Source organism: Pelobates fuscus, chromosome 3 (assembly GCF_036172605.1).
Source record: "Pelobates fuscus isolate aPelFus1 chromosome 3, aPelFus1.pri, whole genome shotgun sequence".
NCBI classification, from domain to species: domain Eukaryota; kingdom Metazoa; phylum Chordata; class Amphibia; order Anura; family Pelobatidae; genus Pelobates; species Pelobates fuscus.
Window position 1 is genome coordinate 340,332,844 of NC_086319.1, and position 72,089 is coordinate 340,404,932.

Here is a 72,089-nt window from a genome sequence, read left to right on the forward strand (position 1 = left end):
GATACATGGCTTTCAATGCCCATTTCAAGATCATTTATAAATATGTTAAATAGAAGCGGTCCCAAAACAGAACCCTGAGGGACACCACTTACCACTTTTGTCCAGCTTGAAAATTTACCATTTATGACAACTCGTTGTACTCTATCCTTAAGCCAATGTTCTACCCAAGAACAAGAATATTCATCTAGACCAATTTCTTTTAGTTTGAATACTAACCTATTGTGAGGAACCGTATCAAATGTGGCATGAGTTTTCACACATTTTCTTTATATATATATATATATAGATACATATCATGCTCAGCTAAACAGCTATATTGTCAGAGGAAAGTTAGATAAGTGGATGCACACTGATTCTTAAGCACATTTATTGTAGTTTAAAGACTCGTTACTGTGAGTATTATTGTTGTGGAGCTCTGTTATGCACTCAGACACAACAACACGGTGAAGCTCCAAGGAAAGAGGGACAAAGGGAGTTAGGCCAAAATAGTGACTGTCCCTCCTAAATAGGGATACTTGGGAGGTATGATTAGTACTAAGGAGAGGAATGAGCAACATACAGCACTATGGAATTTGCTGGCGCTATATAAATAATAAAATAATATTAATAATAATAATAATAATAATAATGCCAGGCTGTGCTATAACTGCGGTTCATGTCTAACAAAGGCAACAAAAAAATATATAATAAAAATACAGTGTGTGTGTGTGTTACATTTACTTAGCTAATATAATATAGCTCCCCACCCCCAAGTAATTTCCTCCTAATGGTAAAATATCAGCGAATAGCATTTTTTTGGTGCCTTCAAATTATCCCACTTTTTTTTTTTCAGTCAGAGCTCTAAACACCCGAACCAGTATGCCTCCGGCACTCTACGGCGGCCGCCATTTTTCTGGAGCCAAAACATCCGCAAGATGGCAGCGCCCATACAAGCGAAACCCTGGCGCGGCTTTTCTGACCGTTGTTCGCCCACACAGCACAGTTCCTCCCATCTCTCATCTCATCCGTCTGCGCCAACACCCTTAGCGTCACCGTGCTTTGTGAGGTGTTTTTTTTTTTAATAAAGTTTCAGTGTCCGGACAATAGCGCAGTGTCATGGCAGCCCCCGGAGAGACAGCAAACCATGTGACGGTTTTTTTAGTTTGAGGGAGAAACATGTCGGTGTCGGGAGAGCATGGCGGGGTGGAGCTGCAGGGGAAGAGCCTGGCCGAGCTCCTGGAGATCCTGCACAGGCAGGAGAAACTCATTAACAATACGTAAGATTACCCACCGGTTACTGTATCCATGGTCTCCAACTGCCAGCCAACATCTCCCCCTGCCCTGACAGCTCACCCAGACACAGGGGCTATTCACTAAACATCGAAATGTGCTTCACTCACATCCCTACAGGAAAGGCCACAAAGCCGAGATATCATTTATTATTATTATTATTATTATTAGGGATAGCAATTGTGGCTGAAGTTGTGCCTGTCAGAGTTTTTAAAATTGTACAATTTTTGGATTTTAGTGTAGAAGGGTAGATTTTTGTATTTTTGGCCAAAGTGAAGAAAAAAATAATAAAAATAAATATATATATATATATATATATATATATATATATATATATATATATATATATATATATATATATATAACTTGTAGAGCTATACATTCACTAAACTTTTTTTTAATATAGTCAGATTTGGGTAAAACTGTGAAGTGAAATTAGCTGGGCTGGAATAATTCTCTAGTTATAGAAACCGCTTGCCCATTTTAGCCACAGTTTTTGTCATTTGGATTTCATTTGTTAAAAAGTGGTGCCGTAGTAAATAAATCATGTTGAAATTTGTTTTACAGTTTGTCTTTTTTTTCTGTTACGTTAAATTTAAATTCAGAGACCGGGTTATTCACTAAAGTGAGAATGCAAACAAAAATGTTATATTTTTAGGCCAAAGAAGACAAAATTGAAGCATAGCTGATTTAGAGATTTATTTTTTTCACATTTTGGCTATTTAGAAAATGTTAAATTCACTTTGATCTCTCCCTTCAGGGAATAACCCTGTTCAAATTCCTAGCAGTTCACGCTCTGGTGAATAAACCCTTTTTGTATTTAAAGGAGCACTATAGTGTGCCAGGAAAAAAAACTTGTTTTCCTGGCACTATGGGGTCATTAGGTCCCCCCCCACCCTAAGGGCCCCCTTCCTGCTGTGCTGAAGGGGTTTAAAACCCTTCAGCCACTTACCTTTCTCCAGCGCCGGGCTCCCTCTGTGCTGGGGAACTCTCCACCCTCTGCCGACGTCAGATCTGAATGAGCATGCACGGCAAGAGCCGCGTGTGCATTCAAACCGCCCACAGGAAAGCATTGCTCAATGCTTTCCTATGGACGTCCAGCGTCTTCTCACTGTGATTTTCTCAGTTAGAATTGCGGAAGCGCCTCTAGCGGCTGTCAATGAGACAGCCACTGGAGGCTGGGTTAACCCTCAGAGTAAGAAACTGCTGTGTTTTCAGCTGCAGGGTTAAAACTAGAGGGACCTGGCACTCAGACCACCTAATTGAGCTGAAGTGGTTTGGGTGCCTATAGTGGTCCTTTAAGTCAGTGAAATTATTTACATGTTTTTTTTTAAAGTACAAATGCCCCCAGTCTTGACTTGGAAAACGTATCCAGAACCATGCTAGGTGTGTAGACTGCAAATGCAATGCTTTGTTCACAGTAGTTAAAGGAACACCGTAGTGTCAGGAGTACAAACATGTATTCCTGACACTATAATGCAAAAAATAACTGTTTATGTCGCCGGCCCTCATCTCCCTCAACATTAAAGGTTTAAAACGTACCTTTTCTCTCAAATCTTGCCTCGGCTGGCCTGCGTAGTTCTGCCTCAGTGTTGATGATCTTAGCCAATCTCATGCTTTCCCATAGGAAAGCATTGGGAGGCTGTTGCACATGCACGGCAAAACGCTGCTCTGTGCCAATCAGCATCTTCTTATATATAATCTCTAAAGGGAGCATTCAAATGCATCCATGCAGAGCCTGGACTCTCCGAGGGACTGCCACTAAAGATGTTCCTAAGCAGCAATGTAAACGCTACCTGGTCTGTGAAAAGGCAGTGTTTACAGTGCTAATACTGCAGGGACATCTACATTAAAGGGACACTCCAGGCACCCAGACCACTTCGGCTCATTGGAGTGGTCTGGGTGCCAACTCCCACTACCCTTAACCCTGCAAGTGTAATTATTGCAGTTTTTTTAAACTGCAATAATTACCTTGCAGGGTTAAGTCCTCCCCTAGTGGCTGTCTATTAGACAGCCACTAGAGGACACTTCCTGCTTCATAGCACAGGTTTTCTGTGCTACAGCGTCGCTGGACGTCCTCACGCTGTGTGAGGACCTCCTGCGCCGCTCTATTCCCCATAGGGAAGCATTGAAATTCATTTTCAATGCTTTCCTATGGGGTGCACTAATGCGCATGCGCGGCATTGCCGCGCATGCGCATTAGGTCTCCTCGGCCGGCGGGCGAGATCAGTCTCGCCCACCGGCCGACGTAAGCAGAAGGAGGAGCGGCGTGGGAGGAGGAAGCAGCGACGTGGGACCTGTCGCTGCCCCTGGTAAGTGACTGAAGGGGTTTTCACCCCTTCAGCAACTGGGGATTGGGGGGTAGGAGGGAGAGGGTCCCTCCAGTGCCAGGAAAACGGATTGTTTTCCTGGCACTGGAGTTTCCCTTTAAGCTTTAGTGGTTCTGGTGACTAGAGTGTCCCTTTAAATAAAAATAAAAAAATGTGATTGACATGTCCATCCTTTACTGTTACTACATAACTGACCAGTGCCAATCCTTATTCATTTACAGTGAATAGCTGTCTGGTCACTACTTAATTTTTTTTTTCCTTGCACTTCTAGGCAATGGTGGGGATAAAAGGGGACCTGTCCATTCTAATACCTCATTCCACTGATGGAACCGTTCCATTTACACTAAGTGTATCCAACCAAGTTGTGCTCATTTGGTCTGAATGACCATTTTCAACCTGATTTCGCCTTAGTAAATATGAGAATGGAAAATTCAGTTTGAATCTGTTGTTGTGTTAGAATTAAGTTGTTATGGTACTTGGAGGTGACGGGCATCAGCTTATCTTTTAGTGATTAAACCATTGATGAACTGTTAAATCCCAAAGTGTTCACTCCAGCGCTGTTTAGTTATGCCCCTGTCTTTTCACTTCTCTGAGATTCTTTAAAATGGAAGCCTTGGACTGCCTCGGACCGGGGCACTGCTTAATGGCTGAAAGCATCAGCTGACACTCAAAGCAATTCAGTAGCTCCCCATTTACAAAATGGCTTAAGAAATGTAGATATTTTTATCAAGCATTTTTATGAATGGGGAGCTGCTGATTGTTTGTCAAGGGGTTTTAAATCTGCTAGTGTTCCTTAAGTTTGCAAATCTGATTCTTCTGAGGTATAAGCAGAATTTATTAACAAATACCAATAATAACAAATTATTGCCACCAAAACATGAGTACTTAGTTTGCTTCCTTTTGAGGCAGCTAAATAAACTCCAGAATTCATAAATCTGCTCCATTAGGTGTATATGTTTGCACTGAGCAACATACTTCAAGCAAGCGATTTAACTAACAGGAAGAAGACAGGACCAGGTGTTCACTCTTGCCTTAGAGAAACCACTTGGAGATTCGCTGTAGTGGATATGGTGCCAGGAGTGCCCTGGCGCCCTCCACAATGTATGTAAACTGCTTGGTAACAGGTTTACTTCTAACCTGGTGTCTGCTAGGTGCCGTTTCATGCAGCCTCCTCCCGCTGGAAGTGAGCTAGCAGCTTCTGTTAGCTCTCTTGAGCTCAGCCCTGCAGTGCAGGTCAGGATTATTTACTAAGAGTGTCAACTGGTCGCTTCCGACTGTAGAGGAGGCAGCCAGTGGCGTCTGACAGACCTCAGGTAAGAAGTAAAACAGTTAGAAAGCGTTTGACTACTTACATTGGTGGGTTGTAAGCCTAGTCCTGGCACTATAACCATTATGGTTCTTGCAGTGTTAAATAAAAATCGCATACATACAAAAATAAAATGTTCCATTTTCAGAGATCACTATAAGAGCAGTAAATTGCTACCATTCTCCTCTCTCACCCAATGTCCAGTGGTTGGAGGAGAAGGGGAAAAAATAGCAAACAGAGTTCAAGGCTGCCAAAGTCTTAAGGGTGTAACTAGCTGCCAGCACAGAAGTGTTAAATACTCTGTATTTGCAGCTCATGAAAGAGAAATAATGCACATTCAGGCTCCTACCACCATGACCACTTCAAATCACTGAAGTGATCATGGTGTTTGGAGTACTCCTTTAATTATATTCACAATTTACAGGGAGCCAAGACGGAGTCTCCCAGCTCAAGGATTTCTACATTTTATTTTTATTTTTTAGACCTATCAAAAACGTATTTCCTACATTTTTAGCATCACTTAACCGAATATAAAAAATCCTGCAACGTGATACTTGCCCTTTAATAATAGAGATTTGGGAGATGATGCATACCCAATACCATACATTGAGGAATTATGGTAGGGGTTCCAAGAACGCTCTTAAAAACCAGCAGAGAACTTGGCCACTTAATTAGGAACATGGCAGGATTGTACTATTTCACTGTTTCTTTTGTAATGAAAACAAACTTGCTTACCATGTTTGACTCTAATTACACTTGTCTGTCATTTTCATAAGGAAATTTATTGCAAAACTACCTGACCGAGGAAAAAAAATTATGGAGTTTACTGAAAAGGTGAGGCTTGCTATTGGCGAACATATGGAATTAACAAATAGAAAGGAAGTGTTGTCCAAATTAAGAAGGGAGTTTCAAGAGAGACAACATGATGGAGAAGAGGCCACAATAATTGCATCAGCACTTGATTCCAGTATTCACATAAACAAGCAATTGGACAAGATAGAGACTGAGGCTGCACCCACTAATTTACTATTGGCCGAAGAATATCCGACCGTGTCTGAAAACGGTGATACCCATCACTTGGATGGAAGTAGTGTTCTTGTTGAAAAAAGTAGAAGTTCTGTTTTGGATCCTGATGCTTTGTTGAATGACTTAAAGAATATTACTCTTAAAGATATTGGTGAAGAAACTAGCAGGGATTATGGTCAAGGAAAAAATCCTTTTAACAGTTCCAGACAGAAAAAGTCTCATTTTATTGAAGTAATTGAAAAAAGAGCCTTGAACCCAGTGTACAAAAAGGAGAAATTTAAAACGAACAGGTATGTAAATTCTGATAAATGCATTCCTACTACACTTTTTATAATTAGTACACAGAAACAAACTGTCTCCTTATCTGACAGCGAGTCTCTTAGAATGTTTCATTATTGTATTTCTAGTTCTAAATGTCATTTTTACAAGGAAGCTTTAATGGTTTAAATAAAAGTATCCTTCAAAAGAAAAAAAATGGAATGTCATTGTTAGTTTATGCATCAGTTATTAGTTGAAGGGGCACTCTAAACACGATTACTACAGTGCACTCTAGTGGTTATGGTGCGTGGAGTCCCATGATGTGTCCCACTGATCAAACTGTGAAGTTTTGACATTGTACTTGGCTCCTTTCGGTGCCTACTGACCTTCCAAACTGCCTTGCTGTGCCTTACGGAACTTCATACTTCTGCATTAGAATATTAACTTTGGACATTATGGATTTGGCTGTCCAGCCGTCAAGTTGAGCCTTAAACAGCGAATAATGTATGAAGTTGGTATGCTAAAGTGAAAGTATGACATTCTTCTGTAGCATAGCAGACTGACAGGAACGAGTGCACACTACAGAGAAGTAAAGGGTTTGACAACTATCACTGGAAAGGGTGCCAGGGGACCCTTGGCTCTATAACCACTACAGCATGCTGATAATCTAATGTTGTGGTTATGGTACTTCTTTAGAGCATGGCCTGACAAATACCAGGTCACCATGGCTCCTTGGATTTATGCTTTGGCGGGCAGGAGACCGGCTGGGAAATTGTGGAGGCGGGCGGCATGCTGGAAGGTCGTGGAGGAGGGTGGCGAGGGAGCTGATGTCATATTCCGGCCTCACTAAGCGGCGCGCGGTGAAACAGAGCAGGGACATCACAGCTCCTTCGCCACCCGCCTACTATCCGCACAGCCAGCCGATCACCTCCACGAACTTCCAGCATGCTGCCCACCTCCATAATCCCCCAGCTTGCCGCCCACTGGACTCTACAGGTATTAACCAGTAATGTGTAAGTGTATGACTGTCAGTGTGAGTGTATGTCTGTATCATGGTGTGTGTATGTGTCGTGTCTGTCATGGTATGTATGTATCATGATGTGTGTGTTTAGGTGACCAGACCCTTTCCGTTCGCAAGGGAATGGTGTTCTTACTTTTTTTTAATTTGAAAAGGCAGTGTTTACATTGAAAAGCCTGCATAGACTGGCTATAGACACCAGAACCACTACATTAAGCTGTAGTGGTCCTGTATTTTTGTTGTTGAATATAAAGCTTTGTAAGTTTAAAAAAAAAAAAAAAAAAAAAAACCTGGCTCCTATTTTTTTTTTTTTTAGCTGGCTCCTAGATTTGTCAAACCCTGCTTTAGAGCAGGGGCGCCCAAAAGGTAGATTTCTAGATGTTTTAAAACAACGGCTTCCATGACGCTTTGTCATTCTAAAGGCATGCAAAGCATCATGGGAGTTGAAGTTCCACCCCATCTGGGGATCTACCTATAGGGCAACCCTGCTTTTTACTCTGTTTCACTGAAAATAAGTCCTAGTCGTTTGCTAATCTATGTTCAGGGAAGTTTCCCCAAACATAGATTTGCAGTATTCAATTAGCGAGTAAGCTAATCTATGTTTGGCCTAGTGAATTGTTCCCCCGAACAAAGACCTGCTTTCTAGCACACGTTTCCCGAAAATAAGCCCTAGTGCATTTTTCGGGGAACAAATTAATAAAAGACCCGGTCTTATTTTCAGGGAAAGACAGTAGTATCCAGGGACAATGTACGCACTAAGACTACTAAAGGTCACTGGACGGATTCTTAGTGCTATCTCTTTTTAAGAATGTTTTCAAGGGGTATGACAAAAACATCTCTGTCCTGGCACCTAAAAAGGATGTATGCCACCAAGATAATGATAAATCTCACTTCCACATTATCCATCTAAACGTGACTGCAATAATAGGCAGTGGACAGTGTGAGCATCTTAGTGCAATGCTCCAGCCTAACAGTGGGTTCATTTTTGTACGGATACTCAGGAAGTTGAATGCTTAATGTTTTGGGTGCCCGGAGAGACCTGTATTGGCACAATGCTTGAAAATGTGGCTGTGCACAGACTTCTTGCAGCACTATCACGACAGTTGTAGTTATGTTAAAGAAAAATAAATATTGTGTTTTAAGGCGCTTACAGTAAATTTAGTAGAGAAAGGAAGTGTGTGCTGCTACCACCAATGTGCAATTCTCTCACAACTTAGCACAGATACATAGAATATAAAGGTGGACTGAGTGGTTTAGATGCCAACACCAGTCAATAGGTGGAGCGCTCAAAATAGTATAGCTCACCCCCCTCTTAGGCTGTTTGTATAACCTGGAGGTGGGGAGAAAAGTAAAAAAACACTATTGTGTAATGCGTTTTGGTAGATGGTGAAGTGATGATAGAAAAAATAGATCCACTCACATGGTTCTGAGCCTTAGCTGGATAGGCTCAGATCACTAGGGCAGGCGTGTTTGGGATAACACGGAACCTTACATTCGAGAGGAGTCACGTTGTACCTTTAAGAGATAAAGTACCAAATCTGGTGTAGCATGTAGGTGTATGTTAATGTAGATGGCAAAATATACAAAAAACTGCTCACCTGGTTTAGAGCCTAGACCTTGGCTCTAAGTTTATAGGTATATGTGTCAATAAGGGGGCACAAAACCCTGTAAATGGACAGCAGGAACACAGGATATATCCACCAACAGGACGAGGAGATGGAGTTAGAAAAGAAAATTTATTCCAAAATGTAAAAAACACTAGGTAAATAAAATCAATTCATTAAAAATCATAGGATAAAAACAATATGGCAAAATGAATCCTCAGTCCTGTGAAGTGTCCGAGACGCGTTTCGCCGGTCGGCTTTGTCAATCGGTATAATCCTGTGTGCTGCTGTTTCTTCTTATATACCTCCGGAAAGCATTTGATTGAAGTTCTCATCAATTTTGAATTAGCCGCAGCTGTGTTCCGTCTATATCGACGTCACGTCTGCTTGCGTCATCATTCATCGCGGTCGCATTTTTCTTACCCATATATGGGTGAATCAGTGTCCGCCATGTTATTTGTGGGCATAAGTGTCTCTATGTATCTACACAGCGTCCCTCATACATAGGTAGCAATAGAGGATACAATGAATATAATTAATACAATAATAAAGATATCAGCAGTATGTCAAGATCTAATAGATGCTGGTTGACTATAAAAGGAGAGAACTAATATTAACTGTGAGATAAACATCAATACATGTATATGAAAATCATCAAATGAATCAATATTCATGTTATAGCATATAAGTTAATGATCCTTGAATAGTAGATATGCAATCACATGTTAATGTTGGTTATCAACCTTAAAGTTATGATATATGTTGAATGAAATTTAAAGTGGATCATCTGCATATATCAAAGGAATATCGGACTATTTAAAATAATTAGTGATATATTATATACATGTATTGATGATTAAGGCCACATTGGTAAAGATGTATAGTGCCAATGTGGGCTTAAAAAAGGATAACCAATAAAGTGATTAATATATTTTTATATTGTAATATGAATAGCACAAAGAATAGAGTCAAATCCTATTGGACCAAATTACTTATCCACTTTAGGGCTTATTATAATGGTCTATTATATTATAAATTTATATATGAGTTTCATCGCCCTTAATTTGTATGTCCTTCATATACAGTATGGAGGGATATTTCATCTAGTTATGGTATATGTTGGTGATTATCAACCTTCCCAAAAATATATTGATCTGTAATGATTAAGAGTGTGTACGACTGTATATTCAGAGGTTATCTAGTCTTAAGGTGTATCACAAGAATTCTTTATATAATTTTTTATAAAAAGTGTCAAATTTCAAAGTCGCTGTTCAGTCCATGAGGTAGCATGGTATTTAGATTGAATATCCACCTCATTTCTGTTTGGCCTATATGTTGTATTAGATCACTTCCTCTCCAATTTGGAGTGATTTTCTGTATACCCATAAATTGGGCATGTCTAGGATCACTGTTATGGAATTTCAGGAAATGTGAGGACAGGCTATGTTGTTCAAATCCGTTTTTTATATTTCTAACATGTTCCTGTATGCGTATATGTAGGGGACGAATTGTGCGGCCCACATATACAAGGTTACAGGGACATTTAATGGTGTATATTACTTTCTTTGAATAGCATGTGATCAGTTCTTTTATTTTAAAGTTTTGTTTTGGATTCTTTGGGTGTGGTAACGATATTACCACGATATTGCCCCCAGTTATGCCAACCTCTCAATGTCCCACTGGGAACATCAGTTCATCTATGAGGATGGCAGATGGGAGGCAAACCTCGTGACCTATCGCAGGTACATCGATGACCTATTCTTTATTTGGAAAGGTGATGAAAAATCACTTTTAACCTTTCTGACTCACCTTGAATCCAACGATTGGGGAATACAACTAACCACCCAGTTTAGCAAATCTCAGGTTAATTTCCTTGATCTTAATATATATGTTGAAGATGGAACACTAAAAACAAACCCGTTTTTTTTTTTTTTTTTTAATTCTTTATTTTTAGCGTGCATGAAAACATAACAAGTTGGCTCGTCATGCCCCAACAGCTTTGACAAGCATACAAACAGACATTTAACAGTTGGTTGGCATGTGGAATATTCTGCACAATTTTTATAGATTAATAGTTGATTAAACTACACTGCATAAGTATGCATAATATGGCAGGTTATGTATAACTGTTGCTGTAGCTTAGCTACATATGTAATATAAGACAAAGTACATTTATGCCAGCGTTTGCTACAACGGCATTCTACCAGGCTTTACGCGTTCATACAGAGACTGTAACGTGGCTTGAATGGACGTTGCGCTTTTTTGTGTATTTAAGACAAAACAGCTTGAAAAAACTAGCGTGAAAAACATGTTTCTAAATCAGGCTCATCTATCAGGCTCATCTATCAGGCTTATCTATCAGGCTTATCTATCAGGCTTATATAGCAGGCTTATATAGCAGACTTATATAGCAGGCTTATATAGCAGGCTTATATAGCAGGCTCATAAAACAGGCTTGTAAAAATACTAATACAAGAAAATAAAATATGTTAAACGATATGTTTGACATCGGCACTTTGTTATAAAACATGCTAGGCTATAAAGGCATAGAACGATACTTTGTTGAGGAGGAGATCGTTCACGTTAGAGGCACTGGTTGCACGGTTTGAAGCGTGGGAATAGATCAACCGTGTTATCGCTGGTGATGTAATGAGCTTAATTTGCCCCTTTAGCTCGGACCAACTGGTAGAACAATACGGTTTAAATAAGCGCAGTTCAGGCAACAACGTTAGAGTAATACAGACAATATGGATCTCAAAGAAAAACATAAGGAAGAATACAAACATATGAGAAAAATATATGAGAGAATACCACTGGTGGAAAGGAGAGTATATATGGCTCTAGTCCATGTGGCTGACCGGTTGCGGAGTCAGTTCAGCCTATACCCGACATGTAGTTTCCCGACAGCCAGGGAGAGTGACTTCTGCTTCCAGGCTGCAGAGTGGGTTGTAGGGTAAGTCCATTCACTGGAGTCGACAGTGCCCGCTTGCTTGGTGTCTGCCACCGGTGCGTTGTATGTTGCTTTATGTGCCACCATGTTGGGGCCTTCTTCATTGCCGCTGGCTGCCTCTGCATCACTTGGTTCTGACCTCTTACGGGTAAGTTCTCGCTGTTAGGTTGGTGGGAGGTCGGGCCGATGTGCGTCCGCCGTTGTACTTGCCGGTTCCCTGGGGCCGTTGGCGTGTTCCTGTTGCCATGTTCAGGTAGGGTGCTGGGCCTTAGGGCCTGCTCGGTGGTGTCACTTCTCTGTGAGAGGAGGCAGGCGTGTGCGCCCAGTTCGTGAGCCCGCCATGCCGGTATTTGATGTCTGCGCGGCCAGGTGGCCGCCTGGAAGGCCAGAGATGGGTGCTCGTAATGACGTCTGCGGGTGGTTGGCCTTATCCACGAGGCCACTAATTGTGTTGCCCGCTGGTAGGCCACCCCCCTGTCCACCAGTGTTGTGCAGAAGTTCAGGCACAGCTGGTCTAGGGCCACCAGTGGATGGGATGGGGTACGACTGACCGCTGTCTTTTTCCTTGGTCCTAGCTGGACGGCCATTTTGGCTGGGCCTCAGGTGCCTCGTGCGTTTGCGAGTTGTGTGGTCGGGGTATCTCGCTCACAGTTTAAGTTTGCCTGGATCAGGTAAGTATGGATTGTTTCAGTTGCTTGGTGGTGCCGGGATATCCCTCACCGGCCAGGGGGGGTGAACGGGGTCTTGAGGGTTGCAGCGTTTTCCCGCTGAGCCGTTGGCGCGGAGGTCAGCCGCCTCTCTCGCGCTTGCATAGGTTGGTAGGCCGCAATCCTATATCTGCCTCAGGTCGCCTCTCCGAGTTCGGTGATCCGGCAAATTGAGTCTAGGGGATCACCCCACTACTCTGCTGCTTCGTTTTAGAAGGTTCGGTATGATAGTTTTAGGGATATGTCGCTTGTTTGACGGTTTTCGCACGGAGCTCTGGTTTAGTGCGACCAGTCTGCTCGGCAGTCAGGCCCCGCCCCTCACAAACCCGTTTTAAAAAAAAAAAACAGATGTAAACAGTTACATACAAGAGAGCAGCTGCCATTTTTCACCTTGGCTCCTAAATGCCCCAAAGGCCCAACTGCTTAGGATTAAGCGTAACTGTACTAATTATCAAGATTTTCAAAACCAGGCATCTATCATCATACAAAATTTTAGAGAGAAGGGACTATTAAACACAGCATATGAAAAAGTCAAATCACAAGATAGGTCATCACTGCTAACATATATAGAGAAGAACACAAATGTAAATAGAAGTGATCCAGTATTCATATGTGACTTCAATTGTAAAAGTAAACGGGTCAAAAAGATTTTAAATAGATATTGGCCTATACTCCAAAATGATGACACACTGGGTTCCATACTCCCTAAAAGACCAACTATAGTCTATAGAGGAGTTCCAGGTCTCAATAGAACCCTAGTGAATAATCATATTAAACTAAAGAAGAAAACACACTTTTTGAATGACAACACGGGATTTTTTGGGTGTGGGAACTGTACAGCTTGCAAAAACACCTGCAACAAGAAAAGACATATAATATCGTTCCCACACCCAAAGAATCCAAAACAAAACTTTTTAAAATAAAAGAACTGATCACATGCTATTCAAAGAAAGTGATATACACCATTAAATGTCCCTGTAACCTTGTATATGTGGGCCGCACAATTCGTCCCCTACATATACGCATACAGGAACATGTTAGAAATATAAAAAACGGATTTGAACAACATAGCCTGTCCTCACATTTCCTGAAATTCCATAACAGCGATCCTAGACATGCCCAATTTATGGGTATACAGAAAATCACTCCAAATTGGAGAGGAGGTGTTCTAATACAACATATAGGCCAAACAGAAATGAGGTGGATATTCAATCTAAATACCATGCTACCTCATGGACTGAACAGCGACTTTGAAATTTGCCACTTTATATTATTTTTTATAAAAATAATTTTGTGATACACCTTAAGACTAGATAACCTCTGAATATACAGTCATACACACTCTTAATCATTACAGATCAATATATTTTTGGGAAGGTTGATAATCACCAACATATACCATAACTAGATGAAATATCCCTCCATACTGTATATGAAGGACATACAAATTAAGGGCGATGAAACTCATATATAAATTTATAATATAATAGACCATTATAATAAGCCCTAAAGTGGATAAGTAATTTGGTCCAATAGGATTTGACTCTATTCTTTGTGCTATTCATATTACAATATAAAAATATATTAATCACTTTATTGGTTATCCTTTTTTAAGCCCACATTGGCACTATACATCTTTACCAATGTGGCCTTAATCATCAATACATGTATATAATATATCACTAATTATTTTAAATAGTCCGATATTCCTTTAATTGATATATGCAGATCCACTTTAAATTTCATTCAACATATATCATAACTTTAAGGTTGATAACCAACATCAACATGTGATTGCATATCTACTATTCAAGGATCATTAACTTATATGCTATAACATGAATATTGATTCATTTGATGATTTTCATATACATGTATTGATGTTTATCTCACAGTTAATATTAGTTCTCTCCTTTTATAGTCAACCAGCATCTATTAGATCTTGACATACTGCTGATATCTTTATTATTGTATTAATTATATTCATTGTATCCTCTATTGCTACCTATGTATGAGGGACGCTGTGTAGATACATAGAGACACTTATGCCCACAAATAACATGGCGGACACTGATTCACCCATATATGGGTAAGAAAAATGCGACCGCGATGAATGATGACGCAAGCAGACGTGACGTCGCTATAGACGGAACACAGCTGCGGCTAATTCAAAATTGATGAGAACTTCAATCAAATGCTTTCCGGAGGTATATAAGAAGAAACAGCAGCACACAGGATTATTGAATTGATTTTATTTACCTAGTGTTTTTTACATTTTGGAATAAATTTTCTTTTCTAACTCCATCTCCTCGTCCTGTTGGTGGATATATCCTGTGTTCCTGCTGTCCATTTACAGGGTTTTGTGCCCCCTTATTGACACATATACCTATAAACTTAGAGCCAAGGTCTAGGCTCTAAACCAGGTGAGCAGTTTTTTGTATATTTTGCCATCTACATTAACATACACCTACATGCTACACCAGATTTGGTACTTTATCTCTTAAAGGTACAACGTGACTCCTCTCGAATGTAAGGTTCCGTGTTATCCCAAACACGCCTGCCCTAGTGATCTGAGCCTATCCAGCTAAGGCTCAGAACCATGTGAGTGGATCTATTTTTTCTATCATCACTTCACCATCTACCAAAACGCATTACACAATAGTGTTTTTTTACTTTTCTCCCCACCTCCAGGTTATACAAACAGCCTAAGAGGGGGGTGAGCTATACTATATTGAGCGCTCCACCTATTGACTGGTGTTGGCATCTAAACCACTCAGTCCACCTTTGTAGTTAAGTTGCTTGCAGGATTCTTCCCTAAAGTAAGAATTCAAAGTGAATTTCAAATTGAAGGCAAAAGTAGCAAAATTGGAACACTGCTGTATGAGAGAATTTGTCTGGTTCGGCTATTTTGACCTTAATTTTAAAATTCACTTTGGATTCTCACTTTAGTGAATAGCCCTATTGTCTATTTAAAGGGAGAATTTCAATTTCGAAAAACTTTTTTACAACCATGTTGCAAAAAAATAAAAAATTGCTATAGATTTTACTAACGTTTGTAATTTTTCTAAATCCTATTATATTTCTTTCTATTGATATGCTGTGCCAGACACACTGTGAAATGTATGTTAATGAATTAACCCCTACAGTGCCATACTCATACTGTCACTGCTACACACTGTGTGTGTGTATATAATGCAGAGTGTTTTTGTGTGTGTGTGTTTGTATAGTTTGTGTATATAATGAATGCAGTGTGTGTTTGTATAGTGTGTGTGTTTGTGAAGGGATGTAAGTTGTGTAAAATGGGGTGGGGAGGAGCGGCATTTTTTATTTTAATGTAATTTTTAATATCTTTAAGTTTTGGTTTTTTTTTTGTCCTCCCTCCCTGTTTCATACTTGGCCAGGGAGGGGGGCTTTAGCAGCCCCTGGTGGTCCAGTGGCATGTACTGGGCAGTGGGGGCCGGCAGCAAGCTCTTGGCCGGTATCGGCCAATAGATATTGCCGATAATACCACCTAGGAACGCCGGGCTCATTACAAGCCCGGTGGTCCTGGAGGGACCGTCAGCAAGCGCTTAATTACCTTTCCTGCTGCTCCTCCAGCTCCCCAGTGTAAATTTCGCGGTCATCGTGCCGCGTGGAGTGTTGCCATGGTAACCCGTGGCAACGCTCTGCGGCTGCGGGACTCGCAAGATTTACACTGGGGAGCTGGAGGAGCTGCAGGAAAGGTAATTAAGCGCTTGCTGCCGGTCCCTCCAGGACCACCGGGCTTGTTGTAATGAGCCCGGCGTTCCTAGGTGGTATTATCGGCAATATCTATTGGCCGATACCGATATTGCCGAAAATACCGAATATCGGCCGATAATATCGGTTAAACCGATAATCGGTCGATCCCTCCACGGTAACAATGCTTGAACAGTAAGTCATGCAAACTAATATAGTAGTAATACTGCCAGATACTGAGAATGTAAGCTCGATAGAGCAGGGTTCTCTTCAACATATTGTTCCCGTAAGTTCTTTGTAATTGTCCTATTTATAGTTAAATCCCCCTCTCATAATATTGTAAAGCGCTATGGAATCTGTTGGCGCTATATAAATGGCAATAATAATAATTATCTGAAAACCATTGTTTCTTTTCCATAAACGTTACAGTAAAAGCACTTGCATATCAATCTTTGAGTACTGTCGTACTGTAGATAATGCATCTTATATGCCAAGCATGTATTTCAGGTTGCCACCTGGCTCTGATTGCTCAACACCTTGCGACTCACCAGTTGAAAATCAGATTAAACTCTCTGCGGAAGAAAGAAGAGCGATAGAAAAGAAACATCTAGATGACATCACAGCCGCCAGGCTTCCTCCACTCTATCACGCGCCAAGCCAGTTACTTTCTCTAGAGGAATCGATAGCCCTTCAGCTCTCACATAAACAAAGTCACGAGGTAATGTATTTTAATTAGAATAACCTGGACCACCGTAAGCAGCACCAGCCAGCCCCAAGATATCGAGCAGCCTGTTCACAAACTAAAACTGGTAGACTCTCAATAAAAACATATAAACAATATAAAGATAAGTGTAAGAACTTTACTTTATAGCAGAGTGTGTGGTATTGCTCCTATATTATTTTTACTTTCAGTGTTTAATTTTCTTATATAATTAGTTTTTTTGGGTTCAATTAAAGCATTTTGTAAAATGCATTTTTAAACTTTTTTTATTTTTTAGGTTATTGATTGAACTCTATTCTATTCTCAACCATTCTCAAAGGTCTTGAATAATTTGCAATTAAATAATGGAATAACTTTTAGAGCATAGAAATCTTTTGACAGAGTGGTTAAATACAGAAAATATCCTGTGTATATGAAATCTACACCTTTTGTGAATACGGTTTAAAAATCCCTGTAAAAAGTAAAATTGGTCTGAATATGACTATAACGAAGCATTTTGTATATACTGAATGGAGGGACCACACGGGTACAGGAGAACTCTCATTCATGCTAATCTACCTCTCTTCCCAGGACATCATAGGACTTACCTTATAGAATAGGCCACTATATCCCCAATCTCCTGGCACATAAATATTGATTTCACTACACTCCAGATAGAAAGAAGATGCCTCTACATCGCCAGTAGTAAATGTTCCTAAAACTGAACTTGCTTTCTCTGATGGTTATTCTCAGCCCTCCCTTAAATGATTTGTTCTCCATATGCATTATATATATATATATTTATAATCATGACTTTCCTTTTAATAGTTATCTGTAAAATGAAACACATGTATTAAAATGATCTTATTGAAAGGCTTAATATAAAATATCTTGGTACTGATTTTGATCACTGTAATAACTGTTTTCATCCTAGAGTTAGTTTGAGAGAAATCCAGATTATTGCATTGTGCTTAGCGCACAGCAAGTTTAAAACTGTGACATAGTATGCACACATTGGTCCTCAGTGGACTTTTTTGGAAATGTTCATTGTGCATAATTGAACTTTAAAGGGTCAAGCATTGCTCCTTTAACACAACTGCTTTTATAACCATTATGCAGAATAAATGTTAAACCTGTGGAGTAAAAACAAAGAAACAAAAAAACAAGCAATATAACGAAAATAACCTAAATACTGAGATGTTTTTCCATAATTAAAGTATACCTGCAGAACAGGTGCAGCCAAATCGCAGTTGCACTAATGCTTTGACAGCTTAGGGACTGGCTACCTTTGCTGTGAAGGAGTAGCATGCACTTTGTATCACTGTCAGTATTACTCACTAAAGTTTGAATTTTCAAGAATTCAGAATACATTTAACATTTTACACCTAAATAGCCAGACTGAAGACCTAGCTGACTAAGAGACTGTGTATAGTTTGGCTATTATGAGCAAAAAAAAAAAATATATATTTACTTTGAATTCTCTCAAATTCCTGAATATTCACTTAGCCAAGTAGTGTTATTTTAATAAACATCCACTAGATGGACCCCAGACATTTTTCCCCCCAGAAATAAGCTGTTGCACATTTTGCCACTAGGGGGAGATAAACGTTGGGTTTTTCTCACACCATTTACACTAATTGCATGTAGCAAAGTACTGCTTTTTTCTACTCACAATGCCATTATGCCGCATCTATAAAAATATAGCACATTTGTGTGGGGCCATATTAAAAGTAAATAAATGTGTTTCAGTGATTACAAAATATTGCATTTATTGGAGGTAATTTCTAGACTTAAAGACTAGCAAGGATTAGAGTTTCAGCTGTTGCGTAGATGCCGTTAATTTCACAGCATTTGCTTGGCCAGTATTAAGGAGACACTCTAGCACAGTGACTGATTATTGTGCTTACAGTTTCCCTTTAAGCAATGGGCATGAGGAGCACACATACTATTATCTTTGTTAATGATATGAACTTTTTAACACTGTAGATGTTACTTTTTTTCTTTGTCTTTAGGAAAATCAAGCCAAACTAGCTGCTCAAAGACTAATCGAGAAGCTGGGCATTAAAATGGAAAAGTTCAACCCTGAAGGAGATTCATACATGAAATACAGGGATATAAGAGACAGCGAAGACTCTGAAAATTAAGACTATCCACAACAGAAGCTCTAAATTACACAACCTATTAGCAGGAAATAAATCTATCTGTCAAACATGAATTATTTTTATTGAGTATACTAATAACTCCAATTAGCTCACTTCAGTGTGTTTTTTTTTTGTCTGCTTGAAAGTTCTGTATTACCTGCCTGCAATGTAATGTAATTTTGTTTTTACTTATAAAGTTAAATATAAAGTTAAACTACTGCCATACAACCTAGGTGTTTTTTCAGCTTGCAGTGCATATTGCTAATTCTAGCATGGCAGAAGGGGTATGCTCTACGGCAGCAAAGGCTAAGTTTTCTTATGACGTTTAAATGAAATGTTGTTGCGTTTCATAGGAAACATTATCTACAGTAGTTTGACAAATATCAACAAACACTAGTCTATTGCATTTTCTTTGGTCTGTTTTATATTTGGGGTTTTTCTTTTTCTATGCAACCATAATTAAGCTGGTTTTAAAATCTGATTATGTGAATAAATATTTATATTTTTCTACATATACATAAGAGTTATGTTTTCTTTATAAATTCTTTATCCAGTACCATTCAAAGTTGCGCATATTGAGACCAAGCTTTTCTTAAATATATATATATACACGTTTGTCAAAACGCTTTTTATTTCTTCAATATATGAATGTATGTGTTATTTAAAGGGTTACTACAAGCATCCATGATCACTTCAGTAATTTGAAGTAATCTTGGTGCCTGCAGTGTGTGTGTGCATCATTTCGCTATGAAATGCTGCACAAACAGGGTTTAACCCTTTTGCTGCTGGAGGTGTAACTCCACCTCCGACAGCGTCATTGGGGCATCATTAGGCAGACTGGAACAATAATTCTGGGTTGGCTAATGTCAATTCTGTGCATATTTCTATGCAGATTGGCTGACAGTAGTCAGCCAATAAATAAGCGGAGGGATCGGCATCCGGCTGCAATAGCACTGCAGATGCAGTATGTTGTAAGCCAACAGCACAGGAGACAAGGTGGGGACCAAGATAAGAGGGCAGACCATTGCAAGATTGTGCCCCATTCCTGAAAAAAGGGTCCAGAGTACATAACCACTACAGGCGGCTGTAAAGGGTATGTTTGGAGTTGCAGATTAAAAATGAAAAAAATAGAAAATGGTTTCTGTCATGCCCAGTGAGCATGAATCATTGTTTTGTTGTAGAAATATTAACTACTTAAGGACCATGTGACAGTCTTTGCAGTCATGCAGTGCAAGGCATTAATGCTCAGTAACAGCATAGACCGTCATGCAACAAATGCACCTGCAGGTACCAAGGACCCCTAGGCATTTCCGGTACCTGGGAGGCCTTTCAGCCAGCTGTGGCCCACAAATAGTGGCCCCAGATGGACAGATAAACTATGAGCACCACTAAAAGTGGTCATAGCGATCTCACTCTTTTTCACTGTCCCAAGCCATGGAATGGGTGAGTGACTGGATTGGGGGAGTTATTGTGAGTGTGGCAGGGTGAAGGGGGGTGACAGTGTGTGTGTGTCGGGGTCACAGTTCTACAGACACATGCAGATAAACAGACAAACACTGACCTACATTAGGGTCAGATTTGTATAGGATTAGAGGTTGCAATAGGGGTAGGAAAAGGGGTTACATTATAGGTTGGATTAGGGGAAGAGGTATACATGTGGGGTATCATTGTACTTGATAAACTTAGCGGAATACAAATCTGCTGTGTTTGCAGTAGTGGGACACGCGTTGTCTGTAAATTTCCACAAAATAAAAATGAGAAGTGTCAAAATGCTCTTAATTACATCGCCTGGGGGATTTACTTTCTACAAATATATACTTTGGTGTAGCAGTTTTGGATTCTGTGACTACTGTTTAAGTTGTAACCCAGCATGCCAAATTTTGCAAAGTTTTATCTTTAAAACCATAATTCACTCCTTTTAGTATTTTTCACAACTTCTAAAAATTGATTGAAACCTTAGACATATTGGGTAGTTTAACAATCAGGACTAATTGGTGAATTATTTTGAGTTTGTTTTCTTTACTTGCTCTATGTGTGTAGAAATCATTGCAAGTAAAACGGAGGGAATTTTTGTTTTTCTTTATTATTTTTTTTTTTATATATATTTTTTTTCCTATTATTGCATTGCACAACAAAAAGAGAACATTGTGATGGAATGAATGCATGACAAAACCGCAAAAGAGGCCTTATTCACAAACGTGTTGCCTCTCAAAAAACCTTGGTCCTTAAGGTGTTAAAGTGATGTGCATAGTGTATACATGAAATGATTACCTGGTAGAGGCCTATAGACTGTAGACTGTAAGCTCGTTTGAGCAGGGTCCTCTTCAACCTATCGTTCCTGTAAGTTTTCTTGTAATTGTCCTATTTATAATTAAATCCCCCTCTCATAACATTGTAAAGCGCTACGGAATCTGTTGGCGCTATATAAATGGCAATAATAATAATATAGGCGGTATGGCTAACTACAGCACTGGAAGGTTAATTTGGCTGTCCTGGTTCAGAAGACATGCCATTGCAGGTTACTGAACTGGAAAGGTAACCCCTTTCCTTCCTACTAAGCCAGCATTCCTTGTTGCCAGGTATGAAACTTTACAATCAAAGGGCATCTATGTATACCTTTTCCCCGTCTCACTGGCTGCACACATTTTGGCTATTCTTGCTTACCAAACCTTTTAAAATGCTAATTGACAATTAGTCAGAAAAGTTTTGCTAAGAGTCATAACCAAAAAATGATGAGTGTATCCTTTACAAAAGTCCAAACATGTCTAGTGTACCCTAAGCCATTTGGGTGAACTGGTAAAGTCTAATATATTAAGTCACAAACGGGTCATGTAATAAGTCTCTGCAACGGATAAATTGAGACCATTCAACTGTTCGACATTCAACTGAGCTTCTGCAGTCATGCCTATGCTCCACCCTGTACATCCTTTGGGGGCAGGCTTAGATACTTGAGATGGGGCAAAGGGTATTGTACTAATAAAATGAAGACCTCTTTAAATTGATCACTTCTTTCCCATGTACTTCTATGTAATTTAGCAATATCTTGTTAGTCCTGCAATCTCTTTGCAGTGCTGGGAAGAGGCCACCATGATACAGACATATGTTGTTCACAATAACCTCTCCAAAGATTTAATTCATATCACAGGCTATATTGAGTTCTTTAACAGGGCGTTATTTTACTCTTTATCCAATCAGATAGTTACACCTGGTCTTAATGTATAGAGAGAGTAGTAAAAGGTGGGTGAGGAGTTTGGACTTTCCTGCTGTTACTGGGCTGATCAGCAATATGGAAGGTGTTTAATTAGGACTTTACTGTTGCTACTAGACAAACAGCAGTAAGGGAGTAGGATTTAGGAAAGAAGGTATAAAGTCCAAATGTGTAAACAACCACAAAGCTTACTATGCTAAAACTTTGAAACTTAGTCTAGGGGTTTATTCACTAACATATTAAATATCAAAAAGCATAAAGAAATTGCATTCCATCAGGTATGAAGGCCATATAATGCAAATTAACCATGTGCTTGCCTGGAAGTCAAATCTAATTTGGGGGAGTTGCCAGTTTATCTGCCAATACTTCAATTGGACAATAAGTGCAAATAATGTACTAGCAAAGTGAATAACTAGGGTTTTCTCTTAATTTTTCATTTTAACTGTTGGTGTAAATCATTTTTTTTTTTAAATTTACATTTTTCAGTGCTGAGATGTATACAGTCACCTGTCTTGTCCCAACAACAAGAACAGGCGTATGCGAGGACACAATTATACAAATAGCTTGATAACAGAATATGATATTCAGAGATTAGTTACAGTTGCAAGAAAAAGTATGTGAACCCTTTGGAATGATATGGATTTCTGCACAAATTGGTCATAAAATGTGATCTGATCATCATCTAAGTCACAACAATAGACAATCACAGTCTGCTTAAACTAATAACACACAAAGAATGAAATGTTGCCATGTTTTTATTGAACACACCATGTAAACATTCACAGTGCAGGTGGAAAAAGTATGTGAGCCCCTAGACTAATGACATCTCCAAGAGCTAATTGGAGTGAGATGTCAGCCAACTGGAGTCCAATCAATGAGATGAGATTGGAGGTGTTGGTTACAGCTGCCCTGCCCTATAAAAAACACACACCAGTTCTGGGTTTGCTTTTCACAAGAAGCATTGCCTGATGTGAATGATGCCTCGCACAAAAGAGCTCTCAGAAGACCTACGATTAAGAATTGTTGACTTGCATAAAGCTGGAAAGGATTATAAAAGTATCTCCAAAAGCCTTGCTGTTCATCAGTCCACGGTAAGACAAATTGTCTGTAAATGGAGAAAGTTCAGCACTGCTGCTACTCTCCCTAGGAATGGCCGTCTTGTAAAGATGACTTCAAGAGCACAGCTCAATGAGGTGAAGAAGAATCCTAGAGTGTCAGCTAAAGACTTACAAAAGTCACTGGCAAATGCTAACATCCCTGTTAGCGACTCTACAATACGTAAAACACTAAACAAGAATGGATTTCATGGGACGATACCACAGAGGAAGCCACTGCTGTCCAAACAAAACATTGCTGCACGTTTACAGTTTGCACAAGAGCACCTGGATGTTCCACAGCAGTACTGGCAAAATATTCTGTGGACAGATGAAACCAAAGTTGAGTTGTTTGGAAGAAACACACAACACTATGTGTGGCAAAAAGAGGCACAACACACCAACATCAAAACCTCATCCCAACTGTGAAGTATGGTGGTGGGGGCATCATGGTTTGGGGCTGCTTTGCTGCATCAGGGCCTGGACGGATTGCTATCATCGAAGGAAAAATGAATTCCCAAGTTTATCAAGACATTTTGCAGGAGAACTTAAGGCCATCTGTCTACCAGCTGAAGCTCAACAGAAGATGGGTGTTGCAACAGGACAATGACCCAAAGCATAGAAGTAAATCAACAACAGAATGGCTTAAACAGAAGAAAATACGCCTTCTGAAGTGGCGCAGTCAGAGTCCTGACCTCAACCCGATTGAGATGCTGTGGCATGACCTCAAGAAAGCGATTCACACCAGACATCCCAATAATATTGCTGAACTGAAACAGTTCTGTAAAGAGGAATGGTCAAGAATTACTCCTGACCGTTGTGCACATCTGATCTGCAACTACAGGAAATGTTTGGTTGAAGTTATTGCTGCCAAAGGAGGTTCAACCAGTTATTAAATCCAAGGGTTCACATACTTTTTCCACCTGCACTGTGAATGTTTACATGGTGTGTTCAATAAAAACATGGCAACATTTCATTCTTTGTGTGTTATTAGTTTAAGCAGACTGTGATTGTCTATTGTTGTGACTTAGATGATGATCAGATCACATTTTATGACCAATTTGTGCAGAAATCCATATCATTCCAAAGCAATGGAACAATAGCAATGGAACAGTAAATTTTTATAGAAGAAGGAATAATGAAGTATCCTAGTGAATGCCACATAACGCTACACTAGCTAGTCAAGAGTACCAAAAATAGAAAGACAAGAGATTTCAAGAAAGGCAAGCAGGCGTATCATCACATTGCACATTTTATATTATATAGTATAATGTTATTGATGCGTAGCAAACGTTCTGCCATTTTGAAGGTATTATGAGGTCGCAGGTTTAACTGAGGCATATCTTGTCTGCACGCTTCATAAAATATCAAGGTTTGACATTTCTAAGGATTAACTGCTTATACATTACAGAGGGCCTCCATCCTATGGCGGCCTAAGCTTTTCAAAGAGCTGGTGCTTGAGACTGCACATATATCAGCAGATTTTACATTATGGAAGGGAAGAGAGCAGAAACTGAAACAATAAACAGTAGATTAAATAATCATCAAGCAGCATGTCTAGGTCGGGCTTTGGCCCCTTTACTACTTAGACCAGTGACTCAAGAACACCCTCCTTGTCTGCACTCCCTTCCAGTGCACCTACCCTCTCGCCCCCTCATGGCCCTGTCCGATTTCCATACGTAAACGACCATCAGCTAGTGTGTCCAAATGTCCCTATAAGTCTGAGAGCGGTCTTTTGTCGCAAACGTCAGTTCCTCAAGTCTTCGGAGGTCCTCCGTCTTATTAAACCACACTGTCAAGGGAGGTGGCATATCTTTTTTCCAGAACAGAGGCAACACTTGTTTGGCGATGTTCAGTATTCTAACCGTCAGGCATATCTTGTACGTCGTCGTTGGTGTGGTGGTGTGATGTAAGAGGTAGGGGGCCGTTCGGAAAGGGCGTGGGTTGTCAGAGAATTTGTTTAAGATTTCACATATTGCCTTCCAAAAAGTTGTTACTACAGGGCATTCCCACCAAATGTGCTGGAACGTTCCAGTGCTGGCCCCACAGCACCAACAATCATCTCTCAGAGCCGGATTAAAATACCTTAGAGCTTGTGGGGTCATATACCATAACGACAAAACCTTATAGGCCGTCTCCTGTGTCTTACTGGCTAATGAGCACCACTGCTGGTGTACTAAGGTGTACTAAGTCACATATCTTGCCCCACTGCTGTTCTGTGAAAGTTTTCCCTTGCCAAATTTCCCATTTGTCATATATGCTGGAGGAGGGAGGTTTCTATGTTGTAGGAGTAAGGAGTATAGATAGGATACCGCATGTGGTAGTGGGTCCAGGTCATCGCCTAGGGTTTTAAACGTGGTTAGTGCCCTAACCAAGTTGGGTTTTTGTGGGTTGTGGTTTATGAACTGTTTCAGTTGTTCATACCTCAATCCCTGAATAAAAGTGTTGTGTGCGCTATCTACCAGCTCACGAAGGGGTTTAAGCCCCCCCACCCCCCAGCAGGTGCCGGGCTTGTACTTGTGACTGCAGAAGTAAGCATGTAAACGCTTTGTCCTCTGTTCCGGGGGCAAACTATGTGTCAGAGGGTAGAGGGGGGAGGGGAAGGACAAGAGCTCCATTCTCGTTGCGGTTCTATGCCAGATGTCTAGGGTGGTCCGTACGAAAGGTTAACGATGTGAAAGTTTCCTGCCCACTGCCGGACGCATCCACGTGAGCGCTTTCAGAGAACCTCCCGTATGGAATTGCTCAATCTCTTTCCACAGTTTGGATAGTCCATCTTTGACCCACTCCAACACTCTTTGTAGGTGGGAGGCCCGGTAGTATAAATGGAAGTCCGGTACCGCCAACCCCCCTTCAGTCTTTGGTCTTGTTAGTAGATGGTACGCTAACCTAAGCTTGTGCGAGCTCCAGACGTATCTAAATATCATTGACCTGAGAGATGTGAAGAAAGCTGTTGGAATATGAATGGGCAGCGTTTGAAATAGATAGAGGATGCGCGGTAGCAAGTACATTTTCGTCACTGCAATACGCCCCAGCCAGGATAGGTGTGGCAGCGCCCACTCTTCCAGGTTCTTCTTAACCCCTTAAGGACCAAACTTCTGGAATAAAAGGGAATCATGACATGTCACACATGTCATGTGTGCTTAAGGGGTTAAAGATCTTCAGCATGGGCGTGAAGTTAGAGTTATACAACTGAGAAAGATTGGCAGTGAGCCAGGTTCCCAGGTATTTGATCACCTGATCCGCCCAGTAGAATTGAATCCGCCCTTCTTGTCAGCACCGTGATATTCAGTACGGTAGATATAAAGTAGTTGATCTTGAAATGGGAAAACTTTCCATAGCGATCAAACTCCTGCATAGAATTGGGAAGGGTCGCCTCTGGCAAGGAAATGAAAAATAGGTAATCCGTGTACGTACCCACCTTATGCGAAGTGGGTCCCACTTTGAGGCCCCTATTGTCGGGGTTGCGTCTCACAGCCTGGAGGAACGACTCGAGGACAAGAACAAAGAGCAGCAGCAACGGCGGACAGCCCTGTCTGGTGCCATTGTGGATCTTGAATGGGTCTGTGAAAGCCACGTTGATACAGACCCACGCTGTGGGGTTATCGTACAATGCTGTGATCCAGGAGTACATCTTGGGACCCATTCCCAGTGCCTGAAGAGTGTGAAAGAGGAAGTCCCAACTCACTCTGTCGAAGGCCTTCTATGCATCCGTGGAAAGCAGTTGGAGATCATCTCCAGTCCTCTGGGCTTGATGAATCAGCGCCAGTACTCTCGTGGTATTATCTCTAGCTTCTCGGTGAGGTACAAAGCCCACTTGGTCCGGTTTCACCAGCATAGGTATGTAAGGTAGTAGCCAATTCAGCCTTGTACCAATTTAGAAGGGAGATCGGCCAGTAATTAGCACACTGATCCAATTCCTTGCCCTCCTTGGGTATCAACGTGATATTAGCCGTCAATGTCTGAGAGGGGATCCTCTGACCTTGGGTAAGCGAGTTGTACGCCTCCATGAAATGTGGGAACAGTATGCCTGCGAATTGCTTATAGTAATGGACTGTGAGCCCATCTGGGCCTGGGCTCTTGCCCGGTTTCGTGACTTTGACCACTGCCGCCAGTTCCTCCGTCATCAAGGGAGCCTCCAATGCATCAACTGCCTCTGTTGGAAGTGTCGAGTGGGCATTGTACCTGAGATACGTATGAATAGGTTCCAACCCCGGCAGGCGGTGATGGAGGTGCGTAGCCAGTTTGCGCCTAAGGTCAGCCGGTAGCAGTGCGGGACAAAAAAGTAATCTAGTCGCCAGTATCTAGCGTGGGGTATGGGGTAATGAGAGTAGTCTCTATCATCTGGGTGCAGAGCACGCCAGCAGTCAGCAAGACCGTGAGCATGCAGAAGGTTCTTGATCATCAGCAGGACCTGTGCGGGCATTGCCGACACGCCCGTGGAGATGTCAACCCGAGGATCCAGGGCAATATTAAAGTCTCCCCCAAGGATTAAGAAGCTCTCTGTAGATGTCAATAATTGTTTAATTGTACACTGCAAAAACTTCCTTTGTCTGGAATTCGGTGCGTAAACGTGGGCTGCATGTATGTCTGCCCCAAAATAGACCCTTTCACGAATATATAACGACTTTTCCTACCTAAAAGGGTATCCCAGTGTTGGAAAGGATTTGACTTATGAAGTAGTATGGCAGTCCCTTTAGATTTACTCTCGAGATTATTCCAATAAAAGCCTTGAGTGTAAATGTGATTGGTCAGTTTCGGGGCAGTACCCTCCCTGAAAAGAGTTTCCTGGGCAAAGACCATGTGTGCGTTTTGTTTCTTAAAATCTCTCAGGGCAAGTGTACGTTTCTCCGGGGTATTAAGGCTTTTTGCATTGATGGACATGAGTTTCAAGTCCACCGGGGACAAGGGGGTAGCGTTGTGCACCATTATGTGAGATTCCTGCAGGGATAAAACGGACCTGTTCCCCTAAAGGGTCTCGAGACACTGGTCACTAGTGATGTCCCGAACTGTTCGCTGGCGAATGTTCCTGGCGAACATCGCTTGTTCGCATTTGCTGCGGATGGCGAACACATGCGCTGTTCGGTCCGCCCCCTATTCGTCATCATTGAGTAAACTTTGACCCTGGCCTGTACCTCACAGTCAGCAGACACTTTCCAGCCATTCAGCAGCAGACCCTTCCTCCCAGACCCTCCCACCTCCTGGACAGCATCCATTTTAAATTCATTGTGAAGCTGCATTCTTAGTGAGAGTAGGGACAGTGTAGCTGCTGCTGATTTGATAGGGAAATTGATAGCTAGGCAAGTGTATTCAGTGTCCACTACAGTCCTGAAGGACTCATCTGATCTCTGCTGTAAGGACAGCACCCCAAAAAGCCCTTTTGCTTTTTTTTTGTGTAATGTAATTACAGTTGCCTGCCTGCCAGCCTATGTGTCAGGCTCACAGCATATACTGTGCCCACTTGCCCAGTTCCACCACTCATATCTGGTGTCATAATAGCTTGCATTTAACAAAAAAAACTTTTTGAACTGTAATATAATAGCAGTCAGTTTCCTTCACTAGTGTGCGTTTCAGGGCCTGCCAGGGCACAGTGTCACACCAGTGCAACTCATATCTGGTGTAACAGTAGTGTACATTTAAAAAAAAAAATACAATTTTGACTGTAATAGATTGAATAGCAGTTAGTTGTCTGCCAGCGTGTGTGTCAGGCTCACAGCGTATACTGTGCCCACTTGCCCAGTGCCACCACTCACTCACTGGTGTCCCAATAGCTTGCATTTAAAAAAAACAACTAAACTTTGTTTACTGTAATATAATAGCAGTCAGTTTCCTTCACTAGTGTGTGTTTCAGGGCCTGTCCAGTGCCACCACTCACTCACTGGTGTCACAATAGCTTGCATTTAAAAAAAACTAAACTTTTTGGACTGTAATATAATAGCAGTCAGTTTCCTTCACTAGTGTGCGTTTCAGGGCCTGCCAGGGCACAGTGTCACACCAGTGCAACTCATATCTGGTGTAACAGTAGAGTACATTTGAAAAAAATTTTTTTGGACTGTAATAGATTGAATAGCAGTTAGTTGTCTGCCTGCGTGTGTGTCAGGCTCGCAGCGTATACTGTGCCCACTTGCCCAGTGCCACCACTCATATCTGGTGTCACAATAGCTTACATTTAACAAAAAAAACCTTTTTGGACTGTAATATAATAGCAGTCAGTTTCCTTCATGAGTGTGCGTTTCAGGGCCTGCCCAGTGCCACCACTCATATCTGGTGTCACAATAGCTTACATTTAACAAAAAAAAACCTTTTTGGACTGTAATATAATAGCAGTCAGTTTCCTTCACGAGTGTGCGTTTCAGGGCCTGCCAGGGCACAGTGTCACACCAGTGCCACTCATATCTGGTGTAACAGTAGTGTACATTTTTTTAAAAAATAAATACAATTTTGACTGTAATAGATTGAATAGCAGTTAGTTCTCTGCCAGCGTGTGTGTCAGGCTCGCAGCATATACTGTGCCCACTTGCCCAGTGCCACCACTCATATCTGGTGCACAATAGCTTGCATTTAACAAAAAACCTTTTTGAACTGTAATATAATAGCAGTCAGTTTCCTTCACGAGTGTGCGTTTCAGGGCCTGCCCAGTGCCACCACTCACTCATATCTGGTGTCCCAATAGCTTGCATTTAAAAAAAACTAAATTTTTTGGACTGTAATATAATAGCAGTCAGTTTCCTTCACGAGTGTGCGTTTCAGGGCCTGCCCAGTGCCACCACGCACTCATATCTGGTGTCCCAATAGCTTGCATTTAAAAAAAACGAAACTTTTTGGACTGTAATATAATAGCAGTCAGTTTCCTTCACGAGTGTGCGTTTCAGGGCCTGCCAGGGCACAGTGTCACACCAGTGCAACTCATATCTTGTGTAACAGTAGTGTACATGTTTTAAAAAAAAATACAATTTTGACTGTAATAGATTGAATAGCAGTTAGTTGTCTGCCAGCGTGTGTGTCAGGCTTACAGCGTATACTGTGCCCACTTGCCCAGTGACACCACTCACTCACTGGTGTCACAATAGCTTGCATTTAACAAAAAAAACATTTTTGGACTGTAATATAATAGCAGTCAATTTCCTTGACGAGTGTGCGTTTCAGGGCCTGCCCAGTGCCACCACTCACTCATATCTGGTGTCCCAATAGCTAGCATTTAAAAAAAACTAAACTTTTTGGACTGTAATATAAAAGCAGTCAGTTTCCTTCACTAGTGTGCATTTCAGGGCCTGCCCAGTGCCCCCACTCACCCATATCTGGTGTCCCAATAGCTTGCATTTAATAAAAAATAAACTTTTTGTACTGTAATATAATATCAGTCAGTTTCCTTTGTTATGGTACTTTTTCAGTAAACCAAAATGTTTAAGTGTCTATCTGTTCCTGTCCAAATTAAAGAGAATTGAATTGCGTATATACGCTGAAGTAATTCAGTCTGACACACGGAGTTCAGGTTAAAATAACTTCGAGGAAATTTATTGGCAAGTGCAGAATCAGCGGGCGCGCAGGCCCTTTTAAGAGACATTTTCGTCATCATTGATTATCAAGATATCAGTGAATAAACATCATTAATTGGATTAATTGTTAAGTGTCTGGGTTAGTGTCCACCTATCAATATAATTAATTGGATCAAAAGCTAAGTGGTTAGTTCCGTGTCCACCCACCAAGAGGTGGTACTTTTTCGGACACGGGTGGGGGACAAGGGGTCTTAAGCGTCATTTTACTCGGTCGGTGATGTCAAATCTCGTGGTTAGGTGCAAGGTCTCTTATGAATAGAACATTTCATTACTACTGTGTTCTCATGGCCTTTAAATTATATTATGTTGCGAGTTAGAGGAAATTCAACAGTTCCTGGGTTAGTCATATCCTTATGGAGAATACTGTCCTTGTCTATTGTATTAGATGTCCTGAGAAATACTGTCATGTAATGTAGTTTTCATATGAAGAAGTCAGGTTATGAGGACAAAATGGAGGATTTGTCACAGTATCAGGTTAGTACAGAGTTAGAGCAGCAATTCAATATAAATACAATAAGATTTTTTTTAATAATTCTACATCAGTCCCCCCTATGAAATGTTAGATTCTAAGAGATAAAAACTTTATTTGTTAATACCAGAAGACGTGTTAGCCCAAAGGCACAGAAACCCCGTGGCCGCTAGCTAGGTGTTAATGCAAAGTGCAAGTCTGTCCCTAGATCTGACCCTATTAGGCTAGCTCATCTGTCAGTATGGCTCTCGAACACTTCACACCCAAGGGTATCCCATGGCAGCTAACCCACCACTTCTCCACATGGGGCCTTTACCATTCACCGACAGATGCTGTCCCTAAGGTGGTCCCTTCCTAGAACTCTCGCACTTTATCATCAAAAGGGATGGATTGCAGCGGCAAACAGGGTGAGTTGAGATCCTGGAAATCTTGGTCATCAACATCAAGTAGTGTGAAAGTGGGTGCCGCTTGGTCAATAGTCTTCGTGAGAGCTTTCCTTAGGCAGGGGAAGACACAACAAAAGAGAAGAGCAAAGATAAAAAGAGAAATTAGTATTGCCATACCAATATGCATTAAAGCCTTTTTCCAACCTGTCATCCAACTAAACCATCTGTCCCAGGGATCTTTTATCCCAGAATTCCTTTTTAATTCTTCTGAGAGGTCATTTAATTTTTCTATGGCTAATGTAACTTTACCATTAGGACCTGTGTTTTCTGGGATGTAGGTACAACATGTCATGGTGTCGGGCAAAATTTTACATACCCCTCCTTTTTCGGCTAGGATCATATCCAGGGCTATTCTATTTTGGAAGGCCATTTGGGATGTTGCCTGCAACTGTTCGGCTAATCCCTGGAGGGCATCTCTAGTGTAATTAACGAAACGCTGTTGATTGTAATAAATGTAGTTTATCCAATTTAAGTTCTTGTTTGCAGTAACTATGGTAAAAATTGATTCAAATCCTGCAGCAACTTCATCTCTTGCTTTAAATTCATTGGGTACCCCCCTAGGCACCCCAATGGCATCAATGTAAATGTGAGGGTCAAAACTTCCTTTTACTGGGGCTTCACGCTTAGCCTTAGTGTGGCTGGACTCATGGGTGTTGGTGTGTGTGTCAGAAATAATGTGTATAGGCATAATGGCCTTGGCCAATGTACACTCCCCCCACCACTCTGTGTCCATTCTGGATCTTAACTGTAAATCCCCACACAACCAGTAAATATCTCCTAGTGACCTAGTGTGCTGCTGCAGCAAACGTACAGGAACAGTTCTATACGTAGTACAATAACCTGCGGGAAAGTTACCCACAAATTTACCAATCCCATCATGTTTGACATAGCAAGTGTAATTACCTTTATATACGGTAACACCATGAGGAGGTCTTACATTTTTGGCTATAAGAGGATACTCCGATGTCCATGCTTGACATTGAGACCTGTTGAAATTATATTGGTAGGCAAAAAGACTTAAAATGCATTTTTCATCATCTACTGGCAGAGTTAAAGGTACAGTGCCCAGATGAGGCCGGGCACCACCACACACATAGCATGCGGTTCGGTTATGTTTGTTGGCATTATATTTCATCCATTCTAACCATAGGTTAACATCATTAAAACCTGTTTCAGCGGCCATAGTATCTTCAAAGGTGGGGTTAGCAATGGCCATCATGTCCTTAAAGGACTGGATGTGTGGTTTTAATGGGTTTGTGACCATATGAGTAGCTCCTCGCCACTCAGGGGAATTACACATATCTTTAAGGTAGAAATGCCCTAATTTAGTATAGGAACCCTTTTTCCAGTACATTCCCAATACATACTGGTCTGCATCTGTTGGGCTTGGATGCTCAACGTTAAGAATTAACTTCATTGGTGTGCCTCCTCCAGGCTTTCTCAGAGTCATTCTTTGAAGGAGGGACCTACCATGATCATCTACTTTAGATAAGGCACTTTTTGGCTTGTAGCCCCAGGAAGGCCCGGCATTCCATCCCGCCGCCCCCCAATGGCCACAATCATGCCCCCATTGTTTGTCAACTACACAAACATATGGATCTTTTACATGAGGGATATCTCTATAGATATTCTGGATTTGTGTTGTAGTGAATGGGCATTCTACGATGTCACAATAATCAAAGGTATAGGTAGCCACACGGGTACATGATGAATTATACCAGAAGGTGTACCCACTAGCATCTTTAGTGATGGCTACTTGCTGGGCCTTAATTAAACTAATTAAGGAGACAATGTACCAGAGGTACATGGTTGTGCGGTATCTGCTTCCTCTGGGGCAGGAGACTTCTTGCAGTGGGAAGCGTGGATCCAATGTGGCCTGCCGGCCAATTTGACAGAAGTTGCGGTGATCAGGAGAACTTGGAATGGCCCGTCAAATCTTGGTTCCAGGGAGCTTTTCCGCACGAACTTCTTAACCAGAACCCAATCTCCGGGAAGCAGGTTATGGGTACCTGTGTTCAGATCAGGATCTGGAATTGAAGAGAAAACTTGGGCATGTATTTTGTTCAAGGCACTTGCAAGTTCAGTTACATAGTCTATTAAAACATCTGATTGAAGCTGTAACTGCTGTGGATAATAACAACCTAGCCTGGGTGCTGTCCCAAATAGAATTTCATATGGGGATAACGAGTATTTCCCTCTAGGTGTGTGCCTAACGCTGAACAAAGCTATTGACAGACTTTCTGGCCAGGGCATTTTTGTTTCTTGTGACATTTTTAACATTCTGGCTTTTAGAGTGCCATTCATGCGCTCTACTTTACCACTACTTTGTGGGTGGTAAGGGGTGTGGAAGGCTAGGGTCACTCCCAGAGCAGTCCAAATTTCTTTAGTCACTGTTGCTGTAAAGGCTGGGCCTTGATCACTTTCAATGACTTCTGGAAGTCCAAATCTACATACAATGTCTGTAAGTAGGCGTCTTGCGGTTGTTTTTGCAGTGATATTGGCTACAGGGTAGGCTTCTGGCCAGCCTGAGAACATGTCCACTATGACTAGTGCATATTCATGGGGCCCACTCTTGGGCATTTGGATGTGGTCAATTTGGATTCGCTGGAAGGGGTACATGGGCTTTGCCAGGTGTTTTGCAGGCACCTTGATTGGTCTTCCTGGATTACATTTTGCACAAATGACACAGGCCCTGCAGAAGCTGTTGATCAGGGTTGTGATTCCAGGTGCTTCATAATATTTTTGAATGAGGGCGGCCATTAGGTCTTTTGACAGATGTGCAGGCCCATGGGCCCATTGGACAACTGCTGGGTATAAGCTTCTTGGAAGGCAAAATTTAGAATTGTTGTAGTAAATTCCGTCCTTTAGGACAGCTCCTTTCTTCTTCCATTTCTGGATTTCTTCAGGGGTAATTTTAGCTTGTTGTTCTCGTAGAATTCTTAGGTCAGTAGGAAGAGTTTGTAAGGTAAAGATAGGAACTTCTTCTTCTTGACCGGACACTTCTTCATCCACTTCCTGCAAATCTCTGGCTGCTTGCTTAGCAGCCTGATCAGCCAAATGGTTGCCCTTTGCTTCATCTGAATCCAATTTCCCATGTGCCTTTACTTTCAAAACGGCCACTTCTTCAGGGAGTAGGAGGGCATCCATTAGTTCCTTGATTGCAGAGCTGTGTTTGACTGGTGTACCGGCAGTGGTAAGAAATCCTCTTGTCTTCCAAATGAGGCCGAAGTCATGTGCCACACCCAGGGCATATCTTGAATCTGTATAGATGTTGGCACGCTTTCCCTTGGAAATCTTGCATGCTGAAGTCAGGGCTTGCAATTCAGCTTCTTGCGCAGACATTGCTGGCGGTAAAGGTGATGACTTGAGAACTTCCCCTGTTGTGGTTACGGCATATCCTGTATGATATTTTCCTTCTTCATCAGCATACCTTGAACCGTCCACAAACAGAGTAAAATCCGGATCCGGTAATGGATTCTCATGCACAGTTGGTAAGTGTACTGTTTCCATTTTCATCTGTTCGAAACAGTCATGAGGAGTTTCTGGGTCATAGTCATTTGTTATAACTAGGTCTTTAAATTCTTTTTCTAGGAAGTGGCGTGGCCATGCTTCCAGAAGGTCAGTTGTTGGGTATTTGACAATACCATTTTCCTGTAGCTGTTCTTCATCCATGGTGGCCCATAACTTTGCCATGGGCCCAAGATCATTCCATGACTTTGTCTTCAATTTGGTAACAGGAATATGTGGGATAGCAGTATCCCAATGGCGGTAAAGGTAGTTAAGTTGTTGAGGTAATTGGACCAAGACCATGCTATTGCCTTCAGAGTCACAATAGAAATCTTGAGCAGTGAGCTTAACATCAGTCCAATGGTAGAGCTCATCTTCATAGCAAGGCTCGGGAGTAATGTCTGGTTTGTACCACATGGTACAGAAGGCGTAATCTGGGCCTTCACAGAGAGGCTTTTCATCTTCATAAAATGTCAAATGTGGATGCATGACTTTCTTGATACATCCACAAAGCAGGTAAATGTAGGTTTCATCTGTGATAAATCCATAATAGATACCCCCCTCAGGGAGTGGAAGAAGAGTGGATGGGTTAAGAACTTGACATCTTTGGATGGAAATGTTGTCAGGTAGAAGAAGATGGCACTGCAGGCGTAGGTGTCTGGCTGGAGACACGTGCTTGAGCTGGACTTGGTTGATGATGGCAGAAATGTCATGAGGGGCCAAAACAACCAGGGGGTGGCCAAGGACCAGGTCTGAGGTTCTTTCTATGAGCTCTCTTGCAGCAAAAACAGCCCTGAGACAGGAAGGGGTCCCTCTGGCCACAATGTCCAGTTGACATGAGAAATATCCAATAGGCCTCTGGCGGCCTCTTAAGTCATTAGTTTGGGTGAGAACTCCTGTTGCGTGGCCTTGTCTTTCAGAGACAAATAATTTGAAAGGTTTGGAGTAATCAGGTAGGCCCAAGGCAGGAGCAGAAGCAATGGCACGCTTAAGAGATTTGAAATTGTCCAGAGCTTCGTTGGTCAGGCCGAATGGATCTGACTTGAGTGCATCGTAGAGAGGTTGCATAAGCAGAGAGGCCTCTGGGATCCATGCTCTGCAGTAGGAAATGAGGCCTAAGAAGGCATGAAGAGATTTTGAAGTCCTTGGGGGTTGAATGTCCAGAATTGTTCTGACTCGGTCCCGAGTGAGATGTCTGGTACCTTGAGATAGGCAATGTCCAAGGAAAATCACAGAAGGTTGACAGAATTGCAGCTTGAGAAGCGAAGCTTTACATCCTTGTTCTGCCAAATAGCAAAGCAGACTAATTGAACATTCTTCAGTAGTGGGTATATCATCTCCACAGAGCAACAAATCATCCACATACTGGAGTAAAACAACTTCTGGGTGTTCAGCTTGCCATGGGTCAAGAATAGTACACATGGCTTTGGCAAATTGACTTGGAGAATTTTGTGCCCCTTGGGGCATGACAGTCCATGTATATTGTTGCATCTCATGGGTGAAAGCGAACAGGTATTGACAGGATGGATCCAGTGGAACACTGAAAAAGGCATTAGCTAGATCAATGACTGTGAAATACTTTGCAGAAGGTGGGACGCCAGAGAGCAGGGTATGGGGGTTTGGTACAAGAGGGGTGTCCAGGACAGTGGCTTCATTGACTGCACGGAGATCCTGAACCATCCTGTACTTTACTGGCTCACCTTTTAGAGTCTTCTTCTTCACAGGAAATAATGGAGTATTACATTCTGATTTACACTTCACTAAAGCACCCTTTTCCAGGAGCGCTTTGATGTGAATAGAAATGGCTGCAGCCTGTGCTGGTTTTAGAGGATATTGTGGTTTCCTTGGTAACTTAGCTCCTGGGATAAGCTTAACCACCACAGGTGGGACATTTAGATGACCTATATCCTCTGGGCCTGAGGACCATAACTTAGCAGGTACCTGAGTTTTTAACTCATCTGGGAAATTGGACCTAGGTTCTGCTGCTTGCTCATTGGATATATCTAATTGCAGCATCAAAGGTATGGAGCACAGGGCTGAAGTGTCAGAAACAGATAGAGGTGTAGACATTTCTACCTGTCCATCTGGAGTGAAGGTTATAGACGCCTGCAGGCGTGAAAGGACATCAGCGCCTAACAGGTTAATTGGGCATGTGGAGGAAACTACAAAACGAGCAAGTAAGCTTGTGCCAACCCGCAGAGGGGTTGTTAGAGGACTGTGTCTCGGTTGGCCATCCACTCCAACACAGGAGACATCAATACTTGACAAGAAAGATGGGTCTGGCAGGTCTTGTTCTCTGAGAACACTTCGGGCTGCGCCTGTGTCAATAAGAAATGTGGTAGGTTGGCCTTCAATGGGTAAAGTTACTGTGGCAAGTGGCCCCCCTCCCTTATCCCCTGTAAATACTGCCATGACAGGGGTTAATGACACAGGTTTGCCAATTTCCTAATCATCATCTGGTTCCTCAACAATTGGAACCGTTTTCATGGTCTTAGGGGCCGGGGCAGGCTTGGGAAACTTTTTGGGTTCCCCTGTAGGATACTTTTTGGGCTCCCCCGGTTCCCTTTTGGGTTCTGGACAGTCACTTCTGTAGTGTCCCTTAGCCCCACAATTAAAACATGATACGTCCTCTAACTTGACACCCTTGGTGCCAGGGGTGATGGGGGTGGCACGGGCCACCATGAGAGGAGCTGAATTGGGTCTTCTGGGGGTTTGGGCAGATTCCAAACCTCTAGCAACTAGGAGTAACGTATCTAGGGGAACAACCTTGTATTCAGGGCGTGCAGCAATGATTCCCTTGCGTATGGAATCTTTAACACCTTGGACAAACGCACCTGATAGCATTTGTGAATGAATTTTGTCAGTGAGATCAAATCCCAAATCTGTAAACATTTGATATAATCTTGCATGAAACCTTTCCACTGATTCTCCTTTGTCTTGCACAACATCAGTAAGGCCAGCAGCTTGATCTGCAAGTTTATCCTTAGCCCAATCTCTCAATTGATTGCAAAAGGTTACTCCGGAGGGATAATCAACATCACTTGTAAGTAGATCTGTACTGAGGTGGCGGGCCATGCTGGGCCAATATGCATCCCCTGCTTTAATAGCACAAATGCTCAGTAGGTCACGCCAGGCGGCGGAATAAGTCTTTTGTATCTGAACTATCCCTCGGTAAAAAGGCATAGGCTGTTTCTCTGGGTCAGGGAGAGATTTCATTAAAGCACTAGCTTGTGTGGGGTTAAAAGCGACATATTTAGGAGGGGCCTGTTCTCCCCGACCCTGATGGCCGAAGGGATCTTCAATAGAACGGTGGGCTCTCGCAGCCTCCATTGAAACCTGGGACAGCCTGTCATCCTCTCCCTCATCTAGCTCTATTATCTGGGACCTTCTGCGTGAGGGGATCACCTGAGGAGACAGGGCCGGGGGATAGGAGGGAGCTCCGGAGGCGGGAGTTGCCATTGGGTCATAATCTTGGGACCGGTAATCACCGGGAAGCACCGGCATCAGGGGTGCTGAATGGCTGGGGGCCGCCATATTGGAGGCGGGGAAGGAAGTTGCATTGGGGTTAAGGGAAGATGTGGCGGCCATGTTGGATGTGGGCACATCCGGGGCAGACTGAACCGGACTGGGCATGACCGGAACCTGGGGAGTGGCTTGGGGAAAGGGGTATGGCCAGTGAGGATAGGGGTATGGGAAGGGGTATGGCCAGGCCATTTGGGTGGGAGTTGGGGTGGAACCTGGAGTGGGCAGTGAGGTTGGGGAGGGATTAGCAGAGGGGGTGGGAAACTGGGCTGTGGTCGGGGCGGGCGAGGGAGAGGGTGGGGAAGAGTCAGTAAAGGTGCCTGAAGGAGGAGGAGCCGGAGTGGGATCAGCAAGATTGACAGTGGCAGGAGAGGAGGGGTTAGTGAACTGGGCAGATGCAGATGGGAGGGTAGGATTATCTACGGAGACAAAGTGTGAGGAAGGAATGGCAGATGAGATGTTAGCATTAGACACAGAAGGTGGCTTGGGGATGGATGAGGATGATGGGAATGTTAGGGAAGGAGAAGGGGAAAAGTAGGATCCATCAGAATTTAGGACCGGGCAAACGGGAGAGGTGACGGGATGGGGATTGGGAGGATTGGGAGTGGGACACATAGTCAGCTGGCAATCTCCCATTGCTGACTGGACCTTTGGGATAGACATCCCCCGGGCGCCATTTTGGGGCGCTGGCTGAGGAAGAGCCCCAGCAACACAATTATTATGGTACACAAACAATTTCACACCCTTGTGAATTATTTCTTCCTCAACCCAACCTTCTTGCTGAATAGCCTTTGCTACTCTGTACCATGCTTCAGCTGTTTTTAATAAATTATAATTTGCAAGCTTGCCTTTCTTTTCCATCAACAATCTACGCCAGCTTTCTGGTTGTAATCTACCACATGTCGGCACAGCAATTTTACAAACTTTTGCAATCTTTTCAACACCTTTAACCATCTCCTCACCCTCTCTGTCATCAACTAAATCACATGCTAACCAGCCCTTACTGGGCTTACCTAAATCCTGCCCCATAATCCCTTCTCCCCTACACCAGCGTCCCAGATATAGGGAAAGATAAGGAAAATTGAACCAGAACGTCTACAATGCTCGACTGCCACCTGAGAATCGTGGGTCTTTCTCAAGTGCGTCTTCCCAAAACGTAGACTAGTCACTGAATCCGCCTACCCGGGGTGGTAGACACGGATTGGAGCGAGGTGAGAAGTGTGTGACCAATCACTTCTCTATTAAGAGGAATGGGAGTGGATAGTACAATAGTACAGGAAGTGTAGAAAAGGTAAAGAGTAAGGGAAGGAAAATCCTTAGAGACAGATACAGGAGTTTAAATGACTCCACATTAAACAAACAAGACAACAATACAATTGAAATACAGTGCATGCATCACAGTTCAAATGAAATCAACAATAATCCCTTTCCTTCTACATGTGCTTACTCCAAAGTCACCTTTCTCAACCTCGTAGTGTCCCCGCTCGGAGAATGACTTCCTCAAGTCTCACTACCAGCGGCCAAGGATAACAGCTAACACCGGTCCGAAATCCTTTCTAGCCTCCCTCGTTACAGCAGTCCACTTAAAGTGGCCACGCCACCCTCACTCCCGTAGTGCCCTTATAAAACCCACTCTATAAGTCTCACTACCACGTGATGCGGAAAACAAGCAATGCCTGCCTGAATCCCCCCAGGAAACTGAGTCCCCTGCCACAAGGCTAAGTCTCCTATCACAATTAAAATAATCAGTGGACCCTCAGCTCAACTAGAGCCGAAGGGTCCGGGTCAGGACGTCCCCGACTCAACTAGAGCTGGATGGTCCGGGTCAGGACGTCCCCAACTCAACTAGAGCTGGATGGTCCGAAAGCGCACAGTGAAGCTAGCTAGGCTATCAAAGTGACACAAAATTGGATCACAGGAAACTATGATTCTACACAGATCCCACAATTCCACAAACTTCTTTTTCCTTACAGCCACAGCCACGAGGCTCCTAAAAGAAGTAAACAGGCAAAGAAGACCCCCAGGAACACATCCACAGGTCAACCCCCCTTTTTCCCTACAGCCACAAACACGTGGCTCCTAAAAGGAGTAAAACAGGCAACAGGACTCCAGGCAAACCCCCCGGGTCCACCCTCCCCTTTATCCCAAAAAGGGGAAAACAGACAAACACAGGACCCTCAAGCAAACTACCACGGGTCCACCCCCCCCCCTTTTATCCCAAAAAGGGGAAACAAATAAACATTCAGCCCGGGCAACCAAACTAGACACACCCAGGTAACAGATAGACTAAATGCAGGTAACAAATGGGTAATAAGACTCCGGGCAAGATATTACCTGTCTTTGATGTCCTCCCGGGAAGCAGTCACAGACACGTGGACGGGTCAATCAAAGGGGCCGGAACGTACCGGTGGCTCTGCAGAAGTCTCTACCGTGTAACTGGAGGTGATCAGTCTCCCTTTCCTTCCCCCTGGATTCCTCCGTCCACCCTTGTCTTCCTTAGGACGGCTCACCGGCCAGACATAGCCCGGAGTCCCTGTTCGGGCGCCAAAGTTGTTATGGTACTTTTTCAGTAAACCAAAATGTTTAAGTGTCTATCTGTTCCTGTCCAAATTAAAGAGAATTGAATTGCGTATATACGCTGAAGTAATTCAGTCTGACACACGGAGTTCAGGTTAAAATAACTTCGAGGAAATTTATTGGCAAGTGCAGAATCAGCGGGCGCGCAGGCCCTTTTAAGAGACATTTTCGTCATCATTGATTATCAAGATATCAGTGAATAAACATCATTAATTGGATTAATTGTTAAGTGTCTGGGTTAGTGTCCACCTATCAATATAATTAATTGGATCAAAAGCTAAGTGGTTAGTTCCGTGTCCACCCACCAAGAGGTGGTACTTTTTCGGACACGGGTGGGGGACAAGGGGTCTTAAGCGTCATTTTACTCGGTCGGTGATGTCAAATCTCGTGGTTAGGTGCAAGGTCTCTTATGAATAGAACATTTCATTACTACTGTGTTCTCATGGCCTTTAAATTATATTATGTTGCGAGTTAGAGGAAATTCAACAGTTCCTGGGTTAGTCATATCCTTATGGAGAATACTGTCCTTGTCTATTGTATTAGATGTCCTGAGAAATACTGTCATGTAATGTAGTTTTCATATGAAGAAGTCAGGTTATGAGGACAAAATGGAGGATTTGTCACAGTATCAGGTTAGTACAGAGTTAGAGCAGCAATTCAATATAAATACAATAAGATTTTTTTTAATAATTCTACATCACCTTCACGAGTGTGCGTTTCAGGGCCTGCCAGGGCACAGTGTCACACCAGTGCCACTCATATCTGGTGTAACAGTAGTGTACATTTAAAAAAAAAAAAAAAAATACAATTTTGACTGTAATAGTTTGAATAGCAGTTAGTTGTCTGCCAGCGTGTGTTTCAGGCTCGCAGCGTATACTGTGCCCACTTGCCCAGTGCCACCACTCATATCTGGTGTCACAATAGCTTGCATTGTGGTCGTGGTTCTGTGATTCCCTTTGGCCCTAGAATAATGCCCAGTGTTCAGAGGCCACGTACCCTGAACTTGAAAAGTTCTGAGGACATAGTTGACTGGCTAACACAGGACACCAAAATCTTCTACAGCTTCCGCTCGGAACCTCGACGCACCATCCTCCTCCAGCTTAGCTTCGGGCACCTCTCAAGTTACCACTCGCCCGCCTGCCGCCACCACCAACACTAGCACCACAGCCGCTTCACTTGGTATGTCAGAGGAGTTATTTACACATCAGTTGGAAGAAATGAGTGATGCGCAAGCATTATTGCCAGAGGATGTAGATAACAGGGATATGTCTCAGTCAGGCAGCATTACACACGTACGGTGTGATGATGATGATGTTGTACCCTTTCCTTTGCTTCCTTTGCTGAGTTGGCAGATACAAGTGAAGTGGTTGATGATGACGATGTGTCTGTGGATGTCACGTGGGTGCCCGCTAGAAGAGAAGAATAACAGGGGGAAAGTTCAGATTGGGAGACAGAGAGGAGGAGGAGGAGACGAGTTGGAAGCAGGGGGAGGTCGTCGCAAGGAGCTAGTGGCACAGTCAGACAGCATGCATCGGCACCTGGGGTCAGCCAGAGAGCACGCCAATCAACGCATGCTGTTGCCACCACCAGAATGCCGTCATTGCAGAGCTCAGCAGTGTGCCATTTTTTTGTGTGTCTGCCTCTGACAACAGCGATGCCATTTGCAATCTGTGCCAAAAGAGTCGTGGGAAGTCCAACACCCACCTAGGTACAACTGCTTTGCGAAGGCACATGATCGCACATCACAAACGCCTATGGGATCACACATGAGTACAAGCAGCACACAAACTCAAAGCCGTCATCCTCCTCCTGGTCTAGCATCTTCAGCCACGTAAACCACTGCTGTCCTCCTTGCACCCTCTCAACCATCCGCCCTCCGTCTCTCGCCTTGAGCAGTTCCTGCTCATCTGCCCACAGTCAGGTGTCTGTTAAGGACATGTTTGAGCATAAGAAGCCAATGTCACAAAGTCACCCCCTTGCCCGGCGTCTGACAGCTGGCTTGACTGAACTCTTAGCCCGCCAGCTTTTAGCATACAAGCTGGTGGAGTCTGAGGCGTTCAAAACATTTGTAGCTATTGGGACACCGCAGTGGTGTACCCGGACAAAATTTCTTTGCACAAAAGGCAATCCCCAACCTGTACTCGATTGTGCAAAAGGAAGTAATGGCATGTCTGGCACACACTGTTGGGGCAAGGGTCCATCTTACCACTGATACCTGGTCTGCAAAGCATGGTCAGGGCAGGTATATCACCTACACTGCGCATTGGGTAAACCTGCTGACGGCTGCCAAGCATGGAATGCGTGGCTCTGCAGAGGAGTTGGTGACACCGCCACGACTTGCAGGCAGGCCTGCTGCCACCTCCTCTACTCCTCCTACTCCATCCTCTTCCATAACCTCCTCGGTTGAGTCCTCTTCTGCTGCTGCGTCTTGCTCCACATCAACGGCACCCCCCCCCAGCTCCCCAGGTACTGTTCCACATCCCAGATACGGCAGTGTCACGCCATCTTGGGGTTGAATTGCCTGAAATCAGAGATTCACACCAGACCAGCACTCCTGTCCGCCCTGAATGCACAGGTGGATCAGTGGCTGACTCCGCACCAACTGGAGATCGCCAAAGTGTTTTGTGACAACAGAAGAAATGTGTTGGCGGCATTGCATTTGGGCAAGTTGACACATGTGCCGTGCATGGCACATGTGTGTAATCTGATCGTACAACGCTTTGTGCATAAGTACACAGGCTTACAGGACATCCTTAAGCAGGCCAGGAAGGTGTGTGGCCATTTCAGGTGTTCCTACACGGCCATGGCGCACTTTTCCGATATCCAGCGGCGAAACAACATGCCAGTGAGGCGCTTGATTTGCGACAGCCCGACACATTGGAATTCAACACTCCTACTGTTCGACCGCCTGCTCCAACAAGAAAACGCCATTAATGAGTATTTGTATGACCGGGGTGCTAGGACAGCCTCTGCGGAGCTGGGAATTTTTTTGCCACGTTACTGGACGCTCATGCGCAATGCCTGTAGGCTCATGCGTCCTTTTGAGGAGGTGACAAACCTAGTCAGTCGCACCGAAGGCACCATCAGCGACATCATACCATTTGTTTTCTTCCTGGAGCGTGCCCTGCGAAGAGTGCTGGATCAGGCCGTAGATGAGCATGAAGAGGAAGAGTTGTGGTCACCATCACCACCAGAAACAGCCTTATCAGCATCGCTTGCTGGACCTGCGGCAACGCTGGAAGAGGATTGTGAGGAAGAGGAGTCAGAGGAGGAATGTGGCTTTGAGGGGGGAAGGAAGACCAACCACAACAGGCATCCCAGGGTGCTCGTTGTCACCTATCTGGTACCCGTGGTGTTATACGTGGCTGGGGGGAAGAACATACCTTCAGAGAGATCACTGAGGACGAGGAACAGGACATAAGTAGCTCGGCATCCAACCTTGTGCAAATGGGGTCTTTCATGCGGTCGTGCCTGTTGAGGGACCCTCGTATAAAAAGGCTGAAGGAGAACGACCTGTACTGGGTGTCCACGCTACTAGACCCCCGGTATAAGCAGAAAGTGCCTGAAATATTACCGAATTACAACAAGTCGGAAAGGATGCAGCAGTTCCAAAATCAATTAAAAAGTATGCTTTACACAGCGTATAAGGGTGATGTCACAGCACAACGGGAATCTAACAGGGGAAGAGGTGAAAGTAATCCTCCTCCTCCCACGACCACGCCGGCAAGGACAGGACGCTTTACAGACGTGTTGTTGATGGAGGACATGCAGAGCTTTTTAAGTCCTATGCATCGCCACAGCCCTTCGGGGTCCACGCTCAGAGAATGACTCGACCGACAGGTAGCAAAGTACCTCGCCTTAACTGCAGATATCGACACTCTGAGGAGCGATAAACCCCTTGACTACTGGGTGTGCAGGCTTGACCTGTTGCCTGAGCTATCCCAATTTGCGATAGAACTTCTGGCCTGCCTCGCTTCAAGTGTCCTGTCAGAAAGGACCTTCAGTGCAGCAGGAGGTATTGTCACTGAGAAGAGAAGTCGCCTAGGTCAAAAAAGTCTAGATTACCTCACCTTTATTAAGATGAATGAGGGATGGATCCCAAAGGGACTGACAGTGGGCGAAACATTCAACTAAAAAAGGCCTGATGAGGGGGACTACTTAACACACCACTCCTATCTGGTGGCACATTAGATTGCACGCGCAGTGCCCCAAATTTGAAGTAGGAGGACCGACCAAGCATGTTTTTCCATCTTCCGCTTCCTAAAATCGATGCCTTATATACACGTCCCCTGTTGGGGACGTTACAGGGATTAAACTGATAAGAATAGTACTACTTAACACACCACTCCTATCTGGTGGCACATTAGATTGCACGCGTAGTGCCCCAAATTTGAAGTAGGAGGACCGACTGTAACGGACCGTTTTGCTCAAAAGGGGATAAAAATCGTTTAGGCGATAATCCCCTTTTTCCTAGACCAGCAGCTACTGCAAGCACCAATCTCCCGAACTGCAAACTGTACGAATTCTGGAAACTCCCGAACTGGAAACACACGAACCCTGGAATCAGCCGAACAGGAAAAGCATACAATCCGCTTACACTCCTGGCAGTCAGCATACAATCATATTCCCCCAAAAGCGAGACGACACATCGGTTTAAGGGTCAAGCAGAATCTGTTTTACTGAGGGCTACCTGCCCAGTATTTATGCAGGTCTCCCACCTGGTGGACACTCCCCTAAGGGACCACATGGAAGACTGAAACAGCAGACAGACATGTATCACTTTAGTACATACAGCCACAATACTTTCCCACAATGCATCCTGGCTTCCTCCTCTCTGTCCTGGAGATAATTAATGAAGTAATTCAATTATCTCCCAGGACAAAGGCAAGACTCCATTATACACGTGGTGACACAGAAACAGACTATCACTTTAAAATACATAAAGACACATTTTATACATAAAACACATACATGTAACATATCCCCAGATAGCTCAGGTCTGGGTGCACATTATTAGGTGAATGGCACCCAGACCACCCGAATACAGTTTAAGTGCCATGGAGCTAAAGTCTTTAATTATACGAACAGGCTCCATGGCATTGCTATCTGGGTTAAAACATTCACATAAAACAAACTACCGAATTTCCCTGCATTCACCAAATCCATACGAATTAGAACCAGGGGCTGGAGGTTCAGCGGTGCCTGCACGTAAAAGTGTCCGATTTTGGTGCATGAAAGCCGGGCAGAAAAGCGCTGGCTGCCTGGGGAGCTCCAGAACACCGCCACCTAGCGGCCGCTAAGTGTAACAGCGGCCACCCAGTAACAAGCAATTAAGCTGCGGTTAACCGCAGCTTCAGGGAGGTAAATTGGCAGCACACTCCAGCTTCTGGGTGGCCAATTAACAATGCCGGACGGTTTCCCACGGCTCTGGGGAGGTTGGTAAACGGCTGTTTGTTCGGTAGATGGAATCTACCGAACTGCTGTGCAGAAAGGGAGAAATAAATCCTTCTGCACAGCAAAATTAACCCTTTAGCTGCCGGTCCATAATCTAAAGGCAGCAGGCGAGCAACCAGGCTACTCCAGTTCATAGTGGCGAGGTTGGCTTCGCCACACCGACCAAGCATCTTTTTCCATCTCCCGCTTCCTAAAATCAATGCCTTCTATACACGTCGCCTGATAGGGGACGTAACAGGGATTAAACTGATAAGAATAGTACTACTTAACACACCACTCCTATCTGGTGGCACATTAGATTGCACGCGCAGTGCCCCAAATTTGAAGTAGGAGGACCGACCAAGCATGTTTTTCCATCTCCCGCTTCCTAAAATCGATGCCTTATATACACGTCCCCTGATAGGGGACGTAACAGGGATTAAACTGATAGGTATAGTACTACTTAACACACCACTCCTATCTGGTGGCACATTAGATTGCATGCGCAGTGCCCCAAATTTGAAGTAGGAGGACCGACCAAGCATGTTTTTCCATCTCCCGCTTCCTAAAATCGATACCTTATATACACGTCCCCTGATAGGGGACGTAACAGGGATTAAACTGATAGGAATAGTACTACTTAACACACCACTCCTATCTGGTGGCACATTAGATTGCACGTGCAGTGCCCCAAATTTGAAGTAGGAGGACCGACCAAGCATCTTTTTCCATCTCCCGCTTCCTAAAATCGATGCCTTATATACACGTCCCCTGATAGGGGACGTAACAGTGATTAAACTGATAGGAATAGTACTACTTAACACACCTTATAATAACTCAGAGAGAGACAACGCCGAGAGAGGAGTCTGAAGAAGAGGAGTCAGAGGAGGAAGGTGGCTTTGAGGAGGTGGAAGACCAAACACAGCAGGCGTCCCAGGGGGCTTGTTGTCACCTTTCGGGGACCCTTGGTGTTGTACGTGGCTGGGTGGAGGAAGAGACCTTCAATGACATCAGTGAGGACAAGGACATGGCTAGCTTGGTATCCAACCTTGTGCAAATGGGGAGTTTGCGGTTGTGCAAATGGACTGTTTGCGGCTGTTTGCGGTGCGTTAAACGGGGAGTTTGGTCTGTCACTGTGAAGCGGGCGTAACCCTTACACTACCTGATCGATACAACATCATACCTGATTTTTTAAAGCAGGTTATTCCAAACAATTTAGGAATGTTAGGTGATTTATGCCCTTTATGGATTAAAACCAGACTCTGCATCAACTATGTAATTTTCCATGGGAGTTTTGCCATGGATCCCCCTCCGGCATGCCACAGTCCAGGTGTTAGTCCCCTTGAAACAACTTTTCCATCACTATTGTGGCCAGAAAGAGTCCCTGTGGGTTTTAAAATTCGCCTGCCCATTGAAGTCTATGGCGGTTCGCCCGGTTCCCCCTTTTGCGAACATTTGCGGAAGTTCACGTTCGCCGTTCGCGAACCGAAAATTTTAGGTTCGCAACATCACTACTGGTCACCTCCTAAATGCAGACTAGCGTTAACCGTGTAAAAGCAGCAATTAAGTGATAAGGTGAAGTGAAATATGAAAACAGGCAAATTAAGCAAACAGCTGTCCAGGTGGGACAGTGGGTTAGAGAGAAATGCGGGTCTGAAGCGTGGATGTAGTGGGTATGCTGGCAAGGGTGACTGAGCGGGTCATGCCCCTGGCCCAGATCAGCTTGTTGGGAGGAAACATGTTTACTCAAAGTCTGTCACTAAAGCCCCAAAACAGGGGTGATGAGGTCAACAGCAGACCAGAAAATTGATGAGAAATCAATTTGGATTCGTAATTTTGTGATCTGTGAGTAAGGAAAAGGGTTGCCCATACAAATACAGCTGTAGCTTTTTAAGGGCCCACACCACGGCCAGGCATTCTTTTTTGATGGCGGCATAGCTTACTTCTCTGGGTAGGAGTTTTCTGCTTAAGTAAGCCACTGGATGCTCACCGCCATCTGCTCTGATTTGGCTCAGCACTGCTCCCAATCCAAACATGGAAGCATCTGTGTGGACAAGAAATCGTTTAGTTGGATCAGGAGCAGCGAGTATAGGTGCATTAATCAGAGCCGCTTTCAATTGCTGAAATGCCTGTTCACACTCTGGGGCCCAGACTACTAGCTTAGGAAGGATCTTACGGGTTAAATCGAGGGGCTTGGCTAGGGTGCTATAATCGGGTCCAAATTTATGATAGTACCCGGAGGTACCCAGGAAGGCTAGGACTTGGGTCTTAGTACAGGGAGGGGGGGGGGGGGGGTGGCCATCTGGCTACAGCCTCTATGTTTGCAGGTTCAGGTTTTTGTTGGCCGCTCACTACTCGGTGGCCCAGGTATTGAACCTCAGCCATCCCTATATGACATTTGCTGGGTTTAAAGGTTAACCCTGCCTCCCTGATGTGGTCTTGTTCGGCTCCTATGTGGGTCAAGTGTTCGGTCCAGGAGTGGCTGAAAATAGCTATGTCGTCTAAGTAGGTGCAAGCATACTCCTGGAACCCATCCAATAGCTGATCCACCATTCTCTGAAAGGTAGCCAGGGTGTTTTTCATCCCGAATGGCATGACCTTAAATTGGTACAGGCCAAACGGGGTGACAAACGCCGACTTGGGAATGGTTTCCTCGGCTAAGAGAATCTGCCAGTACCCCTTACAAAGATCTATTGTAGTGAGGTACTGGCCCCTGGGCATATTATCTAGGAGCTCGTCTATCTGGGGCATAGGGTAAGCGTCAGATACGGTTTTGTCGTTAAGCTTCGTGTAGTCTACCCATAAGCAGGTTGTCCCATCCCGCTTCGGCACTAGTACTACCGGGGAGGCCCAGGGGTTGTCTGAGTATTCTATAACACCTAACTGCAACATTTCCTCAATCTCTTTGCGCATATTCTCCTTTACGGATTCCGGTATGCGGTAAGGGGGTTGGCGTAGAGGTGTCTGTGAGTTGCTAAGGGGGTGTACCTGGGAAGATTCGAGAATGTGGCTACTTTATCCCTAATTAAATCTTGAGCTTGCGCCCATTCCTGGGGACTCAGGGGTTCTCCTAACTGTACCTCTCCCAGGCCCTCGTTCTGGTCTCCCTTCTCTAGGAGGTCTGGGAAAGGTAAGTTATCAAAGTCCTCTGTGGCAGAGGTGTAAATGGCGGCTACGTGTTCTATGCGCTCGTAGTATGGCTTCAGCATGTTCACGTGGAGCATGCTTCTGCCTCCTGCTCCAGCGCACGGGCCAATCACATAGGTGGTATCACAGATTTGTTCTACCACCTTGTATGGACCCTGTCATGAGGCCTGCAGCTTGTCATTGTGGACTGGCCTTAGGATTAGCACCTTTTGCCCTATCTGAAAGCTGCGGTCCCTGGCTCCCCTATCATTCCATCTGCGCTGTCATTGTTGGGCCGCCTGGAGGTTGGTACGTACCATCTGAGTCAATTCCTCCAGGCGCTCCCAAAACTCTAGCACGTATGGAACAATAGGGGTACCATTGGTGTTCATTTCTCCCTCCCAGTGTTCTCTGATGAGGTCTAAGGGACCTCTCACTCTTCTCCCGAACAGTAGTTCAAAGGGGGAGAACCCGGTGGACTCCTAGGGAACCTCTCTATAAGCAAATAGCAGATGGGGTAAAAAACGTTCCCAGTCCTTTTCGGTGTCTATGAATGTACAGATCATCTGTTTAAGAGTTCTGTTGAAACGTTCGCAGAGACCGTTGGACTGGGGGCTCTTTTGACGGGTTCGTGCAGATAAAGGCACATTGAGGAAGATTTCTGCCAGATCCAAGCATCGGATCAACAGACCAGCTTCTAAAATACCATTACATAGCAGCAAACAGATATTTGAAGCTGCTGGTGCCTCTGGAGTCCCACAGACATCAAGGTGTAGAGTCCTCCAGAGTCTTGCAACTGTGCATAAACCTTCTATTTGGCCACCACTAACCAATGCTCACAAGCAGAAATGGCTGCATTGGGCATAAAAATACATGGACTAATTTTCAAACAGTCCTGTTCACTGATGAGTGCCGTGTAACTCTGCATGGTCCAGATGGATGGAGTAGTGGATGGTTGGTGGACGGCCACCCTGTTCCAACAAGGCTGCGATGTCAGCAAGGCAGTGGTGGAGTCATGTTTTGGGCCGGAATCATGGGCTTTAGGGTCCCCAAAGGTGTAAAGATGACCTCTGCAAAGTATGTGGAGTTTCTGACTGACCACTTTCTTCCCTGGTGCAGAAGGAAGAACTATGCTTTCCGTAATAAAATCATCTTCATTCATGACAATGCACCATCTCTTGCTGCCAAGAATACCTCTGATTCAATGTCTGCTATGGGGATAAAAGGAGAGAAAGTCATGGTCTGGCCTCCATCCTCCCCTGACCACAATCCTATTGAGAACCTTTGGAGCATCCTCAAGCTAAAGATCTATGAGGGTGGGAGGCAGTTTACATCCAAACAGCAGCTCTGGGAGGCTATTCTGACATCTTGCAAACAAATTCAAGCAGAAACTGTCCAAAAACGTACAAGTTCAATGGATGCAAGACTTGTGAAGCTGCTATGAAATAAGGGGTCCTATGTTAAAATGTAACGGGACCTGTTAAAATGTTTAAAAAGTTAAAATGTTGTTATAAGTTTGATTGAAATAGCTTTCGATTTCAGTAAATATGCTGCAAACACAACAAATGCGAAGTTTTTTATGTTTTAAAAAAAAATACTGTTATCATTACGAGGTTTGTTCAATAAAATTTGAATTTTATCACAAGACACGGAGGCTCATATTGCATATCCCTTTCTTTACTGTCCACCAATAGCAGCAAAGGATATAAACAAAGTGAAAAAAAACAATGAACATACAGTAACATAGGCCCCTCCCCTCTCAGCTCCCAGTATAATAGGCAGCGCTTCCCTTCCATTTCCCTCTTTCTTTGCTGCTCCAAAGATAAGTAACAGCTCACATTTTGTCTCTCAGATTATTTTATTATCCTGTAATTTATTTCTCTTGGTTTTAATATTTGCCTTTTATTATTCCATTGTTTATTCTCTGTTGATATGTTCTATATTATTCAATGTTTTCTTTCCAAAGATTTTCCGTTTTTATTTAGGTTGCTTATTTCTACATATGTATATATTTATTGCCTCCCAGGGTCCCAGACCTCCTCTGTGAGCTAATTACCTTTTTTCTCTGTTTGCTTTACCTCCTTTCAGTCTCTTTCCCTCCCCTGTCTTCCCCTGTACTCGGACGCCATTTGCTCCTCGAATGATGCTATAAACTGGTAAAACTAACAAACGGCATGTGTTAGAAAATGAATTTAGCCGAACAGCGAGATTCATGTATCAAAACAGCCGAATAGAACGGAGACTATTCGGCTGTTTTGATACATGAATCTCGCTGTTCGGCTAAATTCATTTTCTAACACATGCCGTTTGTTAGTTTTACCAGTTTATAGCATCATTCGCCTATATACCGCGTTCGACTAATTTGTTCGTGCGTTTTGCTCATTCGTATGTTTTCCCCATTCACCTATTCTATTCACACGAATTCATCTATTTTACCACACGTTCACCTGTTTTCTGTCGATTTTCAGTTTTTCTTTTGCCACGAATCTCGTGAGATTCTTGGCGGCCATTTTCTGACTTCCTGTCTCTCTGCCTACCTCGTTGTGTGTTTCACTGGTCTGGACCCTGGTGAGATCTCTCCTTTTGTTCAGTGCTCTCATAGTTTGGGTGACTAACCCTTACTACATTTTTAGTTTTAGGTAATAGGGATAGTGTGTATCTTGCATTATGCCCAAACCCAGGATGCCTTCCAGCTCCCCACCCTCTGAGGAGATAGATACTCCACTATTCATGGGAGAGGCCCCTGTCACTACAGACACACCACCCACTCTGATAGACAGGCCCATCCACCCTGCGGGGGACCAATTCTCGGCGCTACAGCGCTCTGTGACAGATGCCATTATGGCAGCCATGGGGTCCATGTCCTCTACCCTCTCCCATTCTATCTCCCGGGCACTTCGACCACGTCCTTTGGACGCGCAAGTGTCAGGTTCCACGACGCCTCTTTCGTGTCCTGCTGTGGACCTACCTGGGGACGCACCTAAGAAAGCGACCCATAAAACCAAACATCCAGCTGCCTCCAGAACTACTAAGACTGGCGTACCTTTGGTCGCCCCAGAAAGCGTGCTCCACTCACGTAAAAGAGCCTCTCCGCACCAGGCAGAACGGGCGCGGCTATGGAAATGTGCCAGAGCACAACCCGAGAGTGACTCCGACTCAGAAATCGGGTCTGGTGAGGAGGCTATGACTGAATCAGATGATAACTCTGATGTTGATTCCACTGAGTGGGACCTTGCCCTCCTTCCCTCTGCTCAGGCGGAGACGTCTGTAGGCGACACGGGGGCGCCTCACCCCGCTACTGCGGGGTCCACCCTCTTGGATCCGTTGGGCGAACCTCTCTTCGACCCGGATGAGCTACACCATCCGAGGTCGGCGGAGTGGCTCCCAGCGGACCATGTATCCAAGTACCTCGAAAATTGGGTACGACGCCCGCTCTCTAAAGCGGCACGTAATAAATTGAGGGCCGATTGCCCGAGGCCTATGGTGCCCAATAAGGTCTGCGATACCCCTGAGGTCGACCCTAAAATGACCCAGTTCCTAGCGAAATTAGGCTGGAACCCTCGTAAAGGCCTAGACTCTGCCCTAAAAGCATGTCAGGATAAGCACCTGGACATATTTGGCCCACTAGCCAAACTTTTTGATCTGGCGGAGGATGCCAGAGCCGGAAACCATATGGTTGACCCCGAAGACCTCCGTGGTTGGGTCCAAAGGGCTATTTGTATCGCAGGGAGTGTCAATACCTCCCTCTCCATTGAACAGAGTAAAGCCATTTCATTCAAAATAGAGCCTAAATTGGCCAACCTTGCCCTCACAGAGGCTGGGAAGGACGCCCAAGGTTTACTTTTTGGCGACTCCTTTATTAAGGACCTGGGACGCTTTGTGGGAGCATTTACAGCCCTGGACAAGGCACAAGCCTCTATGAGACGCGTATTCCAGGGTCGGGTCTCCACCAGGGCCGGCAGATCCAGGAGCCGTCTGTCCGGCCGGTCTTATTTTCAATCCCGTGGTTCTCCTTTCAGCACCGCTCCAATTTCCAGGAGACAAGTACCCGCTCCCCATTCTTCCCATCACGCGGACGCCCGTGGCGATCCAGAGGATTCAGGGGTAACACCGGTTCCAGACGACCTTATGGTGAGTTTACCCATAACACATGTTTCTTCTCATGTTTGTGTAGGGGGCAGACTCCAACATTTTTTCCCGGTCTGGGCACAGATAACCTCCGACCCTTGGGTACTAAACACTATTTGCGGCTTTCACATAGACCTAGTGGGGAACCCTGTAAATATCCCTCCTCCTCGACCGATCCGCTTCTCCCTCCGAGATCGCAGGTCGATCGACGATGAGCTATCCGCGCTCCTTGCCAAGAGAGCGATAGAACGGGCGCCCCCAAACTCCACAGGAGTCGTAAGCAATATTTTCCTAGTGGAAAAGAAAGGCAGCCAAATGCGCCCAGTCATAAACCTGCGCCCGCTCAATGCTATGGTGAGATACCGCCATTTCAAGATGGAGGGTATCCATCTGTTGCGAGACCTACTCCTTCCAGGGGACTGGTTGGTAAAGCTGGATCTCAAGGATGCGTATCTCACTGTGCCTATAGTCGACGCATCCCGGGATCTTCTGCGTTTCCATTGGCGGACAGGGATTAGGAGGTTCACCTGCCTTCCGTTTGGCCTCTCATCAGCACCATGGTGCTTCACAAAACTGCTGCGCCCACCTATGGCCTGGCTATGCAGTCGAGGCATTCGTCTAATTATATACTTAGATGACATCCTGCTCATGGCTCAGGATCGCTCCATACTTCTGGCGCACCTGCGGCTGGCTATGAACCTACTCTCCCATCTGGGCTTCATCATCAACCAGGAAAAGTCGTGCCTGACTCCCGCCACTCGTATGGAATTCCTCGGATTCCTAGTGGATACGGAAGCGTCCACTCTGAGCCTTCCGAAGTCCAAGACTCGCTCGATACGCAAGGAGCTCCGCAGAGCTCTCATTTTGCCGCACCTATCATTGAGGCACCTGGCGCGCCATATCGGCCTCCTCGCATACTCTATTCAGGCCGTGTTCCCGGGCCCGCTCCATTACCATGCACTGCAACGCCTGAAAATAGCTCACCTGAGAGCTGGCGCATCCTACGCGGATCTAGTGGTGCTAGACAGCGAGACGAGAGGACGAGCTTCATTGGTGGATCCTCAACCTATCTGCTTGGAATGGCAGGGCAATCTTCGGTTCCATGCTGGAGTTCACCATCGACTCAGATGCGAGCCTCCATGGCTGGGGGGCTCATTGCGAGGGTGTGGCGACAGGGGGTCGCTGGTCGGAATCCGAATCCCGACTCCACATCAACGCATTGGAACTCTTGGCGGGCTCCTTCGCGATCCGCAGCTTCGCGAGGGACCGGGCTCATACGTGCATCCGCCTCCGTATGGACAATGTCTCCACGGTGAGGTATGTCAACCACTTGGGCGGTACTCAGTCTGCGGTTCTGGCCCGGCTGGCGAAAGACTTTTGGGGCGTTTGCGTAGACCGGAACCTGGTAATCCGAGCGGAATACCTTCCAGGTCTGCACAACGTCCAGGCGGACTGGAGCTCACAATATCTATCGGACGCCAGCGACTGGAAATTAGACACGAACATGTTCTCCAGTTTATCGTCTCTATGGGGCCCTTTTGCTATAGACCTATTCGCGTCCCGGCTCAACACCCAACTCCCACGGTTCTTCAGCTGGCGGCCGGACCCGGCGGCGGAGGCAGTGGACGCCTTCCTGCAGGACTGGAACGGAGGCCTCCTATACGCCTTTCCCCCGTTCTCCATGATCCCTCGCACCCTTGTTCACACCTACAGGCACGTAGCCGAGCTGGTCCTAGTAACCCCGTTTTGGGAAACACAATCTTGGTTTCCACAACTTCTCGGGATGACGGTAGATTACCCCAACCTGTTGCCGTCCTCCCGGGAACTTCTACTGGACCCGTTGGGGTATTGCCACCACCTCCTGTTGGAAGGGTCCCTCACGCTTCTGGCGTGGCGGATTTCAGGGGACCTTGGGAGGTCCAGGGAGTTTCGGACACTACTAGACGCCTGCTGGCGGAGGCATGGGCCCCCGGCACTAGACGGGCATATGGGTCAGCTTGGCGAGCTTGGGCTGGCTGGTGCCTGGCTAGGGACATGGATCCCGCTTCGGCCCCTGTAGCTACGGTCCTGCAATTCCTGACTTCCCTCTTTGAAGCAGGTAAGGCCTACAGGACCATGAACCTATATAGGTCAGCCATTTCCTCAGCGCATCAAGCGTTCAATGGCTGCCCAGCGGGCCAGCACCACCTGGTGTGTCGGCTCCTCAAAGGTGCTCGCCTATCCCGACCGCCCAGGCCACGCTACACCGCGACCTGGGATGTATCGGTGGTATTATCCTTCCTTACTTCCTGGTCCACTAATTCTGCTCTCTCCCTACGACAGCTATCAGCCAAGTTGGTCTGTTTATTTTGTCTCATCTCCTGCAAAAGGGTCTTGGATGTCCGTGCTCTGGACTTTGATGCCAGATCTTATACCCCAGAGGGTGTCACATTTAATATCAGCAGACGCACCAACACGTCTATTAAAGCTGTATCTTATCCGAGTTTCCCCTCTACACCGGCGCTGTGTCCGGTGGCCTGCCTACGCGAATATGAGGATCGCACCAAACTACACCGGGCTGCATCCTCTCCCCATCTATTTTTATCTATCTGGCCTCCGTTTAAACCCGTCACCAGCACTACTTTGTCTCGCTGGGTTAAATGGCTACTCTCCCAAGCAGGTATTGATACTGTTCTCTTTGGCGCACACTCTATCAGGGGGGCCTCGGCATCTTCAATGATGGCTTCAGGGGCACGCCTGGAGGATCTCATGAAGATGGCTGACTGGTCGAGGGAATCGGTTTTCCGGGAATTCTACTTTAGACCGGTTCCTCATACGTTTGAGGCAGTGGTCGATAGGCTTTAAACTTGCAATATGAGCCCCCGTGTCTTGTGATAAAATTGCATGATTTTGCTATTACATGACGAAAAGTCATGATTTTATTAAAGACACGGAGGCGAGTATTGTCCCACCCATTTTGACTACCCATGTTATGATTCGCTTGTTTTCCCCCCCCAGTTTATTTCATGATCTGGATGACAGGTAGTGTATTGCTTGGTACAGTAAGTGGGGCCTGTGTGATTGGGATTTGAATATATAACTATTCAATTTGGGTCTGTATGGGTTTGTCTCTGCAGATATTGGTGGGGATTGCTCTGTCTGGCCTTGATATCAGTCTCCAGTACTGGTTTAACCCCTGGGCTCCTGTTCTTTATGTCTTCACAGCCTAAACCGATCCTGCAGGGTATTTGGCTTCAACATGTCTGCATCGTTCACTACGAATGCCGTTCGGTTGGAAGTTATCCAGTTATACTGATACCGGAGAAACTGACGGAAGCAAAGCACAGAGAGATGGACACAGGTTTCTTCAGGAAGGAAGAGATTCTTTATTGGATCACCGATCGGGACTCAGAGGGACTAATGTCACCAAAATACAGCAAGTTCTGAGCCCCGGACAATAGTGCAGGCTCCTTATATAGGCACATAACTCCTCCCATATTAAGCTCCACCCGCACATTCTCTTAACCAATCAACACAAATAAGAATTAACTTCCTGTTTGACCGCATGGCTTGTCCAGCACAATGGAGGAGGGGGAATACTACATCCTGTATTCTTGCACATGCTCCGTACACTACTGATCGTATCTTGCCTCGTGCAACCAACTGATCGATACGTCAGCATATGCACGTACACATGCCACGTGGTAATCTCGGCCTACTAAATTTATTTTTACCGAGATTCCACCACAATACTTCCCTGGTTTTGGATGTGATGATCCTCTTCGTGGCTTGCAGTTTATATGTCCTTGGTTTCTCGTTGGACTATATTACCGTTCATGTTATGGACTTTGTGTATGTGTCGCACCTTCAGAAAGAGGGAAATGGAAGGGAAGCGCTGCCTATTATACTGGGACCTGAGAGGGGAGGGGCCTATGTTACTGTATGTTCATTGTTTTTTTTTTCACTTTGTTTATATCCTTTGCTGCTATTGGTGGACAGTAAAGAAAGGGATATGCAATACTCGCCTCCGTGTCTTTAATAAAATCATGACTTTTCGTCATGTAATAGCAAAATCATGCAATTGTACTCTTAATAGTTGATAACATGAGAATTATGCTGTTATTTACATCAATTATTTAAGTAAATGAGAAAAATACCATTTTCATAATAATTTGGAACAGGGTATAGATCATGCCCTTGAAGTCTCACTACAAAAATATCTTCCTTTTAGGAGTTAAATCCCTTTTATTTATTTTTATGCAGCTCTATCCACATCTCCCCTGTCTGTGACTCACACAGCTTGCATGAAAACATGGTTTCATTTTCAATCAGATGCATATCTCATGCTCTGTAAATTGAACTTTAATGACACACATGAGGCACCTGCAGGGTCTAGAAGTCAATGAACAGTGCATGAGATACATTTTTTTAAAATTAAACCTCAAACTGAATTTGGACAAATCCGAAGCACTGCCTCTGACGATTTCACAGAGGGAGGTCGCAACCCTTGACTCCCAATTCCAGTTCAACTGGTGCACACGACAGATTAAATAGCTAGGTATATGGTTGACCAAGGATCTTGGTCAGCTCTACACCGAAAACTACACCACTAATGCGGACGCTACAGGCAGATCTGAGGAGATGGGAGGGGCTATACATTTCTTGGTTTGGACGGATCCATGCCCAGAATACTCTACCTATTTAAAACAATCCCGATAGCCCTCCCGAGAGCCTTCTTCCAGTCCATCGGCTCAGCCCTGACGCGATTCATGTGGAAAGCAACATCACCTAGGATAAAACTGACACACCTAACCATGCCTAGACGCCTGGGAGGAGTGGGTCTCCCATCCATTCAGACATACTATAGGGCAACACACCTCTTACGACTCACAGACTGGCACGCAAGGGACACACAGAAGCTGTGGCTCTCATTGGAGAAGGCTCAGGTGAACGGTGCCATCCCTGCTCTACGGCTGCTCGTGAACACCCTTTCATTAGGTCAACCCTGAAAGTCTGGTGCAACGTCAGGCGAATACTTCAACTATCGACTACCCCATTGCCTATGACTCCCATCACACACAACCCGAAAAGGTGGCTAGGGGACTGACACCATCAGACCTGAAGGGCTTTACTGATTCGGACTGGGTATATTTCCATCAATGGACCGTCAGCCCCACTCTCAAAACCATCACCGCGTTACTTTAAATTCTCACTTTAGTAAATAATTCTGTCTCGTGTGGTTTTATTCCTACCTATCTACATTTGAAAAAAGATTAACAAATTTAAATCTATTAAGTTTCGAAAAATGCTACTCAGAGGCGATATGATAGCATTACACAAATATATTCGGGACCAATACAAACCATTGTCTGAAAATCTATGTAAAAATACGGCTATACAGAGGACACAAGGTTACACATTTACCTGATTTTAGCACTTGCTGAAGTGCTTTATATATATATATTGTTTATAGAACAATATAAAAGTACTCCGAGATAAGCAATACCATTATACAAAACATGGTATGGAACTAGCTACTCCCACTGGCATTGCATTACGCCTGCTATTAACATGTTGTAACGCACAGAATGTTTAATGGGATATATATAGTATCCCATTTCTTTGAGAAGTCTGCACATTTATAATTCAATTTAGAATTGTCTCCCTGGCTGTCTAACTGAGACTTTCTTCTACCTTCCGTTTGTTCCTCTGAGCTAATGGAAGCGGGAGGTGCATTCTGTTTGAGCATGCTCTACCGCAGACCTCAATGACTGCATGCAGGTATTCATTGGGCGTATATTTACAAAATGGTGATTTTCTATTTTTTTACATGTATTTATTTATTTATTTATTTTTTTAAATTCTTTATTTTTGCCACATGGTTGAGGCATGTGATTATATGGATACAGAAAAAAAGAGAGGGAGACGTTCAAAAGTTGTACACGTTAGGGTCGTCATAACATATCATCAAAATCTCCTATGATTTTCAACCTCATTTTATATATAATAAAGTTTAGACAGTACGCTAAGTCTAGGCGCTCTACAATCATGCACGCTATGGCTAATAAAAGTGCATTCAAGCTTAGTTAAACATTCTGTGCGTTACAACATGTTAATAGCAGGCGTAATGCAATGCCAGTGGGAGTAGCTAGTTCCATACCATGTTTTGTATAATGGTATTGCTTATCTCGGAGTACTTTTATATTGTTCTACAAGAGAACTAGGTTGTGGGCAGTTAGGGCAGTTGAGGGAGCATGATGTAGTAAGCATACATAAGAAGCAATGGCTCCGCCAAAAGGGATTCTAAACGCAAGAGATAGAAGGGTTCAGTATACAATAGATTAGTGAACTAGATAAACAGTTGTACTGACAGATTATTAAGAACAAGACCAGCTAAACATGTTACTTGAACTAAAATGAGATGTAACTATTTGCTTAGCTTTATATCTCAGGCTTAGGTGAAGCCAGGGTAAAGTCCTGCGTTTGCTCCTCAGCCGATTCCTACTATGGGCAAAACTGTGCTCCTCCTTCTGTCGCCGTTCAGCGGACCGGGCATTAGAGATCGTGGTGAGGCGTGAGCTGGGATGTGGACTCCACTGCCGCGGGCCTTGTGAGTGCCGGTCGTCCGTTGTCTCCCTGGTGTGGGTCGCATGCCTAAGTGCTGCTTCGTCTGCGTGGAGCCGCGACGTTTCAGGGGCGGGAGTCCTCTTCTGCCCCGGGGTTGCATGAGGGCTGGTGCTTGTAGGCCACGAGCCTGGAGACCATTGTGGTCCAGGTTCGACCCTTGCGGGATGGTGCGAGGGATCGTGGCAGGTCGCTTGGGAGTTCGCTTAGCTGTTCCCCGCTTGTGTGGCCGGCACCTCTGGGGCTTGCCCCGTGTTGCTCTCAGCCCAGGAGGGCTTAAAACGTGGGAGTCGGACGCTTGGGTTGTGGTGTTGCCCTGAAGCGGACCCTCACTCACCCGTCTGCCGTCGGCTCTGGACGTGGTATAGGAGATTCGGCATGTCACTTCAGCCCGTAAGCGTGCTTCTAGCGTGGCCCAGAAGCGGTCAAAAATGAGAGTAATGGAGTCACTTGCTTGTCCCCTAGTGTGCATTGCGCCTGGGTGCTTTTGGTGCTTGTCGGATGATGATGAATGATGGTGTACCGCCATCTTGGGTGTTCCCGTCACCGCGTGTCTTCTGGAGGTCTTTGTGCCCGTCGCTTGGTGCTGATTTCGGGGCACTCAGTCCGGCGGGGACCGGGATATCCCCCACCGGTCCACAGGGGGGGGGTACATGGTTTGCCTTCGCTTGTTGCGTGCAGCGTCAGGCGGGAAGGCGGCCGTCCTTTCCCCATGCCTCCGCTAGGCCTCATTCTCGTGCCGCGGTTCCCGGTTAGGATTGGTGTCGAGTTTGGTATCGGCACGTTCCGGGGTGCCTCCTCTAGCCGATAAGCTGATTTGTGGCGGCATCCCTGCGATTTTCCTCGGATTAGCAGTCGAGTTTGGGCCATCACGGTAGGAGCTCATGTAGTGTGCGTCTAGTCAGGTTGCCTGCTTGGCTCCGCCCCCATGTATTTATTTATTTTACTGTGGAGTGTTCCTTTAAATTTTGCCAGTAAGATCACAGTTACACTTGTGTCTAGGGGTGTTCACAGGAAACCTAACGCTATTAGGCTTTCATATTACATTTTGACAGTAACAAGAACCCCAATGAAAACCCATCTGTACATTTTTATTTTTATGTTAGAGAAACAAAATTATCTTTTATAAACGAGGTTTTAGGTTTCTGCAATAATCTAACAATATGCCACATTATCCCCTCACCATTATGTGCATAACTAAACCTATCGAAAATCTCTGCCATCTTTTTAATGAGAAACAACCTTTTTGTTTAAACTACATCACAAAGAAAAGAGAAAAAAAAAAATAAACAACATTTAATGCTCCCGAGACACCTTTTCATTTGATTGGTTGACATAAAATAACAAACTGCTGTCATGGGCTTAACTATTACCGTGTCATCGTGCTGACGTTCTGTCACTTGTAGAATCTAATTCAGATAAGAGATATTTAATGCCATTTTTTTCAAACATTATTTTTAATTTCAATTTTATTTTTTAATATGACATATTTTTATCTTTGGATTACACTTTGTATTGAACCCATTATTGCATGCATTATGTTTAAACATTATGAATCATTTTATTGACCCAGATATGGAAATAATAATCCTATAAAGGCACCTATTGTTTTTTTTACATTGTCAGACTCTCTGGCAATGAGTTGCACAATGAACCCCTAATTATAGATTTGTTTATCGGTGCTTGCCGTATTCCTTCAAAGATTACTTAGCTTTCGTGGAACTCTAACACTTGACACGTACAATAAAGCTACGAGGCCTCTCTTCATATCACTGTTCTGCCCATTTTAATTTATTCACTGAACATTGAATTGTAAAACTAAATTTACAATTTTTACTGCAATAGATGGTTTAGAAAAATGCTGAGAACACAGAACAACCAAACCCTTCAGAGCTATTGCCAATTGAGTAGTCCTCACTGAAGTCTCAAAATGTTTTGCTCACATGTGCCTTTACAGAGTGAAACTAGGTCTGTTGCATGGCAAACTAATCCCATCCACAGGTGAAGTCCAGATCCAAAATGCTGACACGTTCCCCCTGCACATGAAATACAGCAACCCCAGATGAACATTTTAGCCTTTTTGGGCCTTGCCAGTGAGGTGTAGGTGATTCCAATCAAAGCACTGAGGTCCATGTCTGGATAACCCTAAGCAAATGTGTTGAAGCAAATAACTTCTCTTTCAAGATAGTCTCCCTAAGGTAAGATAGGTAATCATATACAGAACATCACTTCACTGAGAAACACCATTCCATTCTGGATCCTTATGCAAGATGCTCAAGGGGAACTTCAAAAATACAATAATAAATAAATATTACGTTTCAGCCCAGAATGATAATTTTCTCCATCACTAAAGATAGTGGAGTAAATGTGGTTTATGGGATTTTTATATACCGGTAAGTCCTTTGCTCCTTTTCGTTAAGCTCATTTATATTTTTTACACTACAACCATAATGTTAACCTATGAGGCAGGCCTGTATATATGCTTTGACAGTTACTTCTCTCCCTCCTCTTTTATCTTGCTGTCAGTTTTCTTTTTCCAATTCTCCCATTCCAGGGCAGATTTTAATAAAAAATAAATAAATATATAAATTAAAAAATATTAATAATAAATATATATATATATATATATAATATATATATATATATATATATATATATATATATATATATATATATATATATATATATATACTGCTTTAACCTCCGCATTACAGTTATCTTTGCTTCTTTCACAGAAATGCTTTAGACTTGATAAATGGAGGAACTCCCAAAAGCTCATCCCGAGGCTCATCCCATTATATGTCCTGGGCAGTAAAACTCTGGATCTTTTAGAGTAGGGCTGTCCAACCTGCGGGCGGCCCCCAGATGCTGCTGAACTACAACTCCCATGATTCCCTGGCTATCTGTTTCATTGAAAGAATCATGGGAGTTGTAGTTCAGCAACATCTGGGGTGGGCCACAGGTTGGACAGCCCTGTTTTAGAGACACAATATCATCATTAACCCCCGGATCTCCTCGCCAGCTATAGCATTGTTAAGAAGCAGAGCCAACAGCTTTCCAGCTGCAAGTTGCTTTAACTAACTGTACAGATGCTGTCTGTCTGGCAAAATCCTACTGAGCAAGTAGCCAATCATGAATCTGTGCAAGCCCTGAACATGTGACTACAGCATGCTTACACATATGATATACATCCTAGGTGTGCCTGCAATGTATAATAAAGTAAATGTTATATTCCCTGCCCTATGCTGTAGTGTTCTACAGTGTTCTTCTAACTCCAAATCCCAACCGTCACAGCCACAACCTGTCCAACATGGGAGCCTTCTAGTCAGAGGCATATGAGTGCAAAGAAGTGCATGTGTGTGTGTGTGTGTGTGGGGTGGGGGGGGGAAAGAGCATTAGAGAACCGAGGAAATAAAAGAGGGCTGGGGGGAATGAGAAGACACAATGGAGGGGAGACAAGGAGAAGAATTAAGAGTGAGAATTAGTAGTGGAGTAGGTGAGAAAAAGCAGCAATGGAGTTGGGTGAATATGGGCAGTGGAGGGCAAAAGGAGCAGTGAGGAGTGAGAAAAATCATTGAGGGGTCAAGGGAGTAACAAGAGAGCTCTGGGGGGGTGTAAAAGAAAGAGCAGTGGATGGAAGACAAGAAGAAGCATTGAGGAGGATGAAAAGAAAGAGCAATGAGAAGGTTAGAAGAAGCATTGAGGAGGGTGAGAAGAAGGAGCAATGAGAAGGTTAGAAGAAGCATTGAGGAGGGTGAGAAGAAGGAGCAATGAGAAGGTTAGAAGAAGCATTGAGGAGGGTGAGAAGAAGGAGCAATGGGAAGGTTAGAAGAAGCATTGGGAGAGTAAGAAAGTAAGAAGAGAGCTTGGGTGGTATACATATAGAATATTAAAGAGATTTCTGTTCTTTAAAAAAACTGTGTGTAATATGTTTGGATGCACTTAAAGAGAATCCTTTAACCCCTTAAGGACCAAACTTCTGGAATAAAAGGGAATCACGACGTGTCTCACACGTCATGTGTCCTTAAGGGGTTAAATTGGGGTGACAACACAAATTCTAGGCTCTGTTTTGTACAGAAGTTGGACAATTGTCTTTGTCCTTAACCCCTTAAGGGGGGCTGCTATGGGCTGCTGGCTGTTCCTTTCTTTCCATTTCCCCTGGGTTTGACGTTTTGTCTTCATCTTTGGCTGAATACCGCGGCCTTTTTTGAAAATACCAACCGCGGTTTCTATCTGCTGGTTGCTGTCTGGGCGGTTGCTTTATCACTCTGCACCTACTTTGTTCATCTTCACGGCTTCACCTCCACTGTGGTCTTTTTTGAAGATCCCGACCGCAGTGTGAGAGAGTTGGAGTTCCCATAACGAGGGTTTATCTGGTTGCTCTTTGATCCGCCCGACATCACCTTTATTCTGCCTACCCAGGGAGGACTTCCGGACAATTACTGGTTTTTCATTTTACTTTATTTCACTTAGTATTATTGTTTCTTGTCTTTTGCCTTTTATTTTTATATATTTCATTTATTTATCTTCTGGTTATATCTACCTCAGGTGGGGGCCCACACCGAGGACAGTTATATATTTTTTCCAACTTATTATTACTATTGTGTTTATTGGTATATAATTTTTTTGCTTTTTTGTATCCACCCTACCTTCACTTAGTGATCGGACCTCTATATATATATTCTTTATATTGAGGTTATTCCATCTTTTCGGCCATTCAGTGCAGTTAGTTTGTGGATACATTTGGTGTTATTTAATTTTTTTGTTATTTTGTTTTATGATATTTTTGTATTTAATTGTCCGGTTAAGGTATAACAGTGGTGATCGGAATTAGTCCTTTGCTTATTTATTTTATACTTAATTAATAAATTATTTTTGATAAATTTTATACTATTTATCTAGTTTTGTATTCTTAAGCGCACACACCCTATTTTCCATTTCTGAGTATATAACTCATTAAGTCGCTAGAGTGGGTGTGTAGCTGCTGCTCTTCTTTTTTATTCATTTATTGATTTATTTGTGGTGTTATCACTGCATGTACCGTTTTCTATAAGTTTTTCTTAACCCCTTAAGGACCAAACCTCTGGAATAAAAGGGAATCATGACATGACACATGTCATGTGTCCTTAAGGGGTTAAAGGGTTCAAGAAAAAAAAGTTGTCTGGGGCTCAAGTAAATGTACTTGGTAAGTATAAAATAAAATCTTGGTGTTGAGGACTTCCTGATAGTGAGGGGACTAAATATATAGTAATTTTAGAGCTCTGATTACTGTCCTGCCTGCCACCCATTAGTTATTACTGCCATGGGTTGATCAGGAAAATACACGTATCTGTTAATATAATTGTTTTTCTGATACAGTTTAGTAAAACGATTGTACACACTAATTTCAAAACACCTGCAGTAGGATATAAATAGTATTGCAAGGATAAGAAAACAATTTTAAAAAAGAAACGTTTCCATGTGAGGGTTTTGTTTATTTATTGTGTTCTTTTTGCTTCTTGCAATATATGGCAGTTTTGTATCCAATCTGACATCATAAATGGGATTCTTGTGTTTATTTGAAACATATGCAGTAATAACAAATTGTGAATGCCTACGATTTGCAAAGGGCAGTTTTTGAAGTACATATCATTCCTCCCAAAGGTACAAAGTCACGTTTCTGGCAATGGAAATAACTTGTGTGTTTGGACTATCCTAAGACCAGCTGCGCTGAGTGGCTTGTGTAGTGCTGTGTAATGAGATGCTATCATTACAAATCATGTTAAATGGAATATCGTGCTTTGCAATCTTCTAAATATGTTATTCTGATCGGAAAACACCATTAGTCAGTGAAAAAAACCTATATTGCTTTAATATAAGGCCAGGTGCACACTGCAGGTTCTGCCAATAATATACACAAAACATGCTTCACCTGGTTAAAGGGACACTATAGTCACAAGAACCACTACAGCTTAATATAGTGATGCTGGTGTCTATAACCTGTCCATGCAGGCTTTTCAATGTAAACATTGTCTTTTCTTTACATTTACAGAGCTGGCTAGTAACACCTCCAGTGGCAGTTCCTCAGACGGCCACCAGAGGTGCCTCTTATTTTAGTCCTGCATTGTGTGCAGGACCAACATTCAGCTTCTTCCCTCTCTGCATGGAGGCACTAAACATTCCCCACAGAGCATATGAGGAGATGCTGATTGGCCAGGGCTGTATTTTGCCTTACATGCACAATTGGCTCCCAATGATTTCCTATGGGAAAGCATTGGATTGGCCGAGATCATCAAGATTGATGAACTCGGACGTGGAGGTGGGGCCAGATGGAGCCAGCCGCAGTGGGTCCGGCGTGGTGTGGGAGAAAAGGTGAGTAATTCACCTTTTCACTGCACAGAGAGGGGGCTGGTAACTTAACAGCCACTTCAGCACTATAGTGTTCCTTTAAGATAGAACATAGTAATTTTTGGAATGCGGATGAAAAAAGATCAGCAGAATGTTCTACCACAGATCCAACTACCTTCCTTGAAGATCAATACCTGAAATTTAAAAAATAATACCAAATATCTGGAATAACCTTCCAGCAGAAGTTGGAAATGCCAACAAAATCGAGACATTCAAGAATATTTTGTATGTGAATGATAATATAATACATAATATATGCCTGATCTTTCATTATGACTAGATTCGTCAATTAATTAATATCTACTGCTCTGGATTTTCAATGATAAATTAGTTTCGATCCTGCTGAAGACAAATAGCACAATACAGTATCATAAAAAAGCATGGTTTAAATGTATCAAAGGTGCCCATACTCAGAAATTAGTTGGCTACTCTACTATATCTCCTTCTACAATGACTTACCGTCGGGGTATTGGTAACGCGAAAAAGTTTGAGGTTTGTGTCCTTGATGGCACCTTCAGCAGCCTTGATGCTTTGCACCATTATGGCTTTGGAGCATTATGGGAGATGTCGTCCACAACAACTGGAGTGCCAAAGGGGCTAGAGGTTTAACCCCTTCAGGAGTGCCTTGGGAGCCTCCTGGCACCATATCAACTTAATTTATATGAAGTTGTTTTGATGCCTGGAGTGTCCCTTTAACCCCTTAAGGACACATGACATGTGTGACATGTCATTATTCCCTTTTATTCCAGACGTTTGGTCCTTAAGGGGTTAATACAGATTTTTCTTCCTGCTATCTAGTAAATGTGCAGGTTAGACTGATAACTTATCTTCTTCATGTGTTTTAATAGATGTAGAACAGAGTTAATGGGCTCCATACAGATGTGTCTGCGTTCTATACATTGTGTAGCGGAATTCCCCAGTTTAAACCTTGCACTCAAACGTTTGGTAAATTCTCTGTCATTGTTGGATGCACAAGTGTGTTATCTTTATATGCATACATCCTAATTTGGAAATGATACCATGATCTGATGACCAACGTGTGTTCAGCTCCCTGTTATAAAAAGACCACCGTAATTTAGTTTCAGAACGATATGCTGAGTGACAAAAAGCTGCTGTCAAACATATGCCTAGTGATACCTGTTGCAGGGAAATTGCGTGAATAGTAATCTTTATGTCAGATACGTAACAAGCATCTCTACATAAAACATATTCAATATTTGATATATTTACATTTTTTTTAAAAGACATTTTTGTATTTTAACAGAAAAAAACACCCTTTTAATGATAGACTAATGAATGGAACAACTAACTATATAGTTAATTTTACAATACATTATTTTGTTTATAATCTCTAAGCATAAATTTGCTTTATATGCTCGTTTTTAGGTTTCTGTTATTTTTAAAATATCGAAGCATTTTATGTATATTTGAGGAAAAATAGCCTAGAATAGATGAACGTGAAAATTGTGCAATTAGTTGCAATAAAAATGTGGGTCATTATTCTTCCTTCCAACTCATCAACGTTAACTTCAGACTAATATATTATGACTGTCGGCTACACGTCTTAATGAGAAACATCTTCAAAGATTCAGGAGTAATCAGAATATCATCCAAGGAAGATACACTGTGATGCTCTCTGATAACCTTTCTTAATTGACATTAGAACTATGTGGGAACAATATAAACAAACATCTGGACATTGAGTTTAGACGTTCTCATTGAGAAACACCAGACAAACCCTCTGGACTTGCAATAATAAATATTTCAGCACAATCTAAATTAACTGATCTCAAATCCTGTTTTCAATTATTTGAGTTTTTAAAAATACTGCATGGTTAATCATGCTCGCCAAGAATTTCTTTTGAAGATATTTTGATTTTGTTCTATATTCCCGTTTTAAATGACTTCATTTTCTATTCATAACAAGGGGATCCTCTTGGCAGGAAAACAAAACAGGCTGTCTTAGAAATGTGCCATTCTCCAAATTTTTTATTATTTTATTTTGATTTATTTATCTTCGTAGGATAAGATTAGCAAAGTATTTAAAAAAAAAAAATTATATATATATATATATATTATTTTATGATATATTGAGCTCAAATGTGACACAGAGGATTTTAATGCTAATAAATATTTAAAAGCGTGAAACATGATTATTCCAGGGACCTTTTTGAATTTAAAAAAAAAAAATCTGTTTTAACCCCTTAAGGACCAAACTTCTGGAATAAAAGGGAATCATGACATGTCAGACATGTCGTGTGTCCTTAAGGGCTTAAATGAATAATTACATCATTATTAGGATTAAATTTGCTTTTTGCTATGTTTTAGCTCACTAAAACCATTTAATCCATATCGCATACCATCTTTCTTTTGTGTTTTAACTCTTCTTCCTACTTTGTGTTATCATTGCCATGTTGCCAGTGTTTTCCTTTCCTTCAACTTTTTCATGTAATTGTCCTTCCCATTTCATCTTCTGACATTATCCCTAAACAGATACTCAAGGTAAACTCTGGGCATAAGGGGGGGACCTTTTCCAATGACTTCCTGTACCCTAAAATACTAACCCTTACCTATAAAGCTCTAACCAACTATAGCTCCTCTTACATTTCTTCCCTGATTCATAGGTATGCCCCCTTTCGGTCTCTCCGCTCTACTGGTGACCTTCTCCTTTCTGCTGCTCGCACCCTTACTGCAAATTCACGTCTGCAAGACTTCTCACGGGCGGCTGCTTTCCTTTGGAACAGATTGCCTACCCCTATCAGACTCTCCCCTAATCTTCAATCCTTTAAGAAGTCCCTCAAAACCCATCTTTTCAGAAATTCTTATGGCCTCCAAGAGTAACATCTATCTCTCAAACCTTCCTCTCGCTCTCTCATAAAGGGCCACACTCCACTCTCACCTCCAGCTCTGCTACTTTCCCACCATGTCTTGCTGTCTCTCTCAATACCCTTTTTATACCCCACTTCCTCTAGACTGTAAACTCATTTGAGCAGGGTCCTCATATACCTATTGTTCCTGGTACATTTTGTTATTGTCTCATTTGGCAGATTCCCCTTTTATTGTAAAGCGCTGCGGAATAAGCTATCAATAATAATAATAATGTGACTCTCACAGCCTTCCTAAACACTTCCTCTAAAATGGGATCTAATGTTAGCCCTTCCTTTATTGCACAGTCTGTTTTAATTAGGAACTCTTGCACTGTTAATAGCTTATTATACCTTGCAAGAGCCTCCTGTGTGTGAATAAAGTTCAATTTTACAGAGAAGGTGATACAAACCTCTAAAGTAAGTTGATATCTGATTGAAAACTAAACCATTTTTTTAATGCAGGTTGTGTCAGTCACAGCCAGGGCAGGTGTGGCTAGGGCTGCATTAATAGAGACAAAAGTGATTTAACTCCTAGATGGCAGATAATTGAGCAACGAGACGCCAGGGACATGATCTATGCACTAAAACTGCTTTATTAAGCTAACGTTGTTTAGGTGACTATAGTGTCCCTTTAAATATAAAAAGGTCTTCATCTACAAATATCTGACAGCATCAATAATTGCTAGTAAAATAGATGACAAGCTTACAGAACTGCTGTGTTCCATGTACTGAACTGCAGCGACTCTAATCTCATGGCAATCTGATACCAATTTTCTGACTAAAACCACTTGTAACCTGCTCTATTTCCATATATCTGTCTCTACATTTGTGTTCTCTTTTATAGTACTACTTCTTATTTTGTGTCATTCATTTTGGACTTCTGCATCCAGCACAAGTTTTCCAGGGGTACACTAGCGTCACATAATATGAATATGAATTATACAAAAAGTGGGCTTGCACCTCGTGTGTGAATATGTCAAAGTATAAGTAAAATTCAATCCTCCACATTAACACAAAACATGCTGGAGAATGATCACAAGGCACTTCTAGAGTTAAAAGTCAGTCATCGTACAATATTTGGGTTTTAAGACATATATTCAGAGTAGACCTAAAGTGCACTTCCAATTACAAACTAGACATAAAATGCCATGTTTTTCAAGATTCTCTTATTATCAGCATGGCATTAAAATGTGATAGTTATACAATAAATTATGATGGTTTTACAACAAATTCTGTGTTAAAAATGACTGTAGTATGAAACTGAATTTTTTAAATGATAACAAAACTAAAATTGGGAACAAAATATAAATCTGCATGACAATGATGGTGAGAATTCAAAGTTTTAAATGCATACTTTTGTTTGCCATATATATATCTTTACAATAGGACTTTTTTGGGGGTGAAAATGGAAGAATATTTTGGTATTTTTCAATGATTTTTGGAGGGATGGGGTGCTAGAAGACCACATTTTGAAATCATGGGTCGGATTAATACTCTCAAAGGAACCTAATAATAATAATAATAATAATAATAATGATAAAAACAAACATTTTATCAATAGATTGTGGATGGAATAACTAGCAACATAATTCTAACATATATTGTGGAAATAAAGTGACTAGTCTTGTCTTTTTCCAGTTCTTGCTACAAGCTAGCTGTATGAACATTAATTGCGTACCTCACCTTCCATCTTTAAATGGTAAGGTAATTATTATTATTTGTATTGCACCAACAAATTCCATAGCACTATACAATTTTCAATGGGAATATTAATCTTCAAGTAAAAACTAAATAACGCAAACAGAATTAAGACGTGCAGAGTCCTCTGCTCAAATGAGCTAATAGTTTTTTAATTTACAAATGTTTTCACTACTTACCATGGGAGAGCAGCATGGCACTACTGGAACCATAACCACTACAGTGTTACTTTGAGTATTCCTTTAAGGAACGATTGGAAAGTTGAAATGCTCTTTAAAAATGGGCAAGTTGAAGAAGGGATACAGAATTAAGTGCAACGCAGGTGGAATTCTTACACGTAGGGCTAGATTTGGATAGTAGAGAAATTTTTTAGTAGAAAAGAAAATGCATTTATGAGCTTATGTGAGGTTGTTACAAATTTAGGACATTGCCGTGGAATTTC

At 43.3% G+C, this 72,089-nt stretch overlaps 1 protein-coding gene across 1 annotated transcript; it reads left to right on the plus strand.

Moving 5' to 3' along the window:
* The first annotated feature begins 976 nt into the window (after positions 1-976).
* Positions 977-19,190, plus strand: POLR2M (RNA polymerase II subunit M). The gene is made up of 4 exons (XM_063449103.1): positions 977-1,256; positions 5,682-6,221; positions 16,693-16,903; positions 18,898-19,190. Exons 1-4 carry the CDS (start codon positions 1,156-1,158, stop codon positions 19,027-19,029), a joined length of 984 nt encoding a protein of 327 aa, XP_063305173.1. The 5' UTR covers positions 977-1,155; the 3' UTR covers positions 19,030-19,190.
* The last annotated feature ends 52,899 nt before the right edge of the window (positions 19,191-72,089 follow it).

What these genes read in the sequence shown, in the direction of transcription:
- POLR2M (XM_063449103.1), top strand. Translation starts at nt 1,156, where the DNA reads ATGTCGGTGTCGGGAGAGCATGGCGGGGTGGAGCTGCAGGGGAAGAGC. An exon ending in GAGAAATTTAAAACGAACAG is followed by an intron (nt 6,222 to 16,692) that starts GTATGTAAATTC and finishes CATGTATTTCAG; the next exon opens with GTTGCCACCTGGCTCTGATT. An exon ending in CACATAAACAAAGTCACGAG is followed by an intron (nt 16,904 to 18,897) that starts GTAATGTATTTT and finishes CTTTGTCTTTAG; the next exon opens with GAAAATCAAGCCAAACTAGC.